This window comes from Aristolochia californica, unplaced genomic scaffold (genome assembly GCF_029961685.1).
Source record: "Aristolochia californica isolate CCGP_79_NKW_82.1479 unplaced genomic scaffold, dmAriCali1.0.hap1 SCAF_2, whole genome shotgun sequence".
In the NCBI taxonomy this organism is placed as follows: Eukaryota; Viridiplantae; Streptophyta; class Magnoliopsida; order Piperales; family Aristolochiaceae; genus Aristolochia; species Aristolochia californica.
This window is the reverse complement of record NW_027181881.1, coordinates 1,202,165-1,270,574: the sequence shown is the minus strand read 5'-3', so window position 1 is coordinate 1,270,574 and position 68,410 is coordinate 1,202,165. Positions and strand designations below refer to the sequence as shown.

Here is a 68,410-nt window from a genome sequence, read left to right as displayed (position 1 = left end):
AATTTATATTTTTTTATAAAATAATTATTTTTATTTATTTAATATATTTATTTTATAATTACTATATTAAATTACTGATTTAATAGTCATAATTAAAATATTGTTAAAATAAATATTTGATAAATTATGTTTTAATGCCACTAAATATTTTTTGGATTGTACTTTTGTATGAACAAATATAATTTTTTATATTAAAAAAGTGTTCAAGTTATATTTGTATTATTTTTATTTTTATTATTTCAATATTTGTGTAGTACGCTATATAATACGATATTTGTATAATTATTTCATATTTAGATATTACAAAATTAAAATTTGATTAAAATTTTAATAATATAATAATAAATATTTATTTAATTATTATATTTAATATATTTTATTTATTAACTAATATTAATTTAATTTTCTAATAGTCAGATATATCAAAATATTTTATTTAATAAATAATTTATATATACTTTACACCACAGGTTTAATTGTGCGTACTAACACAAACACATACACATTTTTTATTACACACACGGACACAAACAAAAGTAATTCACGTTCCCCATCCCTCGAAATAACTTTTCATTGTAATCAACTTTCCCTCCGCGCACTTATTAGTAGTTTTGTTGAGTCCCGTCCGCTTAACAAGTGCCCTTAGTTTTACCAGTCGACAATGTGATCTTCCTCTGCTCCATCAGTGATTCCTCCTCCCAGTTTACGGTGCTCTCTGGGTATGTGACCACCTTCTCTCTCCCATCATCACCACGCTGCTTCAAATCTATCGAGAATGTGATTCTGGGAAGGCTCCGTATAGGCGAAGCATCTATGTCTTTCAATGCAAGTGGGACGTGGGAGAGAAGCTTTTCGGCTAGCCCTCGCCCGAAATCTTCCCGGACAACCACTCTGAGAACGGTCAAGTGCTCTATGTCTGGAGGCATCGCGTATGCTGGCACGATCCAGCCGTAGTATCGCAGAGCCTTTGAGAATTTGAAGGCTAAGCTCTTGTCCTTGTCTTTGAATGAGAAGGCCACGACTGGGGCTCCGTTCTCCTTGGATATGATGTTGAATCGGCCTATTCTTTCTAGACCTTCTCGGAGTACTCTGGCGCTCTCCATACAGTTGCTCATTACGTTCTTGTATCCCTGCGGCAACTTGATATCGTGAGTAGGAAGGAGAGAGTAAAATGATTTTGCTATTGGGTGGAAAAGAATGAATTAGATGCCATGCCTCGAAGCCCAAACGGAGGAATTGATAATATTGCGCGATGATCTGACTGGAACCTGCTTCAGCCAAATTTGATTCTTAGGAAATTCGTAGCAGATGATGATGTTCCCTGTAACAAGATTCCTGTAAAAGAAAAAGTCTGCAGGAGACCCTTTTTGCTGAAGATTACCTTTGGAGAAATTGAGAGTGAATGTGGGTTGATCGGAACCGAGGTAATCGATGTGGAAGATGAGCTCGTCCGGCAAGTCTTCTTTGCTCCTCCAAATGGCCCAACCGACTCCTGCGTAGACAAGACCATACTTGTGCCCGCTGACGTTAATGCTCTTGACGAGCGGCAGCCTGAAATCCCATATCAAATCTGGGTACATGAAAGGAGCCACGAAGCCACCACTGGCTGCATCGACATGGATTGGCGTATTCCACCTGGTGAGACATTATGCTTGCATTAGTCCCATGGCAGCGAATGGGTTGTTCTTTGTGCAGTCGCGAATGCCCAAAGGCTTAAAACTTTGATTTTATCAGAAACTAGAAAGCATGTTGGATGTTTGAGTAAATGCGTCAATGTTATTATATCAGGAGTGCCTTTTCAAGCTTCTCCGTCAAATTAGAAGAAAGTCATTCTTGTTACCCTGTTCTTTTGTTCTTTTCAGTGAGCAGCTTGTTGAGAAGCTTCACGTCTTCGAATTCTCCATTAAAAGTTGAACCCAATATGGCTGCAACACAGATGGTGTTCTCGTCTACCATTTCCACTGCTTTAACGGGATCCATAACATAATAACCTTCTCTCAGTTTCACTTCCTTCAGTTCCACCTCAAAATATCTGGCAAATTTCTCCCAGCAAACCTACATCAACACCACTTTAACCATTATTTCATCATCATCATCATCGGTTTTCTTGAAGAGCTCGTGACTTTAGTACCTGCACGTTCGAACCGGTTACAATGTTGGGTTTGTCGTAGGGCTTTCCCTGGGACTTTCTCCTGTTCTGCCATTTTCTCTTGAAGGCCAGTCCTGCTAACATAATGGCTTCCGAAGAGCCCACTGTTCCCACTCCGACAGCCGGTTCTTTCTCACCGATTGGGGCATTGAATAGATGAGCGATCATATTCACGCACCGATTCTGTGAAATCGAGTCATCTAATTACAAACCCAGATAACAACTTTTTCTAAATCTTACTAAGACTTTATTCTCAATTTCAGACGGACCCAGAAAAGGCGATGAATGGACAAGCCATGTCTACCATCGGGTCAAGTCTAACCTGTGAAAAGTTCAAGATTGAACAGTTCTAGATAAAGAACTGGATCGAGTCATCTGGGACTCATCAAGGTGGATCAAGCTTGCACGGCTGAATCATCATTTCTAAACGTTCCTATGGAATAAGTTCTACACTTCTAGCGAGTCTCTTTTGTCATCTTCACCATTCCCTTCTTTGAATTCAAATCTATCTTCAAAGAGAAAACAAAAACTAAAACAGTGACTTTGCCTGAAGCTCTGTGGTGACTGGGTACTCGTCCATGTCTACATAGTTTTTGTTGATGGCTTCCAACATCAGCTTGTCGCACTCGGGCTCCATCCAAGTGGTGACAAAGGAAGCTAGATTAAGCCTCGGATTGCCGTCCAACAACAGCTCGTCATGGATTATCTCATAAGCAGCCTCTTTGCTGATCGCCCTCTCCGGCATTCGGTATCTGCCCTTGTTTCACCAGCAGAAAACATTAATAAACAGGAGATAAAAATTTGCACAGAAAAGCTATACTAATAAACATCCGGTAGAAAGATGACCTTGGCAGAGGATCTCGGACATATCTTGAAGCAAAAATGGAGTCGATGACAGAGGAAGAGGCTTCCTCAAAAGGTTCGACGATTGTGAGGACCATGGCTCTTTCCCTGTCTTCAACCAGAAACTCAAGCACTATATACAGGACGATCAAAGTGCATGCCTTGCTTGCCTTTACGGGCAGCTAATCTTCCTCCGTGATGCTTTCCTTCCAAATTTTCTAGCTTTCTTTAAGCATTCAAAAGCATTCCTTCAAAGATTCCTATTGCTTCTTTTCTTTCTAGCAAGCTCGAAGCAACATTCTTTTCGTTCTACAGTAAGGGATGTGTAAGGCAGGTGACGTCTGAATATTTTCCATTCCCCATGATTCGTGTGGAATTTCAGTAAGGGAATTTAAATTTTGTTTATTTGACTTATGGAGAGACGAGGGACCTAATTATAGGGCAAATTTTAGGATAATGTAATTATATAATATAAAATGGATAAATACATTCATATGATTGAATAAAATTTATAGCAATTAGGTAATATGAATATATATTTTTTGACCTTATGACTCGGAGCGAGGTCGGCGTTCTCGCCTTCTTCGGTACTCGTGGTCTTCTTCTCGTCCTCGTGGTGAATTCTCTCTCTGTGGTTCGCTGCTCTCCATAGAACTGTCTATGCAGCCTAAACGTTTTTTCAAATTTCCCGCTAGAGGCAGACGCGGAATCTCTGTCTTGCTTCTAACTGCCGCCGGCCTTGCTGCTCTCACGCACCAACAATCAAATGTCGATCCTTTTTCCCTCTGTCCGGAGGTAGTAAGGAGAGGATTTCATGGAGTAACCCGTTCATCCCGCGCGCTTTATACTGTATATACTCTCTGTCTCTCTGTCTCTCTCTTTCTATCTCTATCTATCTACCACATTTGAATTCGTGTTTTAATCACTCCAGATAACTTCAAATGTGGCCGACTACAAGTATTCTCTGCGTGGTCTAACGTTAGGGTCTGATGATTACCGACAGAAATTGTCTGAGGTACCTCTCTCTTTTCGATCTTTTTTTCTGTTAATCTCTTAATACCCTGTATGAACTCTTGTCTCCTGTTGGCATCAGTTATCCAATGATATTGGATGGTTTGGAGAAGATACGGAAACTTTGTTGAACTGGGGACGCAATGAATATGGAAAACATTTACAGAAAACAAGGGAATAAGTTTAGATCTAATACATGACTTCCCTTTGGACGACGGAAGCAAAGAGATTATATCTTCTGCTTTTATGGCTTATTGTTTTCTCATATGCCTTACCTTCAGAAAAAATGAATGTCATCTTTTAGAATGGTAGATTACTTTTTAAGGCCGAGTTGTTGGAACGGGACCGAATCTAGACCGGATATAGCAGGATCTGGAAGTTCATGATCCGATCTGGTACAGGTTACTGTATCTTATAACTAGGGTATCCGAAAACTAAGATATCTGAATAAAATAAAACAAAAAAGTAAAAAAAAAAAGAAAAATAGAACAAAATGAAGATTTATATTTGTAAAATTCTAAAATAAATAACTGCAACTAAGAGTAATATTTCCAATATTACAATACTATTTCACATTTTTTGTCCACTCATTTTTTAAATACTAAACATAAAAATTGTTATGTAATATTAATTTTGACCATATTTTGGATTCCAATATTTTTTGGATCTGGAATTGAGTCAGATATCTGAATAAGTCCGGTCTGATTTGGATTTCAGATATTATCTGAAATTCCAAATTCAGTTATTATCCAGATCCATTTACAGACCTACTGCTAGTAGAAGTCTCCGTATTCACATAAAAAAATATTGTAGCATCTCCATGTTCAGTTACCTTTTTGAAGTATCTACTCCTGATACAAATAGTAATTTACCTACTAGTCTTCTCTTTCCAAATTTACATAACCAAGGACTGAAGCAGTTTGGAACTTCTTTTGACTTGGTTTGATTCCGGCTTTTAGGTACATTTACGTTCAGCAAAGAGGATTTTAGAGCTTTGTGAAGCTAACAAGGGTTTTTACGTGAAAGCTGGCCAGTTCATTGCATCTATCCGTCAGGTTCCAAAAGAGTACTCCTCCACCCTTTCTTCTTTGCAAGACAAGGTACTATACTAGCTATTTTTGTTCCATGCACATTCTCCGGATTGGAGAATTTCCTCGTTTTATTTCTCACGTTGTTAGCTTTATGCCTTAGGCAGTTCCTTGTAAATTCAAAGCCATTCGGGAAGTGCTAGTAAACAACTTGGGGAAGGACTTATCTGAGATGTAAGTGGTTATCATCAAATTTTTAGGTATTCTTCAAATGCATGTTCTGCATTTTCTTTCAGCATGGAATCAAGAGGAAAGTTGAAAAAGCATCAGACCAGGTTTCTCATATATGATATTTCTTATTATTTTTTTGACATCACGAATAGCATTACTTGATGCTTTATTTTAGTATGTTTATTATCTGACAATTTTGGCATGAAAACAGAAACTTCAGCATATATAACTTTCTTAGACTGTAATTGAATGGCTGAAATTGCATTGGTACTCATTTCTCAATATCATCAGATTTTTGTCATTTGATGAAGAGCCAATTGCTGCCGCATCAATTGCTCAAGTACACCATGCCTGGTTAAAAGATTATCAGGAAGTAGCAATAAAGGTAGGTTACATTTGTTAAGAATGTAATAACGTATATCATCAGCTTTCATGGGTTGATAGCTTCATTATTTTCCAGTTAAAAAAAATGCCTTCGTTATTTAGGTTCTTTAGAAACAAATGTATCAACACCTCATGTTCTTGAAATTTTCCTTTTTGTCCCTCTCATTGATAATTTATTTTAGTGTTATTCAATTATCTGGAATTTAAATGGAAGCTTTGGCAAACCTTGGGCATATAAACATTAATGATGTTGAGTAGGAAATAAGAGTATAATTGATCTTAGATATTTAGTGAGAAAAATGAAAAAAAGAGAGATAATATCTACTGATTTTTTGGCTGGATATATTTTTCCAGATGCCATTTTAGAAAAATGGATCCCATCTTTTTAGATTGACAGATGATCTCTTCAGCAGAATATAGAACCACCCTGAACCCTGTTTTCTGTGTAATATCAAAAAAATTTAGGGTATTCTCCACATGTTTACTTGCTTAGTGCTACATGCTTCTACACTTATTTCCCTCGTCCATTATACTTGTCCATCTAGGACTTATAGATGTTATAATGTTCATTCTTCTTGAATGTAGGTACAATATCCTGGATTAGAGCAACAGATGAGAATAGACATAACAACAATGTCTTTGCTCTCAAGTTTTGTTGCATGGGTATGAGATTCATTTTCTTTTATTTAGTGCAAAATTGAAAGAATGCTTATATTAGATCATTATTGTCTATGCTGATGGTTTTTTGCCAAAAACGCTGCTTGACTTGCAATTTGGAAGGTTGCAACTTTTGCATGGTATGCTTTACATTCATTGAAGCATCTGATATCTGCAGGACAGACAGAAAAAGCATCAGTGGGCCCATGGTTATCATGATTTTATTAATTCTCACCGTAGATAGTCAGCTCTCCCACAATTTAGGCATTTAATATCTTTCAGTATCTTTCAGTTATTCTTGTTCAAGATTAGCAAGTGGTATGGGCTTCTTGAGATTACGAATGAAATAAAAAGTGAAAGAAAGAAAAATATTAAAGAAAAGGCGATATTGATAGTGGAAGAGAACGAGAGTGATTGAGAAAGAGTGCTCTGAAAAAAGAGAGCAATTGAGAAAAGAAATGGAAGGAGGAAAGGAAGAAAAAACTAGAGAGAAATAAGGGCAGAAATACTTGGGGATTTGTTAGAGTCACTGTTTGATCTCTAAGGAACTGGAGATAAAATAAATAAGGAACATAAATGACCTAAATGAATAAATGAATCTAGTACTTAAGAATATTCCAATGAGGCCGTTACAAAGAAAACTATGAGACTTTTATTGAGGTCTAAGAATTCTAATGGTCTGTGAACAATGATGAATTTTAATCTTCTTCTTGAAGAGGTAAACTATTACATGCCATGCATTTCTTATGTTCTATCGTTTTTCGTTTTTCCATTTGTTATATTCAATCTATATTTATGCAATATTGTGTGCATTTTATTTTGCCTCCTAGTTTGTGATATTCTTTGTAGCTATGTATGTCATATTGTCTTTTCTTTTTCTTTTTTATGCTCATAGTATTCTTCTCATGGAACAATTCCACTTCCCAAATATTTAAAAATAATCATAAAATAAAAATATTTAAAACTAGATATGGTAAAAAAGCTTTAGCTTTAAAAAAAATACAACTGCAAGTATGAAAGACCAAAAAGCTATTGGCACCTCATATTAATGCGGTTCTGTGATTAGAACCTAATGATTAATGTGGTACAATGATTAGGACCTCAGGTTAATGTGCCTCCGCGAGAGTTGTTATTTAAATAAGTATGCAATATGTCTTTTCTGGTTAAACCGTATAAGAGACTTCAATAACTCCCAAATGTTGTCCTTAAAAGAGAAATGATGTTCAGTACATGCACCTTATACCTTGGCCTCGTGTGCCTCAGCATCAGTTTCATCAGTTTAAATTAAACTTTGACAATAGTCCCGGTTGCTATCCTTGTTCGGAGCACCAAGAATTCAACTTGGAACACAATGGTTGTGTAGTTTTGGCTTATTCTGGTCTTCTTGGTGATGCTAAATTAACTAAAACTGAAATTTGTGCTCTTTTCCACAAATTGAAGTTCTTTAAAACTTCCTTCTCTCAACCTTTAATTGTGGAAACAGACTCTAAAGTGGTCATGTCTTGGGGCCTATTTTTGAAAATGGTTTTCCTCGGTAATCAGTTCATCTTTATGTTTAGGCTCAAATTATTGCTTGCCTCTTGTAGGTGAACTGGCAACTTAGTCCTTTTTTTTTTTTTGAAAAGGATGTATATATTAAAAAAAAAAAGAATAAAGAAACAGGGAGCAAATCCCTAACAATAAGAGATTGAAAGATTGCTCTTGACTTGGCAAGCACATCTGCCATCGAGTTAGCAGATCTAGGAATGTGAGACCAAATACAAGAAAATTGAGAAGCAATTTCAAGAATTTCCCAAAGAGAATCCCAATGCCGCCATGGGGGGGAGGACGCATTTTTGCACCAACCAGTTACCACCCTCGAGTCCCTCTCAATGTGAAGAGGACCCCTATAATTGTCTCGAAAAACGCGGAGCCCATTGAAAAGACCTTGGAGTTCAGCTGTCGTTGAGTCAGCAATGCCTAACGGACCAGCATACAACAGACACTGATTGCCTAAGGAATCCGAGATAACACCCCCGAAACCAGCCATTCCTGGATTACCTAGAGAAGAACCATCAAAATTTAACTTAAGGAAACCAGGCTCTGGGGGGGTCCATTCTTGCATGACTGGGATCTTGGTTCCACACCGCGTCTTTGCAATGATGCTCCAATTATCGCAGATAGATGAACTAGCAAAGGAGGATAAATGCTTCTTTGTAAGGAGGCATGTAGAGATCTGACTCGACACACAATCAACGACCCTTACTATAGAATTACTTCTAGCATCAAAACGCCTCCGGTTACGCTCATTCCAAAGCCCCCATGGAATGAAACCAGTGTAAGCGGATATCATAAGTTTTCCAAACCGAGGAAGGGGAGTACCAATGAGCATCTTACTGAAAGAAATCATATCAACTGGCATACAAAATTGCAACCCCGTTTTACTGAGGATGTCTATACATTCTACGAGAAAGAGCATTGAATCAGGATGTGATTGGCTAATTCGACCTCAGAGTTGCAGAGAGGGCAGAGAGGATCAATATCTAGGTGTCCTCTTCTGAGCACGTTTGCCGTGAGAATCTTTCCTTGGCCGGCGCTCCATACAATTTTTTTTATCTTTGGCGGGGCATAGAGACGCCATGAAAAGAAAATCTCATGATCCCTTTGGTTTGAATGCGAACCATTGATGAAGCTGACACAGAGAAAATTCCCTTTTTATCAGGCCACCATATCATCTTGTCAGCAACTAAAGGCCTCAATCCACAGGATTGCAAAGATTCCATCCAACTACTTGCTTCCAAAGCCTCAGTATCAGAGAGACCCCTTCTAGGGTGCAAGTTCAAACCATCCCCTTCAAAAGCCTCTGCAACTGATATTTCTCTTCGTAAAGATAAGAGGAGGAGGTTCCTGACCCGTCCACCAATTCTCCCAAAACTTTAATGATCTACCATTACCAACATAGAATTTGACGACTGAAGAAAATTTTGGGATAAGTAGATATAATGATCTCCAAATTGGAGATAAACATCTCCAATTGCCTCCTAAAGTCCACCAAGGAGAAAGACAGCCAAGTTTAGTAGATACCAGTTCCTTCCAAAGATTAGAAGACACATTGTTGAACTTCCAAATCCATTTTAAGAGCATGGCTTGGTTCATGTCCTTCGATTTCTGAATCCCTAAACCTCCCATATTTTTTTGCATGCAGACATCCTCTCATTTGACCAAATGGTACTTAAAAATATCACTTGATCCTCTCTGTAGAAATCTTATTTTTAACCTATCCATGGTATTACAAATTGAAACGGGGCAGGGCATAAAGGACTTTGTTGGGGGCAACACCATTCCCCTAGTTTTGTAATTATTTTGGGGTTTATCTTTATCTGTTTATTCTTTTTCTGCTTGTTTTTCTTCTTTGGCTTTTTGTCAAATTGGCATCAAGCTTCTTCTTCTTTTTTCTTTTTCTTTTTTGAGAAAAGGTGCTATTTTATAAAGCCCAAAGGCAAGCAAACAGGAGACCGCATTAATTGTTGTGAAACCAATGTTTTTTTTTTGGGGGGGGGAGAAGATATACGTTCAATTAAAGAATAGAAATAATCTGCAGCAAGAGAAAAAGAAACTTGATGCCAAACAAGGAAAAATGCTTTTATTTTCATGTTTTGCTTGATATGTGCACTTTCTCCATGTCTTGTCTTCTATAAGGATTTCCTAAGGCATTTACTTCTTCACTTGATTTTTTAAAGTTTTAATACATTGCTGGATTCTCCTCTTTAAAATTGCATTGGCATTTTTAAAAATCTTGGTTTCTTAGAAATCATAATTGTTGTTATTAACGTGATAAGATCAGTATCTCAAGTTGAATGTGGGGTAACAAATTGTACACTAGGAACATGTTCAAGTATTTATTTAGCATTTTGATTCATTGATTGCATAATTTCCTATTTTCTATAACGCTCCTTCTTGCTGCAGATCTTTCCTGAGTATAGGTTTGAAAGGGTAGTATCAGAGTTCAAGAAAACAATTTCATTAGAACTTGGTATGATAGTTTTTTATGAAGTTTATGATAATTTTCTCTTCTTCTTTTTTTAACCATTTATGGCACATATCTAACATGCTAAAGCTCCAATTGTACCCAAGTTGAAATAACAGTTGGATGTTTACCTTGAACATTTGGAATACCAAGCTTGTATTGCCTAATGTATATTCTTAAGCATTGTCTTATCCTTGACGAATCCATCAAATTGGTTGGTCCAAGTTGCCAAAAATTTCTTCTTTTGGTCACTAGTTGTTAGGTACCTAGCCAATACGCCAAAAACTTCAGAGCTGATGGAACACGGAAAGCTACGCCCTTAAACCTATCCTATACTAGGCTGGCACAGCCCGATGCCCATACCCCAGGTTAAGCCCCACAGGACCATAACAATCTACCACTCTTTTGTGCTGACACCCACGGTGGCCCACTCTCTGACAGCTCCCACTCCGGACCAGGTAGCCCTTTTCACCATTGTGACGGCTTTCACTCTGGCACTTTCATAGGTCACCCCCTCTGGATTTGAACACGTGACATGGTGCCTATTCTGATACCAAACATTAGGTACTTAGCCAATATGCAAAAAACCTCCAAAGCTGATGGAACATGGAAAGCTAGGCCCTTACACTTATCCCATACTAGGTTGGCCCAACCCGGTGCCCATAAACCCAGGTAGGGCCCTACAGGACTATAGAACACTTGTAGAGTTTACATGTCTAAACTAGGAAAACTGAAGATTTTTGCAATATTCAAACCACTTATGGTTATCAACTGCAGATTTTGTTCAGGAAGCAAAGAATTGTGAGAGAACATCTAGGAACTTCAGGAAAAATGATGTGGTTAAGGTTCCCTGTGTATATTGGGTGAGAACTTCAGCATCTATTTCAAGTTTAACAACATTAAGTTAAGGTGTTTGGTTTCCAGGATTTTTATGCTTTTCAAGGCACATCCATGTAATGAATTGATTTTTTGAAAATTTTGCGCAGCATTTGACTACAAGCCAAGTTCTAACTATGGAGTTTTGTAAAGGAAGTAAGGTATTCCTTTCTAACTGGAGTTCCTCATACATGTAGCATGTCTTGGAGGAGAGAGAGAGAGAGAGAGACCCAAATTTGTTCACATATTGATTATGAGAAGCATTGTACTAACCTACTATGGCTGATTTTTTCAGGTTGATGACTTAGAATTCCTAAAGGAAAGGGGGATAAATCCAACAAAGGTTGGTCTTGCATGTGATTATGTGTATATTTCCTTGTACATGCTGCAAATATGACATACACTTTCTGCTTCGAGGGAACAAACTTTTCTAAAAGTTCTTTCTAAAATGACTTTACTCACTATTTTCTTTTAGTTATTGAGCCCAAGATTTTGCTGTAATTTTGAACAAACATATAATGGCATAATATGAATATCCAAATTTCTGCCTGCATGTTGTTCTGCGGTAGTGTCATTACTTTATCTCTCAGGTGTTCAGAACTTGGTTTATGAGGATCCAATCAGAGGATGAAAAGGGTATCAAAGTAACTACATGTTACTTAATCTTCATTTCATGAAGACTGTCATCTCAAACAAGCACACGCTTTATCTCAATCTATTGAGGTGTTTTTCATTAACAGTACAAAGCGTTTTTTTGAATACTTTTTGCTCGGTACTTGATTATTTTGCTCGATTTTGCTTTCTATCAAATAGATACTGTGAATTTTGTTATAGTTTTCACATGGAACTGTATTGCTACTTACATAGGCCAAAGTATTTCCTGTTTGTAGTAGGTTGCCAAAGCATTGATAGAAGTTTTTGCTGAAATGATATTTGTGCATGGCTTTCTGCATGGTGATCCCCATCCTGGTAATATATTAGTTTGTTCTGAAGGAGGTACTGGCTTTTGTCTAGGTATGTGTTATTTTGTCTTCAATTTTTATTTTAAAGCAAATTAACACAGTTATCTTATTCACTGTACCCATGGATTAAGCAGTTATTTTAGATCATGGGATCTACAAAGAGTTGGATGACAATTTCAGAGTGGACTTCTGTGAACTGTGGAAAGCTTTGATTCTTCTGGACCAAAGCAAGATACAACAACTGGGGGAAAAATTTGGTGTTGGGAAGTACTCCAGATACTTTCCTGTTATTTTCACTGGAAGGACTATTGACAGGTCAGTGATGTTTATTTCTTACAACAATTTATTGTTTGTCAGTATAGTGCCTCCTACTTCAATGAAATTCTCATCATCTCCTGAAAAAACAAATAAAAAAAGTATAATCCTCCTTGCACCAATAGAACTCAAAATGAGAGAGTAGTTAGAAATGGTTGGATTTTTTTCAACAGATACCTTGTAGTGCTTTGATTTGATGAGTATTGTTAACACTTGAGAGACTGATTAGATATATGGAAGAGTTGAGATTAACATGGGTGGAAAATGGTGAAGAAAACTGAACAGAATGGAGGATGCGGGCAGGCTCTTGTTGGCCAGCCATTGCGGTTTGGTCATATTAATATATGTTGGATGAAATCATGGATCCATGTAATTCAATAATAACTCCGTAGCAGCACACATTAGAGGCTTCTAATAGTGAATCTGATATTTTAGCTACTGAAGTTATCTCTCACCCATCTCTAATAGTGGGTCACCTCTCCCCTCTTGATGTAAAATTTTCTCTGAAGCAATAAGAGCAGCCTTTTAACATTTCAAATGTAATTATGATTACAAATTATAGCCACTTATTATATGCAAAAGTAGACATTCGTGATTGTTAAACTTTCTCTATGCAACAAATTCTTTTGAAAATGATCTAAAACTGCTAACACAAATAAAATCTCTAGCCAATTTTAAAATTCCATAGCCATCAATAATCGTTGATTAAAAACTCAGACATTCCTACTTCAATGAAGAAAACTCCCCTTTCTCTTGCCTCCTGCTTCTGTCTATTTTTTTTTTTTTTTTGAAATGATGCTGATTTTTATTAAGACAAGCCTCCTGCTTCTGTTAAAAAGCCATTTTTCTCTCCAAGCCTGAATGTAATGTCTACTTTAGCTTTGGTTTCTGTCTCTGTTCATATGAAAATCTTATTGATGTACCTTTCTATGACATGCCCCTGCTGAGATAGAATATCAATCATCTGATAAGAACACTTTGCTTTTCATCTTCTTATTGCACCATTTTATGCAATTTCATGGCTCAATACAAAATTTTCTGGGACTCTGTTGGCGTCATCATCCATATAACATTCAAGAATTCAAATAGTCATTTTAAACATTTTTTTATCAGTAAGTCAGCTCTTGGGAGAGGCATGTCAACTGAAGAGAAAAGAAACCTGAAGCAGGAATTAAGTTCCTTGAAGATGGAGGACATATCTGCATTTATGGAATCTCTGCCTGAAGATTTTCTTATGATACTACGGACTGAGTAAGAATAATATCCATTTAGTTCTATCATTTTGTTTTATTTCATTGTATATTTTTGTTTTGATTTTGTTATTACCTCTACAAATTCAGTGGACTATTGAGATCCATAATTAGCAAGCTGGGAGCATCACAACTTGTTCGGCTACTAGCATATGCCAGATATGCAGTTTATGGTCTTAACACTAAGCAAATTGCAGAATCAGGTACACTTAAGGACAAGTGATTATCAATGTTTGGTGCTTACGCATTTCCCTAATCTTACATTTATGGGCACATTGATCTGCTTTTCACCCAGAGGACTACATACTCTTCTGCCCTGGGTCCAGAGCAATCTGATTATCTTATTGAATTCTCACTTAGTTAAATGGTGTACCCTTAGTTACTTTGATTGATAGTGTGCCAACCAAAGCTTTTTGTGAAGTCTGGTGGTGATTGACCAAATCAATCTAGACAAGATAGGTAACGTTACTGACAATTCTTTTCTCATTTAGGTTCTACAGTCGAGCATGCATTCTCCAGATTATGGACAAAGCTTAGATATTGTCAATTAAGGATATTTCTTGGTAAACCCACGTACCTTGTACCTTTTACAGTCACGCTTCTTGAGACCAGACATGATACAACTAAACTTGGGGGGAGCCAGATTATAGTCACAATTTAACAATGTTGTCTTTGTTCCAGAGATCTTAAAGCTGCTTTCACAGATCGAAGTTTACATGCGTTTGCTGATGAAAGCGTTGATGAAGGTGTTTAAGCTTACTTATTTTATTTAAAGGAGTTTCTACAATTTGAATCAGTAGTTGGACTTGTGACTAACCCAATTGAGTAAAAACTGTCTCTGAATGGAGGGCAAATCTCATCAAACGAATGAGAGAAGGTAACAATGCTCCGAGTGTAATGTAACAAGCGTGCGATCTTTCTTTGCATGTGCGCCATTAACCTGGCCTTATGTGAAGCATTTGTTGTTGACTGGGCTTCATCGTGGCCATGTTTGATTGGCTCACACTATTTTTGGCTGGAAGATTTACCAGGAGAAATAGATAATAACTTCATTAACAGAGTTGTTAGTGAATTTACAAGGAAGACAATTCGACTTCCTGGGTACATGGACGATATGCCACAAACGTGCTGTCATTAGAGAAGGACCCAGGGTTGAAGCATGTGATTCCTGTATACTTGAATGCCTTCTGTTCACTTCTGTCCCCTAATACTATCTGCAAGCAGTAGACAGTAATTTCGATCATAATCAATGGTTTTACGATATTTTTCCTTTTCCTCTGCAAATCATCTCAAACTAATGTTATTACAGAGTTTCTCAACAGCAAGATATCATTTAATAATCATTCAAATGTAAACAACAGATAACTGGTAAAGTTATGTGGATATTACCGTATGTGGGGAGGGATACAAGCGCAAGCAGTGGTCAAAGTTCCAAATAATGGGCTGTACAGTCAAAGGCAGTGGGCAGAGATGACTTTGGTGGGTAATGGTAGCAACAAGCTGCAGTCAAAAAAAAAATGAGCATAAGAATTATTCTTCAGACAAAAAAGATAATATTTGCTTTGAAAGACAAAAAGGAGAGATAATGCTTTAGGGAACTTTCACTCACATGCTCAAAAGGGTCAATTGTTTCTTCTTTTGATGGGGTTATTAAACAGGAACGTTGCATTCGGTAGAGCAGATCTTGTCGAAAAAATACAATTTCTTGGGTGAAAAATTTTATTCTGTAGTAAAAGCACAAACTCTGTAACCAGTTAGTACCAGAAGGATTAGGAAAATAATATTTATTGAGGAACCACTCAATGGATTGCCAAAGCAAAAAATGCATGCATGATTTCATATAACATCTTGATTTATATAAAAACCGACATTTTTATAGTGCTCTTTATCAACAAGAATAAGAAGCACCAAAATCCTTCTTTTATTCAATAGAAATATCAATATGCAGAAGGCATGACCTGCAAGGATTACTCGAGAAGATGGCATTGGGAATGTGCTTTTGGAGATCTTCTGTAAGGTACTTTGGTAAGGCACACCTTGGAAGGACTGTTGAAGGACCTGTGGATGCAGTTCAATCAGTTCCACTGGTTAAAATGGAGATCAGCTCCCTACTAGGAAATTTTACATTGAAAATTTACATTAAACGGCTTTTATATATCTCAGAATACGCAACCTCTACTGGACCCATTTTCCCCAACTTCCCAGAAATATGGTGAAGAACGTTCCACAAAAACAGTAATAGTCATCTCGAAAGTGTCTTTATTGCACCTGGAGTTTATACAATAGGGTTGGGAACAGTTTGGTCCTTCAATGCTTCATCGTGTCATGTAGGTACAGACAAATCGAACATCCAAAAGATCAACTTTATTACTTCCAGTGCATAAGTCAAACAGAGACCTGCAAGCATGTCCTTCCACTGGGCTCTTACGGAGGTAAAAGTGCAATAATGCTAAGACAAGTATTGACTAAACCGACACTTTTGAAGGAGCTTGGGTTCAAGAAAGAGATGTAACTTTCACACAGGAATATCAAAAAGAGAATGGGACGGTGGTCAAGTTGAAAGATTTTAAAGGCCACTGACCCGTCAACAGTTATAATTGACAAAAATTATACCCATTAGTCACCACCTTAGGAAGAAGATAGAAGAAAGAAGAAAAAGAAAACCACTATTGGGTTAAACCTGATTTCTTCCCAAAATGACTAACCACTTAAGAAGCCTATTGCTCAAATAACTCAATCACTTTTCTTAACACTTCTCAACATGAGCCTTTTTTCCACTCAACAACTTACTCGATCCCATTTATCTTTTGACAATCACACCATGTCATGCTAACTAAAGTTAGTTTGTTAACGAGTGAAGAAAATGCTAGTCAAGATAACCTCCCAAAAGCTTGCATAATACATAGTTCAGCAAGTATTCCACTTATTTGAGTAATATGAAAGATTTAGTCTCCATTCTGAGGCAATAACCAGTATGGTGGGATCTTCTAACTGTTTTCATTTGGGAAGGAGCCTGTTCATGACCCCTGTGGTTTGAAGTGGCTCTTTTCTTATAAAAGTTTTATGCCTCACAAACAAAATTGTTCGGCTTAACCACTAACAAAGTTAATACTCCACATACAAATGTCGGTTCCTTCATTATACTTCATGATCTCTCATGCATATGGAACTCATTTTATAAGTATTTATGTAGTATACTTGAATTTGTTATGCAGACTTAAAAGAAGCAATAAACTGCCTATTTTGGTCTGCATACAGCTAAATAGGATCATTAAAGAGAATGACATTATTATTTTATCTTTTTTTCCATTTTTGAATGATGAAATCATAAATGGAATATTTGCATGCTAATTTTTTTCTCATAAAAACACAACAAAACCGGTTCAACTTCCAGGCTAGTATCCAGGTATAAAAAGGAAAAGGAGTGAAAGAAAAGAAGGTAAACTAAGAAATAATCATCATTACCTACATCATAAGGACCAGGTAGAAAGAGAAAGCGGCTTCCATCTCGTAACCTTGGATGTGCTCCAATCATTTCTCCGAGCTTGCCAAATTGAGATCTGCAACCAAAATGTTAACATTGTAATCTCAAAACAGTTGAACAAGAATCCTAAGTTTTCATGGCTCAAGAATCAAACTCTCACCTAAGGCTCGAGAAAGAATGGAAAGAAAGATTGCAGGGGCGTGAGCAGAAATTTCCCATCAAAACAAACAGAGACGGAATGACTTCAACACTCTCATAACCATCCAAGACAGTTGCTAGCTTTGCCAGAGTCTTCTCTATCCAGTAACATGGTAGAGTTAGTAGCGATAATAAACAATTATACACAAACCATAAAAAATAAAAAATCCAGGTAGCATGGTTGATACCAAATGTCGAGTTATGCATGCAGTGTACTCAGGGGTAAAAGAGTTTTATGTGTTGTATACCAAGAATACCTCGTCATTATCTAAATAAACATCGGAGAGTATAACAAACATGTCATTGACTGCATTCTTTTCCAACTCTGCAAGTCTAGCCTGTTAATTTGCCAATTAAACTGAAAATTAAAAAAACTAATGGGATGATTCTCAAGAAACAATCGGTGACTGAAAGTATATTCCAGTTAGTGGGTTAAATGAATATACTGTTTCATCTTTTGAGAACGAACCACCACCAAAGAAGTCAAGTCCTCCAAGTAGCGAAAGTGATGGGTCTCTATCCTCCAATGGAGGAAACCCACATGTATAGACCTGCATAACAGATTTTAAGACACAATTATATTTTCAGATTTGATTCAAAGACCGCAAACATTTTAAAGTAATGGATGTTAAATCTGCAACTGGCCTAAAAATGACTGCAAAACCCAAAAAAAGCGCAAAAGAGGATAAAGTGCAGACCTCAAAGATACCATGGATAAGTAGCTCCCCTTCTGCTACAATTATAGTGTTCTCCACAAAGAAACCTGAAGTGATCTTGTGTAGAAGTGTCAAAGAAACAAACCACAAATTCTTCACCAAAAATAGAATAGCTATTATGTTGGAAATGACATGTATTCTTAGAGTAGGCAGGAAGCTGAGGAAAGAATTACACTCTTTTGCTTTTAAACTAGCAAGATGACAAAGTTGATAGCCAAACATCTTCAAAACAAAGGAGTTTATAAGAAGAAAAGGTCCACGTGGTTGAGCAGTACTGCTAGCTCTCAAAGTAGTAGTTAAATGACTGCCTAGAGACTAAAGAAACTCTCTTCATTTTAGATAACTTCCTTCTATCACAGCCACGACAAAAATATGAAGCAAAAACGTTTCATCAGAGTGCTTCTCAAATCTTTGTTATGAGAGAAAAACTCATGGACAACCTACTAAACCAGGTCCAATTAGTCATTGGTTGAGAGACTGAGATGAGATTCTTGCACCATAGACATAACACTAAGTGCAGGTCACCCACACATGGCACACATATAGTCCACCACATGCATACAACTTCCTGTTCAGAGAGAATTGAACTGCATCTCATTAAGTCCAAGATTTCTAAAGATTTTGCACTTTAAATCATCAGCTACAGGTGTGATGATAGACTTCAGCTGTGATCAAGAAGCAGATAATTATTATCGAAAAACATATTCAATAAAACAGAAGGGCATCTCAACCAACAGGCAAAATGATAGACTTCCATAATTTTCTTTTCTTTTGGCGGAGAACCTTTACCTTCTTTGTATTCAATAAATGGAAGCTGTCCTTTCTATCAAGTTACTGATATTAACTAGGTCTTGGCTGGGTCACATTTTCTCCCTCTATTTTATCTCTATTATCAAATAAGGCTGCTTAGACGACCTTGACATTAGTAACAAAACCAGAACTAAAAAAAAAAAGCTTAAAGGATATTGCATTGGACAGGTTGACTGGTACAGCCGCTGTTAGATCCTCCAAGAAGAATCGGCCATCTTCCAGTTGAGAAATTACTCCAATGATCCATTTCCTCCCAGTACATCCAACCAAAGAGTGGATTGGAGTTATCTGAAAGCAATTATATTTGATAATTAACATCTTTTCAGTAATTTCCCGTAATTAAAAACAATGGAGTTCTCTGAGAAATACCTCAGAGCTTTCAGAATATGTCATTTCAACATCAAATGCAGGTCTGGAGAAATGTCTATCACGAGAAAGCCTCTGATGCAACAGTTGAAACCTATCCCGGTACAGTGCAGCTTTTGCACTAGCTTCACCGTGAATTAGCAGCTTTGCATTATGCCTGAGACATTAGTGTTACACATGATGAGATGCTAAATAGGATGGATCAGTACGCCAAGCTGAGCAAAAGTGGTCTTCTAAGCTACAACGCTTTTCATGTATCATTGGGAATTGAGGATTGTCCTATCCCAGTGGATTCCTAAGGCCTATGCAAGTAAACTGTTTTAGAGAGACAAATCAGTGGAATCTGGAACTCCTTTGACACAATTATCATTGGAAAATAAACCGTGCATAAACCAAGCTTCTAATAAAATAAGCATGCATTTGTTCAGTGTTATCAATACCATCAAGACGACAAATAGAACTCCATAATGCTTAGAGAACATTTCGGTCTGAGATCAAATTCCCGCTTCAGTGAACTAAACGATACCAAATAAGAAATTTCTATATACAAAATGCCCTTCTCCAGTTTCAGATGCTAATTAGACAGACAACGGCAGTACACAATGCACCATGTGTCATTCCTGGGGTTCTCGATAGGCGGATAAGGTGTGTCTACCTTCGAAGACTCTCATGTCTCCGATAAGGAGTGAGAAGGAAAACTAACTGCTTCTTCAATAATATGCTCTTTGTGTATGAAAATAGGGTGACAAATTATAGCTACATAGAACTGCACATTCCGAAAGTACCAGAAAAATGCAGGTATATGCTTAAAAACAACATACAACTTATCCAGAGAATAGAACAAATAAATGATCGAGCTTACTCTTTAAAAACTCTTTTGATGGGGTCATAAAAAAACTTAGGCATCACAAAGGCGTCAATAACGCGCAAGGCGGATAGATTTCCAGAAGTAGAGATCCCGGACTCTGTGGCTGCTTCAGCATCTAGCAGACGGTTGACAACTCGATCAACCGAGTCTTTATCCAATATGGAGGATTTAACTGCAATTGGATAAGAAACATTGGTTCTGTTCTTAGCTAGACAAAATCATGTAAAAGATAAAAACATTAGTACGGGATTTTACGAGATTCTTTGCTGATTTCGTCGACGAGAAGATCCAAGGCTTCGTCTTCGGCCTCCTCGAAACCGGATACGAATGAAATAACCTTTTCGACGGCGTCGATTCTTAGCGTGAAGCCTCTGATCTTGAATTTCCGCTGGGCCTTCTGCTGAATCTTTTTCCTTCGCAAAGCGTCCATTCTCTCTCTGCTCACTGGCTCGCGGTGCAAATGGCGGGAAACGGGCGCGCGGGAGGAAGTGCATAGAGTTTTATTTTTGCAGTCAATTACTTTCCTACCCCCAAGATAGTCTTAAATTACTCTTACGCTCCGAAAGAATAAAAACTTACACGCCCGGTCCTCCACGATTCCAAAAATCATTTACTCGTCCCTTCTCCCGTGTAAAATAATAAATTAAAAAAAATGTCTAATTTCTTATTTAATAAAGAAACTATTGAGGGTTCAGAACGCTCACTCTTTTTTTATTAATTTGGTCTGACCAATGTTATAAAAAGTGTAACTCGGTTAGCCCACCTAGCCGAGCAATAAATTAAAAGAATAAAATACAAATAAATTAATTAAATGTTTTTAACCATCTTTTTAAAAATTATCATATATTTTAGTTTTTAAATATTGTATTGGTGGTGTAATTAGGATATATAATCTTAATCTTTAATGCAAAAAAGAAATTTTGAAACAAATAAAAAAATTAAACAAAAGTTGTGAGTAGTAACGAAAGACAAATGTAAAATATGAAAATCTTTATTTAATTGGATATTATTAAAGAAATATATCTCATCAAAAAAAAAATTCTAAATAGGAGATTTATAATGATTTTTTTAACAATATGAATTGAAATGGCTATTGTTAAATAATAGTCCCACATTGATTAGTGAATGCAAATATATGAGTTTATTAGTTGAGAAAAAAAGCTTCCTAAGGTGGCTAGTCATTTTGGGATGGGCCTTGGACCCAACTTAACATGGTATCAAAGTTAAGCACCACGTTCCACGTTCGAATCCCGACAGAAGCAGTAGAGAACGGGAACGGGAACGGTGGGTGTCAGAGCTAGGTGGTTCCTATCCACTTGGGTTAGGTTTCGTCCACCCTGGTCCATCTGGGTTAAGTACTTGGCTTTCCGCACTTAATAGACTGGTCTTCTGGGTTGTATTGGCTAGGCATGTGACATGGTATCAGAGCCCAGGTCACATATGATTACCTGTTTGATACCATGTTAAAAACCTAGCCAATACAACCCAAAAAACCGGTCTATTAAGTACGAAAAGCCAAGTACTTAACCCAGATGGACCAGGGATGGACGACAATGTTAGAGTGGTTTCGTCCACTCTTATAGGTGGTAGTTTTCCGCACCTAATAGATTGGTTTGTTGGGTTGTATTGGCTAGCCGCTATCATGGTATCAGAGCAGGTAAAAATATGTGAATCCAGCTCTAATACCATGATACCATGCTAGCTAATACAACCCAGCAAACCGATCTATTAGGTGCGAAAAGCTAGCGCCTACAAGAGTGGACGAAACCACTATGATAGGAATCTAACCCAGGTGGACCAGAACCACCTAGCTTTAATTGTAAACACATCTATGGTTATGAAAGGGGAAAAAAACAAAAACAACATCTTCATACGCTTCCTTTATTCTTCATTTGAGGCATAAGTAGAAGGCAATCAATGACAAGAGGGACGCCCCAAGAAAGCCAGCGACAGGGGTCACAGTGGTAGAGCTACCGGTAAGAGCAGGACTAGGTGCCGCAGCTTCATCTGCTTGGGCTACTATGGCTACGACGAGTAGAGCAAAGCAGATCTTCATGTCCGTGATGATTAAGGATTTAATGATAATCTCAAATATATGAAAAAAGAGGAAATCACCAAAATACCCCTGAACTTGTATTTTAACATCCCCCCCCCCCCCCCCCCCCCTTCAAATTAGAGAGTAGATATCAAACAATCTCAGTTTATCACTAAAGGATATATGTTCACGTATCCCCAAAGGCTTGGTAAATATATCTCCTAACTGTTCTGAAAATTTTACATAAGGAGTTACCACCTTCCCCTGCATAACTGCATCTATAATGAAGTGGTAGTCAACCTCTATATGTTTCGTTATCTCATGGAATATAAGATTGCTGACAATAAAAATGGTTGCCTAGTTATCACAATTCATAACCATAGGGTCAGGTAACATAAAATCAAACTCAAGAAGCACAAACTTAATCCACATAAACTCACTAACTGTATGAGTCATTGCTCGATACTTGTGGCATATACGCTTGGGACATCCCTCACCAGCTAAATTGCGTCAATCTTTTCCTTCTCTACCAGTCGATATTTCATTTAATTGCGAATCATGTTAGTTGGGAAAGCATCATCGCTCCAGTTTCCCAATTGATTTTAGTCAAAGCACCAAGTTGTTTGAATTAGTCTACTCTGATGTATGAGGTCCATGTCGGGTTCCTAGCCCATTTGGTTTTAAGTATCTTGTGTCGTTCATTTATGATTTCAGTAGAGTCACTTGGGTGTATCTCCTACAGGAGAAGTCCGAAGTATTTGATGTATTCCTCAATTTTTTCAATGAAATAAAAAATCAATTTGGTGCATGTGTTCATATACTTCGTACTGACAATGGTTTGGAATATCTTAACCATAATTTTTTAGTATTTTGTGATTCTCATGGTATTACCCATCAAATATTTTGCCCTTATACACCACAACAAAATGGGGTGGTTGAACGTAAAAAATAGACATCTCCTTTAGGTTACAAGGACACTATTATTGCATATGAATGTTCCTAAATCTTTTTGGGGAGATGCAGTTTTAACTTCATGCTACTTGGTTAATCATATTCCCTCAACTATTTTGAGTGGTCAAGTTCCACTTCAGATTTTAAAACCCAATTGTAAATTGTTTGGTGTGTGATATGGTCTCATATTTCACAACGGCGATTCACAGGGAAAATGAAGGAATGGAACGGAATGGAAGGAGAAGAAGATGGATTGAAGAACGATCGGTAACCAGGCTCGTTAAAGGGAGACCTGCACCTTGGGTTCGTTTTCGGAGAATGCCAATCCTATGGTTCATTGAGGAGAACGTCAATCCTGTGTTTTGGTTGATGTTAGACTTGTCCCTTTCATTCCATGTTGTCCCTTAAATAGGGATCATGTCCACAAGTAAAAATTACAATTTTGCCCCTCCTTGGTATTTAACTTGAAATTAAACTAAATGACTACATAATTGACTCAGTTAGAGTAATTGACTCAGCCATGGTGTCTCTGCCTGACTTGGCCCACTATTGGGACTATAACATTACACCCCTCCTAGAGAACGAGCTTGTCCGCAAGCTCGTAGGTAGGGTATGCTTTCCGAAATCGATCCTGCGTTGGTTCTCTTTGTGAGCCGTAGGTTCCACCTGAAAAAAAAAACAAAATATATATATTTTTTTTTGGTGAAGTAACAATAGGCATCATCTTTTTAGCAGGAGTAAATGCAGTCGCATCATGTTCCGCTGCTCATCATAGAGCATAAGGTTGAAACTACCTGATCACTGTGATCACACCTTCCAAACCAGACCACTGTAGATATTCTTTCCTCAACACTACATCATCTTCTGCTGAAACCAATATTAGGTGGTCGCTACTGTAGGACGCTGACCTTACAATGAAATTTCGCTATAGACAAGGTTCTAGATGCAATTCATCCCAATTACCATCGCCCAATTCCTTTGCCTGAGACTGGCACTGAGATACATGATCTGTAGCAGCAAGGACACTTGGAGGTTCTTCAGTATCAAATTCTGAGTCCATTTTACCATCTAAGTACATGCAGATCATAGCACAATCACCTATTTGCGAGGTTGGGTAAGTGAGTTTCCATTGCTGAACAATTGCATCAACTAGCACCCTTGGAGCGGCATGGAGCCATTGATACAATCTCTACCACCTGTTCATTGCTTAAAACATCCCAGACCCATCAAGATGCAAGCACAACGAACTAAACCTGCTTAGTGAGTACCTTGTAAGCGAATTCAGGAATTGATATCACCCCATAGTCCTTTAAACGAAATTCACCAAAAGCCCTTGCCATTGTTTTATGCAGTTGCCGAATCGTTGCATGTGGGTCCAGCATGCTTCCATGAGGTTGTTGTTGCAGTGCATGACCCTGAGCTTGCGGCTGAAAAACCGCTTCCTGGAATGTTCTTGCAAAGCAGTCACCATTGCCTGTGTAGGTTTCAGAGAGCATGCCAAATTTGATTAGTTCAGCTTGATCCTTGGTCAAGATCGTATCTCGCACAATTGGTGTTGCTGCTATATAAACACCTAACCTGCTGCTGCTGCTGCCAAATTTATGCTCCTCAGACAAGTGATTTGATGCAGCTCTAATTGATGCCAAGGAATATGTCAAGGACTGAACAACCTAGATTTCGGAGTCATCTGTTGCACTTCTCGTGGTTGCCACTTGAAGCCCTTCCTTGCTAGCATTCAGCCACCAATGTCCATTAGCACGACCCTCAAGTCCTTCCCGTTCTTTAGTTGTTGCCATAGCAAGAAATCCAACACCCATTCCCACTTCCTGAAGCCAAGCTATCACAAGTCCTACCTCTGATGTAGCAGAACCTAGCCAACATAGAAGGGAGTTAGGAGAGCCCTCTCTTGCCCCACATTCCAAGTTCCAGCCAATATCTGGATATTTTCATAACTGGAGTATAGCTGCTCTCTGCTGGACAATTCTGTGCGCACAACGTTATCAATAGGTCATGGTGACAACATGCTCCATCCATGAATCCCTCCAGATTTAGACAGGTTGAACACATAACCAGCTCCAAGAGCCATGTTTATAACGAGGGCCCTGTGTGCAACCCATCCGCCTAAACCCACTTCAACAATGGAAATATTCACCTTTGTTGCTGCCAAGATCTGAAAACCCAGTAATGTATGGAATTTGAAGTAGTGTGAGATGGGCACATATGCCATTGTGGGCTCCTGCAGGCGATCCTAATACCACCAGAAGTATGCGATGACCTTATTGAGGAGAAATTTGTTTTTAGCAATGACAAACGGGTTAAGTTGAGGGTTGAGCACACCTACCACTAGTGTGCAATCCGAGGTAGCAGCAACCTGCTGTATAGCGTCCCCCATGTCATTGGGTGGCCAATAAGATCTCTCAGCTTCAATAGGAAGATCTCGTAGCTTCAATGCCACAAGTTCCAGCAGCTGCTGTATAGCGTCCCCCATGTCATTGGGTGGCCAATAAGATCTCTCAGCTTCAATAGGAAGATCTCGTAGCTTCAATGCCACAAGTTCCAGCAGCTGCTGTATAGCGTCCCCCATGTCATTGGGTGGCCAATAAGATCTCTCAGCTTCAATAGGAAGATCTCGTAGCTTCAATGCCACAAGTTCCAATGCTGCTGCCAAGAGTGCCCCAAAAATTGTTGGAACCGGTGTTGAAAGACCAATGCCTCTAGGATGGCTATCATACAACGACAATCTTTATGGAACAAAGCGAGTGGTATGGAAATTTGCACACGCTGAACCTTTGTCCGAAGTAAAGCATGTAATGTACAAAGGTACCACATTAATAAGAGCATTAAAAGCAACATGCTGGCCAACACGACACGATTGAAATTGATGCTCTACTACTACTTTTATTGGTTGGGGAATCCGAATCCAAACTGCCTAAGATGCATATGAAAAATTCGGAAGAGCAAGGTTGACTGTGTCAAATATTTGATGACTACCCTACCAGATGCGAGAGAACCCAAACCATGTGGTTGTTAAGATACAGGAATTTGAGCGAGCAGCAATCTTGAGCCTTACAATATAGGGGTTCCCTTGATGCAAATAAACAACTCCTTCATAAATTTCATTTGCAATGTAATTCCATGAGTTTGTAGCAACTTGTGAAGGGTTTGAATTAGATAACCTTTATGCTGAAGAGTATTTACTACCCCATCCAATCCAGAACCAAAGTACCTCTCATCATATTGCAAACACAATGGATGTTCAAAGGCTGCACAACATGAATGCTGCTCAAGAACCCTGCACCCAACTTTGGTCTTAATTCTTCTTAGCATTTCGACATACATCTTGCAAGCTACATCAATCCCACAACTAGTTGCAACCTCCTTGAATTTTAGATCACTCACAAATGTTGACCACCCACAATCATGAGACTGCATATTTTTTTCCTTTGGATGAACCTTATGGTTCCTACTCCCACACATTAAAATTGCCTCACCAACAACTGCTAATTCCATAATTTTGTTGACTATATAAATATGACCCATCTGACACAATGAACTCATCTCCTGTTTCACAGCTTTGGACGAAGCGAGACAGAGATTCGTTGGAGCGGTGTCTACCCCAATATCATTCAAGAACAGAGTAGGCACTTCAAGAATTAGGACACGCAGGGCAGAGGAAGGATGGCGACGCCATACCTTGAGGAATTTCGCTACTAGTTCCCCAGTTCGTGCATCTTGTTGCTTCGTCTTGTGTAGCTCCTGTGCCTGGGATCCATCAGTGTTTGTTGCTGCCACCAACTTGTCGGCCACAACAGGGACCAATCAGCTAGGCGAGACCGAATTCCAATGGTCTCAGAACAAAAATTTTATCCACGGAATGAACATTGTCATTCGTGATCAGCATTTCGTGAATCGAAAGCAATCAAACCCAGTGCCGCAGTGGCCTTCCTATCTGGGTTTCATGGAGAAGAGCATGAGGAGTTCCACCCTCAACCAGCTTTGCCCTGAAATTAATTTTGTTCCGAACCTCAGCCTCGCTGGACACGATTTATTTTTTGAGTTTGTCGGAAAGGAGCCCAGTAGCGGAAGGAGCATCACCCCCACCAATGATTCCAACTCCAAACTTTAGTTTCTTAGGAATCTCATCTTCCGCCACAACCACCATTTCCAATTCGAAATTAAAGTCCCTGGATTTTTGGGTTTTCCTGTTCGCATATATGGACACTCCCTGTCGATTTAACGACGAGCCCTTCCCAGCACCATTGTCGCCAATAATGCTGACCTTATGAAGCTTTTTCCGTCGGGGAACTGCAACAACAGTGTTGACGCAGGAGGCATCTAGTCGAATTAAAATAAGCAAACCCCGTTCCATCGAGATTTGAGGTTGAACATCGTCTTCTTTCAAAACTGTGACCTTCGTCTCTGAATCCCTATTCCGACGAGTTTCGATATCGGCCCCTCTCGCAGGCTTTTCACTGTAAGCCTGAAGTATCTCCTCTGCTTCGGAGATTATTTTTGTGCGCATGGCACGCATCTCATCCTGGATTGCTGCAGTTAACTCTGTGCTAAGTGCTGCCATTACCGGCATCATTGTTGAAGTTAACTCTGTGCGAAGTGTTGCCATTACTGGCATCATTGTTGCGGCTATTTCATCTCATAACACGACTTTTTATCTCGGAACGAAGAGTAGCTCATTGTGAACCTGCTCTGATACCAAGGATGATATGGTCCCAGATTTCACAATGACGATTCGCAGGGAAAACGAAGGAATGGAACATAATGGAAGGAAAAGAAGATGGATGGAAGAATTATCGGTAACCAGGCTCGTCAAAGGGAGACCTGAACCTTGGGTTCGTTTTCGTAGAATGCCGATCTTAGGGTTCATTGAGGAGAACGACGATCCTGTGTTTTGGTTGATATTAGACTTGTCCTTTTCATTCCATGTTGTCCCTTAATTAGGGATCATGTCCACAAGTGAAAATTATAATTTTGCCCCTCCTTGGTATTTAACTTGAAATTAAACTAAATGACTACATAACTGACTCAACCATGGTGTCTCTACCTGACTCGGCCACTATTGAGACCATAACAGTGTGGTTCCTCGTATTTTAGATATACCTGTTTTTTTCATATGCTTGGAACTTCAGTCGATAAATTGTCACCTCAGTCTGTCAAATGTGTTTTTTTGGGGTGTTCTCGTCAACAAAAAGGGTACAAATGTTATGATCCTGTTTGACGAAAAACATATGTGTCAGCAGATGTGACTTTTTTTTTAACCTACTCCATATTTTTCATCATCTATTGAGCTTCCTGTATCACCTAAATCTCCATCAGAGTGTCTTGTTCCTATTGCAGTTTTGGATGTACCAGTGTCATCGAGTTCTTCATTGCTTCTTCGTGTTTACAATCATCGCTCTCGTACTCCTGCAGTGCCTCCAACGGTTACCTCTACAGAGTTCTCTTCTCATGATCCACCAACTTCCTCATTGCCTGCAGATCCTGTTGTCTCTGATTTGAACCTGCCTATTCGTCTACGAAAAGGTAAACGATTTTGTACTTCTCATCCGATATCCAAATATGTGTCACTTGATTTTTTGTCCCTATCCTTCAAGTCCTTTGCTATGTCATTGTCTACTTCCCATATACCTCGTTCAGTGCAGGAAGCATTGTGTTCTCCATAATGGAAACAAGTTATGGAATATGAGATGAGTGTTTTGGTGTCTCGAGGCACATGGAATCTATGTGATCCACCTGCAGGAGCAGCTATTGTGGGGTGTTGTTGCGTTTATACTATCAAATATAATGTCGATGGCTCTATTGAACGATACAAAGCTCGACTAGTAGCGAAAGGGTATACGCAGACTTTTGGAGTTTATGTCTTTGAGACATTATCTCTTGTGGCCGACTTACTTCGGTACATATCTTAATATTTATGGTTGTTAATAAGGGTTAGCCTCTCTTTCAACTCGATGTGAATAATGCCCTTTTATATAGTGATCTAAATGAGGAAGTGTATATGGAGCAACCTCCTGAGTATGTTGCTAAAGGGGAGACAAAAAAGGTGTGTAAGTTGTAAAAGGTTATTTACGGACTTAAATAGAGTCCATGGTTTGAAAAGTTGAGTAACAATCATATGTGGGCCTGCACCTAAACTATTTACTTGTAGAGCGACAAAAGAGGGCCTACACCTAAACTATACAGTTGTAGATCTACAAAAGAGGGCATACACCTAAACTGCCTACTCCTAAATTATCCACTTGTAGAGCCACACAAAAATGGTCTACACGTGAGGGAGAGTGTTAAGGAATAGTCCCACACGGATTAGTGAGTACAAATATCTTGAGTTTATTAGTTGAGAAAGAGGTTTCCTAAGGTGGCTAATCATTTTGGGGGATGGGTCTTGGACCCAACTTGACAACTACAATTACTCTTCATTGTTGAAAGTGGGCATCGAGTTGGGTTTGGCAGGAACCGACCCAAAATACACAAGGATGGGGTTATATTTCCACCCGGCATGGTACAAATGTAGATGAAAATAAAACCCCGTCAAGTTTCGGGTTGGGGACAGGTTTCCTTGAACCCAATTGGAGGTGATTGATTATATACCAATAATGCCTCCCTTTTTCATATATAAAATGAGATTTGATTTAGTAAATAAGAAAAACTTAACTTTAGTCAAGGTATTTAAGAAACATAATTTTTCGCATAGATGTTTATACCCTCTTATTTAAAACAAAGACTTAAATCTTTTTTCCTCCATACGAATAATAAAAAAAATCAATTTAAGGCATTTAAAGAATAAATAAATCGAGTTTTGGAACCCTTATTTATAATTTATTATAATTTGTATATATTAATAATTTTATATGGGCCCTTATTTATATGCTGAGTTGGGGACGGGCAGAGGATAAGTCTAAGGATGGGGAAAAGGGACAGGGTGGAATATCCCAACCTCATTTAGTTTTTTTTTAGGAATGAGGATCGGACCTGTGTCCACCCGTACTCATTGTCTTTCAATTTTTTTCTTCGCCGTGGTCCTTCCCCATTTGTAGAAAATGAGAGCGTTGGTCCCCTCCTCTTTCCCATCATTATCAACCCCAATCTCTTTCTCACCGATAACGGATCTTCTAAAATATCAGAGGTAACGGTTCATGACCTCTAAAATTTGTTCAAAATATGTATTGATACATTTTATTTGTCAATATTTCAAAGAAAAATAATAAAATATTAATTAATTAATTAAATTCTAAAAAATTTATACCTAGCCAAGTTTTTTCACAAAAGTTCCCCATATAACCAATAATAATCATCTTGAAATTCCGAAACATGAGAGATTTCATCGGAGACATCTCATGTAACGCTGCATGAGATGTAACATGATAATCGAAAATCCCAAATTTATCGATGATATACTAACTTTTATTTTTCTTGAGTGTGTTGTCGAGAAATTTTGAACAATTATTTATTTTTAGTATTTTAGTTTATTTGTTAATGATCTCGACTTATTATTAGAAAATTTGCCCTTTTCTCTAGATGAACTAACTATCTTTTTTTTAGAATATTAGCCATTTTCCCCCTCCCCAACTCACAAACAACTAAAATAGAAAGAGGGTAAAAAAAGATTTAGGGAAAGATGCAATAAAAGAAATCGTAAAATATGCATTGATTGACTGACTTCCTCATGGTTGTTGGCGAAGATAATTGATTTAGCAAAAGAAGATCTTACGACGTTCTTGGATTTATGATTATGTGGCACTCTTAGAGGTACGAGTTTTTATTATTTTATTTCAAATTAAAAAAAATTATTAGTATTTTCTCATCTATTTATTAAACATAGTCGAAACAAAACCAAAACTCTTACCCGTATATGTGATAATGGAATCGGATAGTACCCGTATTTCAATTACCCGTTATCGATTATATATAATATTATTATTATTTCCTTATATACCTATATAAAGGGACCTTATTATATATAGTTTCTATATGATTTTTACTACCTTCAAATTTGATTTTTTTTTTAATTTTAAAAATTTGTATTTATTTAACTATTTAGTAGTTTACCGTTTGTTAAACGGGTAAATGTTAACGATAGAACTTGACGGCCGTTTACCCCGTCTTTAGCGTCGAATGATTGCATGTCCCCTCGCCAACTAATCTCCTCCGTTCGTCCGTCACCTTATCGATTGTTACCATCAAAAGGCCGCGTTCCTTCCTCGCGCCGACAGAAAAATCCCGGGCCCCGCGATTACATCGTGCTGCTTCATTACTGGTCGGTCGTTGATTTCTGCGCGCTTTGGGATGCCAAAACTCGGGAACGGATCTGCTCTCCAGACGGTATCGCATTAGGTCCTTTCCTTCGTCTCCCTATATCTCTCGCCGTGTCTCTTTGGAGTACACATTCAAGCAGTAAAGATCTTGCCGGAAACGGAGAGAAGGAAGAGGAGCGAAAATGGTGATCTCGTCGGCGAGTGAAACTAATAATCAAGAGACATTGAGCTCCACATTCGCTTCCAGATACGTCCGTACACCGCTTCCGAAGTGAGTAATTTTAATTTCCAGTTTCTGCGTTGTTGATTACTCGTTTTCGGTGGATCCCATGTGATGGAGTACTTCGGAGAGTGAATTAATTGGTGGTTTTGATGTTTGTCTTCTTTTTGGGGATGTAGATTTAAGATTCCGGAGCGATCGATACCGAAGGAGGCTGCGTACCAGATTATCAGCGATGAGTTGATGTTGGATGGGAATCCTCGGCTTAATTTGGCTTCCTTTGTCACGACGTGGATGGAACCGGAGTGTGATAAATTGATGATGGATGCTATCAACAAAAATTACGTTGACATGGACGAGTACCCTGTCACGACGGACTTACAGGTTACTGTTTTTCTTCATTCTAGTGTCGATCTTTATAATTTTTCTCCATTTAGATGATTTTTTTTCCGCGGAGTTTTTCGTATAAAACTCAAAGAAACCCCTAATATTGAAAAGGATCCCACTGGTTCGTTGCAGAACTCGAGCATCGCGATAACCAGTCAAATCTGAAAGTAAGAAAGTCAGTGCTGAACTGGTTGATAAATTCGAAGTTGGGTGCTTATTCGCATTTACGTTCTATATTTATTACTTCTACCTCGAGAAAAAGATCTCTCTCTGGATCTCGAATCACGATACATGACTTCTTTCAAAATTATTCTTTTTCTTTTTTATTGATGCTTACAAATTTTGATTCGATTTCTTTTCTGTTAGGAAGAGTTTTGGATTTTTTTTTTAACTGAAAGTGATTTTTTCGCAGTTTGGAAGAGACTTCCCGAAAAAAGTGAAATTTATTTCATTTTTTTACAAATTACAAGAAAATTTTATTTTACCGACTTGAAAATATATTTGCTCGTTTATTTGCGAATAGACGTCAAGATTAAGGCGAGTTTTTGTTTAAAAAATCAACTCTTTTAAAGCCAAATTTCTGTCCAGTGAGGGAGACGCAATGTTTTTCACGTTTTTTAGATTAAATTTTAATTAACTAATCCAACTCTGGAGGTGTGATGTTGCTTATTTTTACTAAATAATTAATTAAAATTAAGTTTAGATTAGGTCTGTGATGTTTAAAATTCATTTAAGTGGAGTTAGTAATTGCGAACTGGTTGCAGTTCTCAGAGCTCTTCTTTGAAGAAAAATTTAGGAATCTTTTCCAACATAAAACATTGAAATTTGTCCACTTCGAACCAGCACATATGTTCATGGCATTTTTTTTTCCACAGAACCGTTGCGTGAACATGATAGCTAATCTCTTCAATGCCCCTGTTGGAGATGGAGAGACGGCCGTAGGAGTGGCAACTGTGGGTTCCTCAGAAGCAATCATGTTAGCTGGCCTTGCTTTCAAAAGGAAATGGCAAAATAAGCGAAAGGCCGAGGGCAAACCTTGCGACAAACCTAACATTGTTACCGGAGCCAATGTCCAGGTATTTTGACTTTGGCGGATGCTCCTCATGTAAATTTCTGATTCTTACGTAGTGAAATGACGATGGTGTTTTAGGTTTGCTGGGAGAAATTTGCGAGGTATTTTGAAGTGGAACTGAAGGAAGTCAAGCTGAGTGAGGGTTACTATGTGATGGACCCCGTAAAGGCAGTGGAGATGGTGGATGAGAACACTATTTGTGTTGCCGCAATCCTTGGTTCAACACTGAATGGAGAATTTGAAGATGTGAAATGTCTCAATGAACTTCTCACAGAGAAGAACAAAGAAACTGGGTACTGCAAATGCTAAATATTAATTTGATTCGAGATGCTTGAGCGATGAGCTGCCACCTTACTGGTTTTAATTTTACTTCTGCTCTCTGGAGATTATACTGCATGTACTCCCCTTATTGCAAATCATCACTTTCATGGTGGTAAAGCTATGGAGTAACAGTAATTTGCTTCTTTAACCTTTAAGGATTATCATTGAGGCCTCTTTGTCCGATGGTGGCAGGTGGGACACGCCCATTCATGTTGATGCTGCGAGTGGCGGATTCATTGCGCCTTTTCTGTATCCTGATTTGGAGTGGGATTTCCGGCTTCCCCTGGTGAAGAGTATCAATGTCAGTGGCCACAAGTATGGCCTGGTTTATGCAGGTGTTGGGTGGGTCGTTTGGAGGAGCAAAGAGGACTTGCCTGATGAGCTTATCTTCCACATTAATTACCTTGGTGCAGACCAGCCTACTTTCACTCTCAATTTCTCGAAAGGTGATTATTCCTTGGAGTTCATGGTCCTTTTTCTTTGAGGCTATTATGGCACACCTTGTAAAACTTCAAATTTGATTTTTGCAGGTTCGAGTCAGATAATTGCACAGTACTATCAGCTTATACGCCTGGGCTTTGAGGTAGTTTCAGATTATTTTAGTTTTTCCATTCACAGATGTGGCATTACCCAAGTAATCCTAAAAAAAATTGTGTAATCTCTTTGAAAGGGTTACGAGAACATCATGGCGAACTGCATGGCGAATACGGAAGCTCTCAGACAAGGCTTAAAGAAGACAGGCCACTTCGAACTCATATCTAAGGAAATCGGTGTACCTCTAGTGGCATTTTCTCTAAAAGATAGCAGCAATTACACTGTTTTCGAAATCTCTGAGAATCTGAGGAGGTTTGGGTGGATTGTCCCTGCTTACACGATGGCTCCAAATGCTGAACATATTGCAGTCTTGCGGGTGGTGATCAGAGAGGACTTCAACAGATCTCTGGCTGATCGTTTGGTCTCAGATATTGAGAAGGTTTTGCATGAATTGGACGCTAAAATTCCAACAACAACAACAATTGCTCATGTAGAAACTGACCAGAAGAGCAGCGAGGAAGGTGGGCATGCTATGAAGAAAAGTATGAGGCAGACATCAGAGGAGATAATTACTCACTGGAGAAAGGTTGTTGAGCGAAAGAAGACTAAGGGAGTCTGCTAGGATTTCTATTTACCAAATCTTGCTAAGATTTTGAGTTCTAGTATCTCGTGTGCATGTTTGGAGGAGATCCCTTTGAGGTCTTTTTATGTATTTTTGTATTGAGTGAAACTTGAGATACCTGTGTTTGAGAGTTATCCTGTTAAACAGATTATAATGTTTCTTAGACATCAATAAGTTATTACAGAGAGATTAATCTTGGAGAACATTTTTAAAACATTTTTCCTTTCCCATTTTTAAATAATTCCAGTCGTTTGTTTCTGAAATCAACGAACGAGCTGATCCTTCCAAAGTTCGTACGTTTATACAGATCTTTCGGCATAAAAACTGGGATTCCCTTTGCAATCTCTGAAGCAAGAGTTTGTTTTCCTTGCTTTAGTTTCTCCTACTTTCGCCAGCGCTGTTCTGTTAAAAAATTGCTCTGGATATTCACTGGTTTACCTCTAACCGTGCTTGATTTAGAGAAACTTCCATGGAAAGAAACTCAAACGACACGAACCCAGATAAGCATCTCACTTCTCAGTGGCAGCGTGGTGAAGTCGTGAACTGCGACTGTGGGCGGAAGGTTCGTCCTTCCAAGTAGAGAGCGACCAGGGAACAAAGTCATCCTCGCGAGTGAAAGTCTTGGAAAGAATGGCTTTCTGACTGGGTACGTGGACGGTGAAAGCCCTCCAACGCCGATGGAAGATGCTCAAAGCACACGCCAGAAGGAAAATTCCTGGATCACGGGGTCTGCATCAGTCACAGTCTTTTTTAGTCCTAGTAACTTGTATTTTACTCATACGGGCAGTCTTCTGGTGAGGTGGGTTGCACACCGACGGGTACATGTGAGCGAAACCTCGGCGTCCCAACCGTCCCGTGAAGATCCTCCTCCGAGTACAGCCATTAAGTGCCTCGAAGCACGCTGACATGATCAAAGGGTCATGAATTCAGAAAAGAGAGTACGACAACGACGACGACGACAATGATGAAAGTCTGAAGTCGTTTGGGTCAAGCAGGAGGGTCCCTGTAAGGATTTCTGTTCACATTATGATCAGATATTTTAATGGCAATTGATCATTCATTACCCAAAAAGTTTACTGAAATATTAATCTTTTGCTAAGATGTAGTTTCTCTGCAACACGCGCGGTTAGATATGGTAGTCAACGGTTTCCATTCAGGGGAATACTATTCCCGCCAAAGACATGGCTTGGACGTTAGAAATCAAAAGATACGCTTATAAAAATAATTAATTGTTGGATAATGAGAGACCAACGTATATAACAAGTCGTCGTCCTGCACTTTCTTGCTTTCTTCTCCCTTTCCTCACTGGTAACTTCCTGCACAGGGAGTGAAAACCGAGAAAACGCTTTATTGCCCGAACAAAGTTTCTCCGTGGAGTATGCGGGGCCCGGCCGCAACCCTTCAAAGACGGACCTTCGAGCCCACCTTAAACCCTGTCTCTTCTTCTTCGTCTTCCTCTGCTTCCCTCGCATTATCTCGGTTTTCTGTTACTGGAGATTTGAACGCAGATGTCGGTTTTGTACTGTCGTAATTGCTACACCATTTTTCTCTTGTTTGATGGAATTGTTGTGGGTTTCGAATTACTTTTGTTTATCTTTTCGTTGTTTTTTGACCTTTGATAGGTGAGACGTAGTGTTGAGTGAACGAAAAGCGCAGAAGTGATTATATGTCTGGAAATGCTGTTGTAAGTGTCTAAGCAGTGTGAGAGGTAAGTCCTTGTGACCAGGTGCTTGTTATGGAATTGATGTTCAATTACAAGCTGCGGAGAAAGAATTTGAGGTGGAATTGTTTTCTGTAATTTTTTGGAATACTCTTGTATCTTTTCCTACCAATTTTCTTCTCTAGCAAACAATTATTCTTTCCATTCTTCACTGATTGTTTAATACGTATAACATTAATTATTCTTACTGTGTACTGTATGATTTACAAAAACTATTCTAGTGTTCTTACTCATTTACTATCGTCATTTCAGGTCTCGTGTCACAATAAATGGCTGGTGGTTACAAACATGAGGTGCCCATGCTATCAGATACTTTTTCTCCTCAATCAGATGAATCCAATGATATTGAGCTTCAAAGGTTTAGCACTCGAAGCACTACAAGGAGTGCCTCGATGTCCCTTCCAAGGAATATGGGGTCGTATGAATATGAGAATAGCCTCGTTTCTCATACAGGTCCCTTAAGGGACCCAAAAAGAACTCTCTTTGTGCCAATGAGTGGCCCTATAAACATGAATTATCGATCTGAAAACCCTTTCAGGCCAATTCATCGAATTTTGGGCACCAAAGGTTCTGCAATCACGGCTGAAGAACTTTCTGCAACAGATGGAATACATCAGGACTGGCGAGAAGGCAATTATGTGGCTAAGAATGAACATTTGTTGAAGTCAGGTCCACTGGGGAGATGCAATGATCCTTACTGCACAACTTGTCCATCATATTACACTCAACCAACAAAGCGAAAGAAATCTAGAGCTTCAACGGCATTTGAAACTAAGGCACGTCACTTTGCTTTCCAAGCTGCTCTTATCTACAATAATTTTCTTGAACAAAAGAGAAACATAGTTCTTTTAAGTATACACTAAAAATGTAGTCAATTGGAGAGAGAGAGAGAGAGAGGACACATAAGTTCACCATTATTCTCTGCAGGAACTCTGAGATGCCAATCTCTGTTTTCTGTAGTTAAATCAAGGTTATTTTCATTCTCCATATTCAAGTAATGTCCACTGATTCTAAAGAACCACATGGGTTCTTGAATTCCTGTGCTGGTGTTGGCAAGATGCCATGGCCAGATGTTGGACTTTGATAGCCAACTTGTGGCAGAGAAAACTAAATGCTGCAGGGTTCTGGATGCTCATTAGAAGTATTTCACGTCTGTTTTGACTGATCCTGTGAGTCCTAAATGACCACAAAGAAACAGGTTGGTGACAATGGGAGCTTTTAAGAAGAAGTAAAGGGGAACGAAGAATAAGATGAAGGACACAAAAGATAAAAAGGGAAAGGAGGAAGTACAAGTGATCGAACTAGTATTCAGCGACCTGTGACCTTCTTTTATGTTTGTTAATGAACTTTAGAGTGCTAAACGGTCAGATCAAACTCTCTGAAAAAAACTTTAAATTGGTTTCTAAAGCGACTGGGATCAACTTTGAAAACAAAGATTTATTAACTTAAATTAGAACTGTAACCAATTGCTGTTGGTTTGTTTTTTAAGTTATAACCTTCCTATTGTTGTTAGGAGATATGTTTTATTTGATATATACCTAAACTTTTCCACATTCATGTCGCTTTCATGTTCCTAATTGATGTATACTCAAAGTCATGGGTTATGCATTTTCTTACTTCATTTTTTTTACTATTATACAGTTCCACAATGCACTTTATGGAGATGCCAAAGGTTGGTTAAGGAGATCAATATCCTCTATACATGTGCCCATAATGAATCCTCATGCAAAGGCTGTTCAGCAATGGAACAAGTTTTTTGTCATATCTTGCTTGGTGGCAATATTCATTGACCCGTTATTTTTCTTTTTATTGTCTGTGGAAGAGGTATAATCATTGTTTCTTCTATAGTGATAGCATAAATCTTGGATTGCTTCTTCTTCATGTATCTGTGGCTCTTCCACATATTACATTGACTATGAATAGCACATGTGTTTGATTGCTTCTTTATCTTTGTAATTAAGGTTCTGAATTTTCCACCTACACAGTAGTTTTGTTTTTCCCCATGTTTCTTATTTTTCCTTTCCATGATAGGAGAATAAGTGTATAGTGCTTCACTGGTCCTTAGCAAATGGATTAGCGGCAGTGAGAAGTGTGACTGATTTCATATATTTTCTCCACATGATCCTTCAGGTAAGCAACATACAATTGAATCTATCAATTCAATATCGTGTTTCTTGGAGAAGTTGGTATTTTGGTGTAAGCAGTCTAGCTTTTGCGACTGTAATGATGGAAAACATGAATAACTGCTCATTTGGTGGCAGTTGTGATGCAATAGGTTGCTGAGGCTATATATAAGAACAGTAACCATGGTCTTATATAAACAAGCACTATGCAACCAAAATATAATTGTCTAGAGTTGCCCAAAGGAGACCAAGAGTGACCATTAACAATAGTTTTAGGCCTAAGGATGAGGCAAATAAGAGCCTGATAGATGAAATGGAAAAGCAAGAATGGATATCTAAGATCAAATTAGATGCCCTGCACAGATGTTCTGAATTTAAGTCTCTTCTGCATGCCAAGTAGAAGCATAATACAGATACCCCAATGAATTGCTGACACGCTAAGAAGGGAAAAATGATTTTGAGCTTATCAAATAAGAGCGTGAATTTTATTTAATGTATAACTCTAGTGAACAAGCCTCTACATCTGTGTTTCTCAAAAAAAAAAAAAGTCTCTACATCTCTGAGAGCTTCCAGTGTGAGTATATTCTGTGAGGATGTTTCTAACTAAAAAGCAGTAAAACGTCCACACCAAGCTTGCATGGAAGGCATAGGAAAAAGTTAGCTCTAATTAAGCCTTCAACTTTGTTAAGAGAGGTTGATTCTATGTAACTCTTTTACTTAAACTTGGACTAGGAGAGTTTATACATGCCCAAGTCACTTTGACAAGATATCCCAAAGTCCTTTCATATTTATCCTACTTGCTGGTAGGAAAACTCCTCATCTTGTTTGCTGTCCAAGTATAGCTACAACTTGGTGCTTGCTGATACAGATCAAGTGCCGAAATAGCAGAAGTTTCTATTTTCTTGTTGCATAAGAATATGCAATAGTGGCGCTCATGTTTTCTATGCGGTGTAAAAAATGCAATCGGTAAATTTTGTGACATAAATTTAGCAAAGAAAGATGGAAAAGAGGCATAAGGGGAGGTCAATTATGCGTATTTCCCCCTTTATTTATTTATTTATTTCTGTTAGTGACTTCTTCTTCTTCAAAAAAAAAAAATCTGTTAGTGGAAATATTTTGTAAAGGTTAAAATTAGGAAATTTCCCGTGGTTAGCTAGTTATTTTGGGATAGAACTAGACCCAACTTAACTTGGTATAAGAGCAGAGTGTTTGTTCTGTCGGGCCTAGTTTGTCGTTAATTTATATCCTCATTGTATTGTTCAAGTTGCAGGCTTGTTGTCCATTTGTGTAGGTCTAAACGTGCATGGAATCTTAGCTAGGGTAAACCCACAAAACCTCTAGTGGTTATTAGTTGAGAACAACCTTCAAAATTTCAGTTAGTCATTCAGGGATGGACCTGAATCCAATTTTAACAAATCTATAACTAATAAAGAAAAGGATCACTCTCCTCATTTTATGGTTTTATTTATCTCCAGGTGTAACCAACAATGTTTAAGGTCTCTCTTTATAATTTTGGATGAATTGAGAAAATGAGGAGGAGAAGGAAATCTCCATCACTTAGTTGAAGGCACTGCCACTAAAATGGGGCTAGCAATTTTGGCAATCTTAGGGAAGTTGTGGTGGTGGGAATCAGGTAGGCAGGTTACCTTGTTTCCTCCAAAGTCTAATTTGACTTCTCCAGGTGATTACAATGGTAGACGACTTCTGCAACTCCTGGGAGATTATAGTGGTTCTGATAGAGATATTCTTTCATTCCTTCCCCTTCTCACTTGACTACTATGGTAGCCCACTTCCCACATTCTTTCCTAGGTATTGGACTGCAATCAATCCTGGATGGAGAAAATTGAATGGTTCTCTAATTGAACTACTACCTGGAAATATGATTTACAAAAAACATGAGATGACTCTTTAGACAGGATAATTTTTCCAGGATATGATAATCTTAGGAATATGATGGAGACATTAAAGGTCATAAGATGAGAAAAGAATAAAAAAAAAAGAGAGGAAAAGTGGAGACTCTTTTTTCTAGGAAATATGTGCTATAGGTACATTGAAAAAACAAACCTCCAACATTTGTTGGTGTTCTTCACAACAGCTTGCAGTATTTTCCTTAAGAAGGGGAAGTGACAAAACATGAAATGTTCTTATGTGCAAAGGCCATAAGTACAGTTTTCTTTTAACATCCTAGACTCGGAGGAAGTCCTCTCTTTTTATTTTTCGTTTTTTTTAAGTTCTAAGAAAAAGTCCATTTGCAACTTTTGTTCTTCCTTTTCATAATTTCTTTTTGGATAACCTTTGATTGAATACTAGAACACTGTGAAAATAACCAGTGCATCAAATGCACAGAATTTGATTCACTTTGAGAGGATTTGACCTCAGATTTGGTTTATTTGAGGGAACAGACCTTCTATACGTTAGGGATGATTTTTGGGTGAAACTTCTGAATTTCCTCCCTGACAAGTATGGTACTAAAACACTGTCTCACAATTGAACTTAGAAACACCCCTAGTGACTACCCTAGACTCATATTTGATGTACTACCCCACTAATCGTACCTCTTTACATTTCTATAACAACTCCTAAGTACCATATCCTCATCATTATAAGATGAAGTCAAGGGTGAAAACAGTTCACCCGTCCTACATGGCAAATTACTGCTTTAAGGATTATGGAAATAGGAGAGAAAACACAACCAATTTACACTTGGAATCCCAGAATGCCAAAAAAGGACCTTTTGGTTTTCCGATTGGGATATTTTACTGTTATAAAACGATTTTGATTGTTTGCTAGATGACCATTTACTCATTTTGTGTGCTGCAGTTTAGATTGGCATATGTTGCCCCTGAATCGAGAGTTGTAGGTGCTGGAGATTTAGTTGATGACCCAAAAAAGATTGCTGTTCATTATGCTTGTGGCTACTATTTTATTCTTGATCTATTTGTTATATTACCACTCCCTCAGGTAACGAAATTTCTTTTCTGGTGTTACAACTTTGTTTGTTTATTCTACATTGGTTTTACTCTATGTGTTGTCCAGTAATTTATAACTCTGTTCCCCAATATGTCATTCGATGAGATGTATTAAAAAATTACTGTTTACTTTCAAATCGTCATCCATTTATGGCTGCATTATAACATACTTGGCTTTTATGGATTACATACATTCGTCTTGAGTGCTTATAAACCTCTTTTTCTCACTGTATAACTCAAATAGAAAGGAATTACATGCTCTTTGTTTTGAAGCCTGTACATTTGTGTCTGGCATTAACTTGCCTTCTATGTGATCATTTTTTGTGTTGTTTGACATATACATGGTTAAAATACAATAAATAATTAAAAATTGTTGGCTTCAAACTGAGGTGGAAGCACATATGCTAATGTTACGGCTATAGGATAGTATTGCAGCTAACATATATTCCTAACTTACCCTCCATTAAGTCTAATTAAGAATTGTCAGCCTGTCAGGCCGTGTACACACTTGTATGACTTGAATCAGTTGTGAACTAAAGCTTTAAAATGACATGTGTGTGTGCTAATCTTCAGTATCTGTGTATTATTTCATTGCTTCACTTGTTCTTCCTTTTAAAACTAAAAAGTATATTTTAGAGGGTTTGTTTGTATGTCAATTCCTTTATGTCTTTTATTTTCAGCTAACCTATTCTTCCTTTTAAACTAAAAGTGTATTTTGGAGGGTTTGGATGTCAATTCCTTATCTGAGAGAAGATATGTTGACCTGCTTAGTTTATTTTACACATGTTCATGAGACCGATCTTCTTTGACATCCTTGGCTGTACAGATTATGATATTATTGGTCTTGCCAAAGTACTTGGGGTCATCAGCAGCAAATTATGCAAAAAATCTTTTGCGAGCTACTGTTCTTCTTCAGTATATTCCGAGGATAATACGGTTTCTACCTTTACTTGCTGGCCAGTCAGCAAGTGGTTTCATATTCGAGTCAGCATGGGCAAACTTTGTCCTCAATCTTCTCATGTTTGTATTGGCAGGGCATGTGGTGGGTTCATGCTGGTACCTCTTTGGTCTGCAGGTGGGTAAAAAACTATCATTAGCTTTCCATGATTGGAGAACTTTGTATTGTCATGACCTTGTCTAAGTTTATCCCATGTTTAAGATGTGACTGCTACTATTATTTGGATTTTTACTGTAGTCTATTTCTGAAGGTTGATTTAACTTTTCTCTATTTGTGTCCTTTGTCTTTTTTGGTCTCAGAGGGTAAACCAATGCCTTCGAGATGCTTGCACAAAATCTGGAATGAGTGGCTGCAACATTTTCATTGATTGTGGACGGGGTAATTATGTTGACAATTTCAGAGCGAATAAAACTTGGCCAACTTGGCTACAACAAAAAAATGCTTTAGCATGTTTTGTTACCGATTCTGGTGAATTTGATTATGGAATTTACGTTCAAGCTGTCCGTATTACTACTGAAAGAAGCATTGCTACACGATATATCTATTCTTTGTTCTGGGGTTTCCAGGTATACTCCTTTACTTCTTTCTGTTGCTTTATTTATCTATTGATTTATTTTCTTGAGTTTTGTCAATTTGCATCTTTGGTGTAAAAAACAAATATAGAGTTACATGTAAACTGGAAAAATGGACATGATCTGGGGATAGTTTCTTTTGAATTCTTTATTCTCTATTTATTGCCTTCTCTCTTTGTTGTGGGTCAGTTGTTCTGTGAAAACCTTGATTTATAGTACTCTGAATTTTGCCTGGTGGTATGTTTTTTGAAAAGCAGACCCTTTTTAGTAGCATGCATAACGAACATTGAACCGTTACACAATCTAATTGTCCAACCACATGTATGAATGAATTTGTTTGAACAGCCACAGATTGAATTTGATTTCCTTATGTACATTCACTTGTACTTGGAAATAAGCTTTTTTATTAACAATCTCTTTTCATTTGTGCTGGTCATGAATGTAGCAAATAAGTACTCTGGCTGGAAACCAAACTCCCAGTACTTTTGTATGGGAGGTTCTATTCACTATGGGCATTATTGGACTTGGCCTCTTCCTATTTGCTTTACTTATTGGACATATGCAGAACTTTCTTCAATCTCTTGGTCGTAGGTAAGTTTTTTTTTTTTTGTCCTTTTCTTTTCAGTTCCCTAAGCATAATAATTAATGTTTATTCCTTTTGTTAAAAAAAATTCTTCCATCTTTTTTAGTTTCAGGCGTTTTTCATCTCTTGTGAGATCTTTTGAGGTGTGCCTACCTCCATTAAGATTATGATTAGGGTTTTCACAATGATATGTATCCAGACGTGTGGTTGAACTTTCACATTTCTATGTAGATATAAGTGGTGGAACAGGTCCTGTTAGTAAGCTTCACTTGAGTAGGCTGTCGAACACATTACACTTATCTGGTAACCCTGGTGGACATTTGTGTACTTCACTTAATGCATGCTAGTTTTTTAAACTTCAAATGATTCTTACCGTTCAATATGTGGCCATTATATTTGTAATCAAAATTTACCGGTTCAAATTCAAGTGATAAACTGTAGTGGATCAATTACTGTCCAGCCTTGGCAGGAATCTAAAATGGTTGGCCTATGTTCCTGCACATGTAACTCTTTGTATATTTAAGCCTTTGGCTACTCAAGTGCTGCTTCTATTTGAAAACTATGTTAGTACTTGCAAATATGCAGTACATATGTATCTGTTGACTAATTGATTCCGTAAAAAATGTTTAGTGATTTAACTCTTTTTCTCTGTGACCGCAGGAGACTTGAAATGCAACTAAGGCGCCGTGACGTTGAACAGTGGATGAGCCATCGCAGATTGCCAGGAGAGCTTCAGAGGTATTTAATATGTATTTTTTATGTTTCTAATCGAAGTAGTTCATTTTGATGTTTCTTTCTTGATCTTTTGCTTTTCAATCTCTACTTAATCCCTGAAGTTACTGTTTCACAAGCACTTTGTTGATAGACTTTCTATTTAATGTTTATAAATAGGCTAGTACGACAATCAGAAAGATTTACTTGGGCTGCTACTCGAGGTGTAAATGAAGAACTGCTGATGGAAAATTTACCAGAGGATCTACAACGAGAAATACGTCGTCATCTCTTTAAGTTTGTCAAGAAAGTGAGCTCTGTTTTACCCACTTACAATTTTGCATGATAATAAATATTATTGTCAAATATTTTGTGTTTAGTTTTAAATTTAAACATGTTGAGATCATTTTTTTTAGCACAAAATATTTTGCATCTACAAATAGATAGCTCATTTGAGGTAATTGTCTAGAAAGCTCTCACTTGTCTTGTGTGACAACGGCCAGCCAATACACCCAACAAACCGATCTGTTAGGTGCGGAAAGCTACCGCCTACAAGAGTGGACGGAACTACTCTGACACCCACCCCGCCCATTCTTGACCGCCTCTCACGGGATTCGAACGCGGGACGTGGCGTGCCCAGCTCTGATACCATGACAACGGCTAGCCAATATTACCCAACTGACCGATCTGTTAGGTGCGGAAAGCTACCGCGTACAAGAGTGGTCGGAACTACTCTGACATTGTGGACACCGTGGTTGATATGATGGAGAGGGGAAGAAGTCGGTTACTTCCAGTTCTTCTATACACCCATGGACTTGCAAACATGCTTCCTAGTTCACTCTGTTTAGCTAATTTGGTCAAATGCTTGATACTAAATGGTTATTTACTTCTGCTGACCAAAATGGCTTTGTCTCTTGCTGGAGAAGGGAAGAAGTCGGTTACTCCCAGTTCTTCTATACACCCATGGACTTGCAAACATACTTCCTAGTTCACTCTGTTTAGCTAATTTGGTCAAATGCTTGATACTACATGGTTATTTTCCATCCCAAGAAATGCACTGGGTGTGTAAATTTTTTCAGAAAATCCAATAAATGAAATATAAAGATAAATCTAAGCAAGAGGCTATACTATGAGGTGGGATGATTTCAAAAGTTCATGAGAGGGAACACAAATTTTTTATTCAAATTCAAGCTTCATTGTTTGGATCTCAGATGATCTTCATTTGGTTTTAAACAGAAGTTAATGCATTTCTTAGCTGGTTTGTGCCTCATGTTAGAAATTTGGGAAGTAGGGGTTCATGTGCTTGTTGTTTAAGGAGAAGAAAGAAAAACGGGCATCACATTCTTCATATTCAGTGCACTATCTATCATGTGTTGCATTAGAGATGGGAAGAGAAAATAGTTTTGCACAACCTATATGGTGGATTGTGTTTTGCACAACATATACGGTGGATTATGTTTTGCACAACCTATATGGTGAATTATGTTCTGTGCAACCTATGTGGTTGATTATCTCTGCTCCTTTCCGTCTGGTGGTAAACGTTCCTTTGTAGTTGTTGAAAATCCCAAACTGCTGCTTTGTTGCAGGTGCGTATTTTCACCTTAATGGATGAACCCATCTTAGATGCTATCTGTGAAAGATTAAGGCAAAAGCTGTACATAGCAGGAAGCAAAATCCTATATCAAGGAGGTCCCATTGACAAGATGGTTTTCATTGTGAGGGGGAAGATGGAGATCATCGGAGCAGACGGAAATGTTACCCCCCTCTCTGAAGGTGATGTCTGCGGTGAGGAGCTTCTCACGTGGAGCCTTGAGGAGTCCGGTGTGAACAAAGGTACAATTCCAAATCTAGAATCTTGCCTTTTCAGTTGATGTTCAGCAAAAGAATCTAGTGAAACGAATAAAATTACATATCTCAGTTGATTATACTTGTATCCGCTCCTGGCAGGTACCCACATGCCCTTGTCTTTCTGAGATTGAAATCTTATATAATGAATTTTGTTTTGCAGAGGGTAAGAAAACCAGGTATTCAGGGCAAAGGTTGCTCTCTAACAGAACAGTACTTTGCATCAGTAATGTGGAGGCTTTTGCACTTCGAGCAACTGATCTGGAAGAAGTCACTGCTCTTTTTGCACGATTCTTGCGGAACCCACGTGTAAAGGGAGCCATAAGGTCTGACATAACACTAAACCCTTAACTTCTAGTTAAGCTGTGAGCCACACTTCTAGGGAGATTTTGCAACCAGTCCAATAATTTAACTTCAGTAGAGACATCTAAGTTGAAATTGGTTTTTAAAGTCTTTTCCAACATATTACACATTTTTACTTACGAAACTAGCTTACTTGACTCTTGATTTCATGGCCATCCGTATGGATAATATCAGTGGATTCTCACTGGAGAGTGTGCATCACCATTCTATTCGGCATTGCTGGTTGATCATGATGGTCAATTATAATTCCTGATGCAAGTGAAATCGAAATGAACTAGAACATTCTTCAAAATAATTGGACCTGATTATCTTCTGTTGAGCAGGTATGAGTCCCCTTACTGGAGAGAACTGGCTGCTATTTGCATCCAAGTGGCATGGAGGTACAGGCAGAAGCGTTTGAATAAGATGGACAGCTCTTCGCATCAACCTAACCATCAGCGAAGGCATTAGACTTCCATATGTCAATGTGCATAATGCCCTCCATTTAACACAAAATTATATGTATTATAATCTAGACCTTTTTTGACTGGCAGTAGCAGTTCCAGGCCTGTATTTATGTAATCAAACTGGAGCTATTCAAAGCTCCTGCAGATTAGCAAACCTCACCAAATTTACCAACTATGACAGCCAGAAAATTATGGAACAGGCATGAACTTCCGATTCTACTCAAACCTAGTCATTAGGATATGCTGTGATCTTCTTTTGGTCTAAGTAAATATCAATTCACCTATTTACATGGACGAAAAATGGTTTAGAATACCTGCTTTATAAAGGAAATAAAACTAGAATTACACCAGCAATAAGAGAAAGGTGCCAAAATCATTAACGACGCAAATAGGAATCATTGAAGAAACAAAGAAAAACACCTGGGTAATTGAATTACAATTAGCAAATTCAATTAAATTCAACTACCTGTTCTTGCAATAGTATGTAAACTGAGGAAGATATGGGGTATCTCTCATTCTAGTTCGAGGTGGGCGTTCTATATATTTATATGTGAAGTGTGACGTCTGATATTTTTTAGATTTGAAGGACTCTGTTAGATTAGACCCTAAAAAGTGAGAAATATACAGACGTTTATGCAAAGTTTCAGATTCGAAAAGCCGGAACGGGTGCCGTAAACGATAAAAGCCAACCCTGATTTGTATAGAAAATCCCTAAAGCGCACAAACTTTTATAAAAAAAACAAGATCTAAGTTGTTAAAGATGTTAGTATCTCATACCAAAGAGAAGATATAAACAAACTTCGCAGCAAAAAAAAAAAAAAAAAAAACAAAAAAAAAATCGTCTGAAAGAAAGTGTAGGTGGATGGTGCAAAGCTGAGGGCAAGGTGAATGCACATTTCTACGGTAGTTGAAGTTGTTGATCTTTTGTATTGGTTGAAGAAATAATGTTTACAGATTCTTTTATGAGGCAGCTAAGATCATCAAATCTCTACAGGTACGCACTACTGTAGAACAAACGAATGGCATCAACAAAGAAGAAATAATAAAACAAAACGGAACTTGGATCTTGCCGTCAAAGAATCCGAAGAAAAAGAAGACAATATGAAAGCGTTTCCGAGTTTTGAGACTCTTCCTTTTCTTGTCTTTCAAGTTTCAATCCATAGAGTCTCCAAGAAAACAGGATTTTAGAGTTTAATAAAAATCCTCACCTTGAGAAAGTAAACCGGAGAAGATCGAAGCCGAAGCATTTGGCTATTGGTGGTTTGGTGAGAGAATGACAGACGGAAATGATACAAAAATGCGGAATTTCGTTTTCTTTTTTCCAGGTTACCTGAGATCTGCAACTGTAAGCAGTTTGTCCTGACCGAGTCGGGAAGGTAGTTCGTTGCTTTCGCGAAATCAGGAGGAAATGAAGATGATTGACGATAAAATAATCTTGTACAGAGAATAGATCGCAAGGGACAGAACACTGCAGCGGCCACCAGCAGCTCAGAGCCTCGGACAGACATTTCTCAGATCTGCTCGACCCATTTGTGCGTCAGCGGACATGCCCTCCCGAGCTCTCTGATATAGCGAATGGATGGCTTCACGTGTAATTAAATAGGTAATTAAATAAATTAAAATTATGGGTTTCTGTATTAAATTGTCACTAAACCAGATTACCAGAGAAAACTCAAAAGCACTCTTTGAAATGAAATGAAACGAAACGAAACGAAACGAAAGTTGTAACGCTCAAGTAAATAGCGGCCAATGGGAGGTAATCCCTTCTGTAGCTACTGCCTCTTAATAAAAGAAATTGCCTATTTGTCTCTACGAACAGCGCAGTATTCTCTGTTCGTCTCTGCAACAGCGAAGAATCCTCGTCGTCTCCACTATTACTCAGTGATAGTAATCATTGGTGCCGTTCTTGTTGTGTCGAGGTAGACCAAGCAAGCTGCTAATGGAACGGGCCTTCGACACCCTACTCTTCCTGTTCCCCTCTCCTGTCACCTCCGATCGGCGCCTTTTCGTGGCCCTCATAAGCCTCCCCGTCGGCCTTGTTCGATGATGCTCGCAGAGAGAGTAGCCGCCGGACGCCATTTGGCAACACCGCCATCCTCTCCCATTAATGCGACTGCACCGAGTATCTTCCCGTGCCGCTTCATCGTCATTTTCGCTGGTGATGCTTGAACGATTGTCATGTTTTCCTTTCGAGTTTTCTTCTTCTTCTTCTTCATCCGCCCTTCCCTTTGTCTCCGTCGTTTTCTCTTTGTCTGATTGCGTCTCTGATTCTTCTCCGCGGCGAAGGCTTCTTTTCTTCAAGGGGAAGCGTCTCTCTGCTTCGTCCCACCTCTGGTTTTCTGCTCCTCGGTCAACAAAAAGAAAAAAGAACAAGAAACCCAACTGCTCAGTAAAGTGCTTGACAGGAAAAGATTACTGCTGATCTTGTAACGTTCATCTACCTGGGCGATGAAAACATGGTGGCTCAGACACATCTTCCTTTGCACCATCCGAGCTATCCTCACTCCTGCTGCAAGATGCATAAATGAATTTATCTTGCTAGAGAGATTCGATTCCTTCATCAAGCAAAAAGTCCCAAACCATTGAAAAGGATACAGGAAGAATACAGTGGCTCGTATATGGAAGCAATATTGCTTCCATAGATACGCAGAGGGAAGAATACACTATACAGTCGGGTCGCCTTACGTTTTTACCCAGGCGACAGGCAGAAGGAAGGGAGAGAAGCAAAGTTACCTCTTACAGCCATTGCCCACTTCTTCTTGCAAGACCTGCGACGACCGACAACATCAGACCCTTTTCCACAGCAGACGATTGAGCCGATGCATTTCACCCAAATAATAATAATAATAATGCTGCACCAAAGCTCGAAACGAAGGGGGAATAATCCGAGAAACAGAAAGAGGACCATAATATCCTACCTGCACTTGCGCGGGATCATTATCACAGTGAAGATCTTTTTTTTCTAGAGATATCGGCTCTTTGTATCTCCTTTCGTCCAGATTCGTAGTCGGATGTCGTCGCCTTCCGTTAATGGTGGACAAGGAAACCGAGAAAGGCGAAGAAACAGAACCAAGAGGCAAGAGCGGTCTCTTTCGGATCCTCATTCGGCTGCGACACGAGAAGAGCAGAATCGAGAAGGTGTCTGCTGAAGTATGAGAAAGACTAAACAACAGACTCCATTGACGAGAGCTCTTTTCTCCTTCGCTCTCTCTCTCTCGCGACGCCTGCAAAATTTTACGAATAAATAAAGGAGATAACTGGCACGTGCGAGAAATTGCAGTGTCGAAAAACTGGCGCTCCGTACGGATTATTTCGGGTTACCGGAAGTGGTGGTGCCGCACTCTGTCGGCTTTGTTAAGTACTGAATTATATGAATAATTTAATTAAATTTTTATACTAATAATTATGCAATGAAATTGATTTCTTATCCATTTTGTGCAACCGACCTACCAGTGACGTGTATTTTCTATTACTAAAGTACTATAGTTAGACGAAATTTATAATTTTATAAGGTATGGATATGATTAGAAGAAAGGGGTACGTTTAATTAATCTTTAATCACAACATCGATTGTGAGGATCACCAAATTAGGATGGCTACGGGTGGCATCGAGACAAGCCAAGAATACTCCCAAGTCAGCTTGAGCTTGAGCTCAGCTTAGAGCTTAAAATTAGAATTGAATTGAAGCCCAAAAATTTTAATAGAGTATGAACCCGAGCTCAAGTCGAGTTCAAGCTCTAATTTATATTTAAAATTTTAAAAATAAATAAATTATAAAAATAAATAATTTTTTTTGTGATGACTTTAGTACCATTGAACTGGTATCATTGGGGAATCCAAGGCTTTGCAATACAGTATATTAATGTTTAATAACCAATTTAATAGACCTAAAAGAAAGAGCAAAAACCTCCATCAACAGTGTTTATGCCATTGACAACCAACAACATTAGATGTTAAGGAACCCAAAATAGTTGAACATCGATCGTCGTTGAGGTTTGAGATAAATAAGAACAACTATCAACCAACTTAAGAAGGAATTAACAAGAGCAATTAGAGTAAATGGTATTTTTGTAAAAAAACCATGATAATGAGTCGCTCATGAGCTAACAAGTTAATTTTGAAAAATCTTAAATTTGACTTGTTATACTTAGCGATCTTTATTTCAAGTTTGAGCTCGAGCCAAACTCAAATAAAAACTGAACTAAGCTGAGCTTTTTTCAAGTCGAGCTTGAACGAGTACCGCCTTTAAGCGTGGCATTGATTAGGGCCCATTCCATATCTTATAGGTAGATTATGCATTAACACCACCATGATTAATAGCACGATCGCATGATTTGGCTTTATTTCTAATGGAGCCATGAATTGGTTTGTCTAACTTTCTTGTGTTTAACTCGAATGGGTTTGGTCTTATACCGAGTTTCTAGAACCTAACAAGCAGATGACAAGCTCGCTTAGGACCACTTTTTTTTTTTTTCAAAGAAACTTAATATTGAATTACTCCGAGTGACTTTGTTATGCACACAATAACATTATTATTTTAGTTGTTTTATTTAATTTACTTTATTTTATTTCAGTTTTAGGTCATAGGGGTATTTTTGGAATATTTTATTTATAAGGGTATTTTTGGAATATTTTATTTGTAGGGGTATTTTTAGAATATTTTATTGTAAACCCTAACCGGGTGAACCCTATTTAAGGGGTAAGAGTAATGAGAAACACAAGCATTGAGTATTAAAGTTAAGTTAGAGTAAGCTTAGAGTAAATAGGTCGGATTCTCCCTTTGAGATCTAGGTCGAACTTCCTTCAAAACTCAATCATCCAATTCCTATTCATCGTTATCGTCTTACTCACGTGTCAGATTCGGGACCGTAACAGACTTGGGTCGACTCGATACGGCTTGGACTGAGTTTCCAGGAGTCTACAAAGAAATAGTCTCCTTGAACCAAAACGTTGGAACCAGGTTCATGAATTGGTTCCATTAAGATCCATACCGATTCATTGACCAATTTGAGGGATTTTCAGGCGAATTCAATTAGATTTTGGATAGGCGAGTTGAGTTTGTAAGGAGGGATTGAAGTCTTCTCTTCTGGCTAAATCCCATTTGACTCAACCCGAGTTTGATCATTTGGACCAGTGAGTCTTAAGAAGGTTTGCTTTGCAATGCAAAAAACAGAACCTTCGATTTGATTCCCTAGAAAAAGAAAAGCAAGTAGAGACACCAACTCCTCTTAGCGAGACCCTGATTGAGCTGCTGCGTACGCCATTCATAGCTTAGTGGGAATCAAGGGACCACTTATTTAAGCGGCTCGAGTCACATCCAAATCTGTGGCTTTCGTTGCGGCGTTCAACAAAAACCCACTTGAATGTGGCAGGACGTATATCACTTCACGGGTCCCTCTACTATTACGTATAATAAAACCGCTACGTACCACCGATACGCTCAGCTGCTCCGGCATGATCGAAACTGTTACACGGCGATCTTTCGCTTTCTTTGTGATGGATATTCTTCTTCTGTCTCATTTCCTCCCATCACTTCAACCAGAATTTCAAGCTCAGAATTGTGAGACATATTCGCTGGAGTTGATTCCTCTGATTTCCAATTAGAGGCAGCAGCGGCTTAAATTAGTGTGGGCACTTGGGGCGTTCCTCTACGAGGGAATATTCGGCGAGTTTTGCAGAGACGTCCGTTCTTGAAAAAGTTGAAATTTTGTGTGGTTATCTTGACGAGGTCGGATTAGTGCTGTGAGATAAAGATTAGCCATTTAAATGATCTGAACGTTCTTCCAATTCACCGTCACCGGACCTTCTGTCACAGTCCTAGATTGAATTAAGAATTACTTCTGCTACGTGAAGAGAGATATAACGCAGTGCATTCTCATGGCTAAAGGCTTAAAATTCAGAGAGGTTTGTATTTAGATGGAAGTAGAAACTTCACAGAAAAAAAACCCAGTTCGTCGTCCAGATGAGTAAAACGAAGAAAAACAACTTCCCAGAAACTGAAATACACAAAAAAGGTGAAGATCGGAGAAAAGTATGTATATATAAACACGGTGATGATTTAGATCAATACCTTAAATTGCTGTAGCAGCAGCAGCAGCAGCAACAGCAGGGATGTTGCGATCAAGCGGGAGGCTGCTTGGATTTGGTATTGTGTAGGTAGTCTGGTCTAGAAGGCTGCTGATGGATCGAGCTTTCACCATGCCAAGCTTCCTCCTTTTTGTAGTGGTTTTCTTGCTTGTTTCTTTTTCTTCTAGTCCGGGTTGATTATCTTGAGGCTCATTTGGTGACCCATTCTTGGCATCGCCATGATCGACACTGTCATTTGCAGGCCGACTGAGGTGGGCGGCTCGGCTGCGGACGGTGCTCATGCTTCTGAGCCTTCCTTTCCCCAAGTGGTGCTCGCAGAGAGAGTAACCGACGAGCGTCTGTTGGCAACATCTCCACCCTCTCCCATTAATGCGACTGCATCGAGAACCTTCCATTAACGCACCGCCGTTGCTATTTCTATGCTTCTTAACAGCACTGCTGATCTCTTCGTTTGATTCTTTTGCTTCTTCGTCACGAATCCTTTTCCTGGGTATCTTCCTCTTTAACTGTGTCTTCGTTTTCGTTTCTTTTTCCATTATCACCTCCTCTCCCCACCCGTAGCTTGCTTTTCTCTTCTTCAATGGAATCAGAGTCTCTTCTTCCATCCACCTCTCATCTCCTGGCCCAATCAAGAAAAGGGGAACGAAACAAGTTGAAACGGAAGGAAGAAAGGAAGAGAATATCTAGTTCAATCGAAGAGCTGAAATTGAAAGGACCCATCTATCTGTAGCGGCAGTTTTACCTTTGGAGATTTGTGCACCAGAATTCTTCGTGTTTGTCTCCCTAGAAGAGCAAAACGATTTAGACACAAATAATCGAACGATAAGACCACAACTTAAATGGGACACAGCTGCACTAAAATTTTATGATCTAACTTACTTCCTCAATGTTCATATACTGCAACAGATTTCTTGAAGATATATATCCGTTTATATATTTAGAACTCGTCAATGGCGGAGCAGTGGCAAAGTAATACATACAGTAAACGCACAAAATGACATCCCCAGTAACCAACCTTACAGTACTATTTGAGTTGATTTTTACCATTTGAGGAGAATATAACAATACCAGTAAAGAAACTTGTTTTTTCTTCCAACTTTGTTTACCTTCTTCTTCTTCTACTTCCACTTCTTTCTCTTGCACGCAGTCCCTCCTCTTTTCCTTCCCCGTGCAACGCCTGTAAAAGTCATCAACTCAGAGACGGTTCTCCTTTCTTTTGCACCTCGATACGCCGACCAAACAAGATAGAGAAGACGGAAAAAATCGGGGGAATTTATAGCGGGTTTCATTCCAAACGAAGAGATAAAGACAGAAAACCTATACCTGTTCGATAATAGTAGAGACGCCACGGCCATTCGTCCCCAGAGAGCATTTCGTTCGGTCGGCATCGGAAATCGACCGATCTTCGAACCCACAAGCGGTAAGCATTTGATTCTTCTGTTGATGCACTTCGCCGCCCGTTCCCCCTTCCTGCTGCGAGCCATCTTCTCCTCCTCCTCTTCTCATCGCGGCATCTCCACGGTACTGTTTCGCCTCTTCTGGTTTTTCCACAGACAGCTTGCGAGCAAACGAAGAACCTTGCGGTAAAGGCTGCGGAGAAAGGAGAGAGAAATCGACCCTCGAACTATTTCGGATCCTCATCTCTGGCAAACCTAATCTTGAACAAGATGGGTCTGATTGCAGGCTGAATTCGGTTTTCCCACGAAGAAGACGAGACGGAGTGCAACGCAGAAGCCCCCCCTCTCCCTAAAAGGGAAGAGAATATGATAGCCCTTTCTCTCTCTTCTTTTTAGGTCTGGTGTCTTTATTATGTTTTTTATTTTTCTTTCACCACAGACGAGCACAGCGAGCAGCGGCGGAGTTACCGGCAGCAGGCCGTGTAAATGTACGGGCAGTAACCCGCTCCTCCCATTTCATCTGCAATTGTTTTCCTTTGCAGCTCTGTGGCCACCCTCGCCACCACACGCCAGCAACACAAAGCTCCAGGTGACCCAGCAGATCAGTGGGACACACCCAGCATTGAAATCTTTGGACACACCTGGGGCTCTCCTTCCATGTGCTACTCTGCTAATTGGGCCAGCCACCCCATTCACCCCGTCTCAAACAGAGAAATAAGGAGAACAAAAATAAAAATAAAAAATGGAAAGAACACTGACAGTCTCGCACTGCTACAGAGCAAAGCGGAACAGATAATTTCATCTCTTTTTTGCTTAATCTCAAACTCTCAGAGCTTTTTGCGATGGGGATTCCCCATGATTATTGGTTCGACGGCGTAGTGGGTAGCATCCTCCATTTAGAATCAAGCGAGCGTTTTGTCTTTATTTCACGACTCAGAAGTGCTGTAACTAATTGAATTTATTGTTGTTACGAGGAGCCTGTGTGCATTCGAGGTATCCAATGAATAAAACATAAAATACCTCGAGCTGCGCGTGACAACAATGGCTGAAATCAATGAAGACTAACTCGTGTTATTTAATAGCTTCTCATTTTCATTTATTTTCTCATAGCCTGTTGCTGCTTGTTCGTTAATAGTGATTTAAGGTGGAAGGCACTGGGATGAGCCCGAGCTCCGAATGCGAAGCCTGGTCACATCCTATCACAACAGAAAATACTTGTTATGGGGAGATCAGCCACGATCCCCATGGGAAACGACTCGTTTCGTGACGCCGGGAAGGTCCAAATGGAAGTAATGGTGAGTCTGCTGCCAGAAAGTTTCGAGTCAGATGCAGCAGCAGCATCGCATTGTTTTTTGTGGGTTCAGAAGTTCAGGGTGGAAGCACTTGTACAATGCTCCATCAGCAATTTTTGTGGAGCGTAGCCACGGCAGCGGTTCAGAATTAAACAACAACTGTACTTGATTTCTCATGGAAGAGGGAGACTCTACCGTTCTTCAGTCAATTGGAGATTACCGAGAAATTTCTTTTTCAAGAGTGCTGTGTATGAATATGATCCGTGGAATAAAGCCTGGAACTCTCAGAGAATTCATTCAAATTTGCGCCTTTAGAAGAGGAAGATAGGATTTTCGAAATTGAACTGGACGATCTAAGCCATTTCGGTACCAAACGTCTCTCGGGGGAGAAACTGAAAACTGGTTGATTAGAACACCCGGAAAGGCGATAATCCAACTCCAGTAGTCAGAAAGCATAGCTCTAAAGTACACCCTTCGCATTTACTCGATGGTAACCATCATTTTAAAGAATAACTCCATTGATTTGCTTCAGAGTCAGCGCACCTTCGGTCAGGTTTCTGTGGTCATCTGCAGAACCCTGATGCCTGGGGCTGAGACCGGCAATAAAAATATAATAAACCTTGACAACCATGGAGGCCGGAGCCGGCGTCGGAGCAATATTGATTTAATGTGTCCACAGTCGATCAAAGGTTTTGGTTGCATTTTCCTATCTCCTCATGATTATATCATTCTTTATATAACTGCACTAAGAAGCCTCCACTCACTACTCATCCCACAGTTACTTCTGTCGGTACATTTTTTACCAAAATTATCTTCGTAAGCTTGCCTCATGACCATCATTGTCGCTAGCATCGGCTTCTTCTTCTTGGCTGTTGAAATTAAAGCATCTTCTCAGGTCTCATCCATAGCTGGCTCGCCCTCCACTTTTTCCAACGGGAAAGGCAAAATCTCTCCCACCGTCTCGGCCTCCAGATGCTGGATAAACCTCAAAAAATAAAGAACACCCAGAAAGGCGAAAAAAGTAGGTACACAGTCATCAGCATATAGTAGCTCGAAGCAGCCTGGTAGTACCAAAAAAGAAATCGCAAAGCAGGTGCCTAGCCTAAGTCGAGAAAGAATCGAACTTTATACATTCCTTTATCCATTATTAATTGCCAATTATCAATCAGCAAAGTGCAGTACTGGTTTCTCAGCTAAGCATACAAAAGGCGTCGATAAACGAAGGTGGACGAATTTATCCGATCAATGGTGGGTTATCTTTACGGCTCAAAAGCGTGGGGAGGTGAGATCAAAGTTATAATTTTTCAATCGTCCCAACAGAGAAACGGCGAAGCGGGAGCTCTAGTGAAACTTATACTTGCCTGATAGTCCGATTTTCTTCTCCTCGCATCCTTTAGATCCTGTATGAACGGAAGGGAAAGTAGAAAGAGCTCCATTATAACGAGTTTCTCAGCAATCTGAATGCGGTTGTTATGTTCCTTCTTTGAACGTCTTTTAACCGTGATCTCGTAATTACCAGCAAGAAGAGCTGCCCATATCTAATTAGCACCTTAGTGAGCTCTGAGCTAGTAAGGGACAACAGTGTATTGGACGTTCACACCTCCATCTGGGAACTACGGTTTTGCCTGTTCTGTTTCGTCCTCGATTTGATGGGTTCTCTTACCAGAAACGTGGATCTGAGTGGAAGACAGAAGAAGGTGCAAACTGAAGCTACTAGCTCACCAGTGCTTAACCAGGCGAGAGTGAAAGAGAGTGAAAGACAAGCAAGGCGAGAGAATCTTCTGCTGCTGTGCCTATTTGATGACTAAAAACTTTTAAAAGATAATGAAAGAATTCAGCGAGCGAAATGCAAAGGGAAGGCAATCCTCTGGGGTTGCACCACACGGACATTCTGAGGCCGGCCGGACGGCTCGTGCCGGGTGGCAGAGAAGGTGACGAGGATGACCGGCTGACCGGGTAATCCCGCGAGGTACGGGTGACGACATTTGGAAATCGAAAAGAAAGAAAAAAATGAGGTGGGCCCATTAGTACGACATGCACGTCCGAGGTCTCAACTGTCATCGACACTAATGCAGAGACCCAGGGACGAGACCACACCGACTGGTTAGAAATCAACAAACTCTAAATGGGGTCAATTGTGGTTTGGTCCACTATTAACAAATTTGGGTCACGGCTTATGGTAAAAAGAAACCGGAAAACGTCATGAACAGGCTCCGGGATGTGGCTTCCTCTGGACTTCAGAAAGGCGATTAGGTCTATGCGGTTAGTTGATATTCTGGTGCCTGTCCCTTTTATGACAGCACAGAGCGGACTCGTCGATGATGGGGTTGGTCCTTGCTTAAACTCAAAGGGGACAGCCACCCCTCCGAGCCGAACGACGGGAGGGCACATGATGCTTTATCCCATCCCTTATTTTTCTCTTAATTTTCTTATAAAATCTCCGAGTCCATCCCTGTCCTTTTTCTCGAACGTTGACCCCACCAGTCCTTTTTCTAATTTATAGTCCACTCCCCTGGGATCCCATCTCCTCGGTAACAACCGCCAGCTCGTTTCAACCTGCAACACAGAGCCAAGGACAAGATCCCTCTCCCTCGATCTCTCCCTGGGCTTTCCATCTCCGCCGCAGCCGCTTCTCCGGTCTCCCGCTTCTCTGTCATTTTTCTTGAAAGCTTCAAAATGCTCGCTGTTGGCTCATAATAGCAGATACCCGACTTTCTCTTTCTGGGTGCAGCGACAGTCGACCTACCCAGAACCACGTGAACATAGCTTTGGAAAGATTTGGTGTAATTGGTCGTTTCCCAGGCCGTCGTAATTTGCAAGAAGAAGGTTTAAATTGGCAGCGACTCCTACCAGACCAACTGGAGTAAAGCTTGCCCCTCTTGTGTTCAATTCTTGTCACTGTATTTCGGAAGCTCTTGATGTTGCCGCTTTTTTTTTTTTAATCCTCGTTAATGTCCAGTCTTGCTGAATTCACCCTCCCCTTCTCTTCTCTATCTGTTACGGTGATGAAAGCGCAAGATTTGACCTTACTGGTCGTATATATCCTGTTGTCGTGTAAACAGAAAGGGAACGTATTTTGGGTGCCGAAACTGTTTGAGAGTCTCGGCTCAAGTCTGATAAATTATTCACAAAGATCCCGCTGCTTCATAGCCGCCACATTATGCAGTAATAAAAATCAAAGAAGTTACTTGCGAACCCTACGCAGAATCAGATCTCATCACGAGAAGAGAAAAGCAAGTAGAAGATAGGAATACCAATCGCGTATCTCGTCTAGTGTAACTGAAGAAGGAATAAGAGCCATCAGTACAGGGAAGACGGTTGCAGGAGAAAAGGAGTTCCTAGCCGTCTTTTATGATTTTCAAGTCCACATTCAGCACCTGCTTACGAAACACACCCCGTCGTTTACTGTAAAGCAGCCTTGTTCCTTCTTTTCTTCTAGTGAGACCAAGCAATAAATAACGCGAAATATGGTTAAGAAAGAAGAAAACCAAGCTCCCTCAAACAGCTCTTCAGAGATCCCAGCTCGTGGGCATTTTCTTCCTTTCAGGAACAGTAGAACGCGAGTATGAGACGGGGAAAGAAACAAAGCATTTGGTCCATATCCCCGAAGCCTGTAAGTATTCATTTATTAATTCCTATGATGCCTTGATCTGTTGAACCTGGACAGCTTTTGGTACCGTGAGAAATCCAAGTAAGATTTCTGCGACAAGGCAAGCAGGAGTAGAGGAAATGGTTAACTAACAGGACGATTAGACTTTTCTTTGTTGAGTCAGAAGGGTTTAGAGAAATCCAGATGGATCGCATGTTGGAAAGGACCAGCAGGCCAAGCAAGCCCCCCAGCAGTAATTAACTTTCCCCCTTTCATCTCCACAGTTTCTTCCCGTTAAACTCCATTAAAATGTCCCAGACGAGAGACTCATGATGGTCTCGTAGAAGAAGAAGACGCTTCACTGTGGTCCTCGGTCTCCGGGAGGACTTATTCAACGGTTGACTAAACTCTTACGATGATGAAAGTAGGCCCCACGTCACGAACAGCCAAGATGCGCGCGGATTTTTTTCTCTCGGAGCAGAGAAGAGGAGAAGCGTGAAGGATAGGGTGTACTACGTGACCCACCGAGCACATGCGAGCCATGACAAGGCGCGACCCTTTTTGAACAAAATTTCCAGCGAGGGTGTGGCCCGGGGTCGTTGTCATTTAGACCAGGATAACGCATGTGGCGCCCACGCCAACCACACAAACCAACCAGGTGACCGCCTGGTCCGCCTCCCCTCGCCGTTGAGGACCGGCTCCGGACGGTGACCGTACGGTGATACGGGCTGCAGCCGGTGGATGCCACACGTGTCTCGCGGCGCCGGCGTGCTTTTTCGAAGCGTGTGTGGTGAGAGAAGGGGAAATAAGTATTAAATATATATTAAATAAAATAAAATAGAATACCACTAAAAACCTGAAAAGAAGAGACACACCGTATTCCCCTTTAGTGTGGAGGTTTTGCACTCCCTCATCTGCTTCGGCTTCTTCGTCTTCGGACCTCAAATCACGCTCTGCAGATTGAATCCACTTGTTCTCTCTTCCTTCTGAATCTTTTACTGGTTTTTTGTTTGGTTCTGTGTGGGGAGATGAGGATCCGGAAGAGATCTATGCTGCCCTTCTCGCTCTCGTCTTCGCCGCGAATGGCTTCAGATCTCTTTTGTCTGCGAGGCGCATCTGTGCAGAAACCGGAGGAGGCTGAAGATGGGGATATGGAGGAAGCGCAGAGAGGGGTAGCCGGAGCAGTTCGAGGACCTGGGGAGGGGGAGCTGGGGGAAGGAGGGTTCGATCAGCGGATCGATCGCGGGAGCACTGGTCTTCCCAGCCGTCGTGCGGATAACGGGCCGTTCCGCGGTGGGGTTTGCGATCGTGCCGACCACAAGTGCGTGGAGGAGGTGAACCAGTGTTGCATGCTCTCAGCTCCGATTCTCGCACCGGTGGAGGTAGGTTCTCGCCTCAACCACCCTCCTCTCTTTGTCTTCTCTTCCATTAAAACGAACCCACCAAGAAATTTTTTCGATTTCGTTTTCCTGTTTGTTTAATCTGCAATCGAGGAAACGGGGTGCAAAAAGGAAGGAAAGGGTTTGTGATTTTATGGGTGACTGCAGGCCTACCGAGATGCAGAAGAGGAGAGATGCAGTGCAAGAGAAAAGGGTAACAATGGAAGGTAAAAACAAATACCCCAAATCACCGTTTTGATTGACATAAAATGGTGCTCTTCCATGGTAAAAAGAGACCGATAGAAATGGCAATACACCGTCATTTTCTGAGAGTGCTATTTCTGAGGAGCGGTTATTGCACGTCTTCTTTACTCGCCACCCACCACCTCGGCTATATATAAAATCGCCCTCTGTATTTATACATACCAGAGTATCAAAATCACCGGCTGTGTTTTTAGAACAAGGGAGTGGAGTGAGATTGTGCTGTGTTTAATTCTCATCCTTTTCTGCGTGTATTTTCTTGGCTTTGCTAGGAACGGGAGCACGAAGCCTCCTAGTGCAGAAACATCCACAGGTAACATTTATAGGGACGGTTTCACCATGTTTCAGTACCCTTCCTTGCACCTTGGCTCATTTCTTGTTTTTATCTACTTTACATGGTATATGAGCAGCAGATGGGAGGTGGGAAGAAAGAGAAAAAGTGATTCCTTTGAAGAAGAGAAAAGGAAGCCTGGAATGGGGAGGCGAAGCAACGGCAGCGGAGAAACAGAAGAAGGTGAAGACAAAGACAAAGAGACCAACCAAGAAAAAGGTCCAGAAAGAAGAAAAAGAAGAAGAAAAGCCAGCGGGAGCTGCAAGTGAAGCAGCCGAAGTGATTGCCAGCGTCGGTAAGAAGGGTAGACGTGGTAATAACAGTGAGTTAATGGAGGGTTCTCGGTGCAGTCGGATCAATGGGAGGGGATGGAGATGCTGCCAACAGACTCTCGTGGGTTACTCCCTCTGCGAGCACCATTTGGGAAAGGGAAGACTCCGAAGCATGAACAGCTTCCCCAGCCGTCCCTCCTCCGTGAGCCGGCCTGCAGCTGATCCTAAGAACGACAATGCCGGATCTTCAGACAAAAGCGAAGCGCAAACGGCAGCGAGTAAGGGTGCAACAAAGAAGAAGATTGGGATGGTGAAGGCTCGTTCGATCAGCAGCTTGCTTGGTCTATCAACAGCAGCGATACTCTCGACCGATCGCAGTACCACTGCAGCAGCAGCTGCTGCTGCTACGACTACCACTGCGGCTACCGCTACTTCTTCGTAGGCGAGCAATCGTATATGTTGGGTATGTCAATCCCAGTTCGTCTTTGGACTGTGCGTCTTTTTTGTGTGATTCTACTGTTGAAGCAAGTTGTTAGGAGTCTTTTCTTCCATGCCAGAAAGTGCAGTTTGTGTGGTTTTTGAGTGTTCTTTCGTTTCATCTCTTGTATTGAAAGCATTGTGGGGTTTTGATTGTTTTGACTGCAACATCATGTCATGGTGCACTGCGAAGTAGCTCGCCTTTTTCTCGGCACGGGAGGGGGAGAGAGAGAAGCATGTTCACAGTTAACAGTTCACAGTTTAGGTGTCTCCATCCCTCTCTTTTTCTTTTTTCGTCTGGTTTTTCGGTAGAAGACCCCTGTGAATAGGAGCCGTCGCTCTTATTGCTACCTCCTTACATGGCTGCAACTGTTCCTGGGAACCAGTGTGCTACTCCAGAGACTAATGGGAACTCAGATTGCAGATATGAGCTAGCAGCAAACTAATTGGGAACTGGGAGAATACTGTATTTCAGTTTTTTTTTTCTTAATTTTTATGGAGAAAGTATGTTGGTTGATAGTGATTAGTCGGATTTAAGATAGAAATTAAAGAAAAAGCTTAGAAATTTTATTTAATCCCTTGTTCACTACTAAGAAGATTAAGAAAAATGGAAGGTAATTCGTGTTCTTTCAGTTGCGCTTTCTGCTGGAGCAATTTCTTTTTCTGTCCCTGCAAATAAAATTTTACGAAAATCGATTAGTTACTGTAGATGAACACGCTGCTCCTACGCTGCTCTTCGGCTAATATTAAGAATTACTTTCTCGATCTGGGGCTTAAGAAGAACTCAAAACCAGCTTCTTGATAATGAGATCTGCTAAAACTAGTTTGAACTAAGAAGAAATTGAACTTGAAACAGATGAGCATCCTAATCCGTTTGGATTTAATTGCATTAAAACAAATTATACTCCCACCAATCATGTAGGAAGTTTTGAGGAAGACAGGGTCATTCAACCCCTGTATTTGATTAGAGATAGGATATAGTGTTCTTCATATATTACAATTTGCAAGCGACCAAACCCACTAGCAAATCTGAACCTCTTACCCTTCTGATGAAATCAAGTTTGCAAAACTCGCGGCCCAACAGACAAGACTTTTGGTGTTTAAAAGCGCTCAAATTAGACACTCCATTGAAAGCGCCAGAAAAGGCTTGGTCTGTGAAACACTTCGGGCAACGGTGAGACAGACAGGGGTCGGCGTCCATGGATGATTTGTAGACGCTGATCTGGCCTTCAAAGCTTGCAAGTTTAGCGGATTTAAACACGATTAATAGCTAGCTCTGGTTATTGCACAGATGGAGAATGCAGAACAGGAAATCGTGATATTAATATTCTCATTAAGTTGGAGATCGATCCTTTTTCTTGCTCCCGACCAGTGTCATCACACTGTCAGCATTCCATTTGCCAACGCCCAAAATAAGTGAATATAGTATAATCACTGAGATGTAGGCGTATCGCACTGCTGCAAGAAGCATCGATCGCCTCTCCAAACGATTCACGATCCTGTTTCTTTTGATGTGTTTTCAATTGTCTTAGGCGACATCCACTTACGATTCTCCAACTTTTACCAAGATTAACAGAGACGACGGTGGAAAGATAGAGCCTCGCTAGCATTAACAGGCAACTGGTATCTGTTCTTCACCCTGAAAGGCACGATACCCACTTGAGGAGTTGGGTGCATCCAATTTCACATTTCCACATATAAAATGTGTAGAAAAGGTCAGCCACGGTGAAGTCCTGCACGATGCAACAATCGGAAAGGTGTTTCTTTTTCCTAATGACTAGTGCTTTCTGGGTGAAGGATGACTCAGTTATATTCTTCCACCATGGCCATATGATAAAGATTATAGAGTGAGCACAGACGCACAGTGATGAAATTTTATAGCTGTTAATCCAAAAAGGATTTTACCAATTAAAGTGTTAATTAGACTAGATACATTTCTGCTCGGGATACGTCCGAAGTCGAGCCGCCATGGGCGGCGACACTCTGGGTAAAGAAGGTGGTCAGGTGGAGATTAAATAATCTCCGTTAGGTCTCTGCATGGCTGTAAATCTTCCAGCCGGAGAAGGGTATTCAATCACGGAGTACTTCCTGGGTTCTTCGTTTCAGACGAGAGACGCAGTCATTTTAGCTTCTTTCTTTCTTCTTCTGCTTGAGACGAAGAGAATGAAGAGCATCGATCGTCATTGTTGGGTTGTAGCTTCTGTACTGATGTACTTGAGCATAACTGCGACAGCCCTACTGAGCACTACTTTCTACGTTACAACCTGCCCCAAAGTGCTCCAAGTCGTACGGCGGGAGGTCAAGTCAGCTCTGAAGAAAGAATTGAGAATGGGAGCGTCCCTACTCCGTCTCCACTTTCATGACTGCTTCGTGAATGTAAGTTTCAACTTTTCTCGAAGTCCCAGGCAACAAGCTTTCTTGCAGCCAGCATCTACTAAGATTTCGCTTTAAAAGAACTTAGCCTGATTTTGTAAAAGATTAGCTTGTCCATCTTGCTCAAATTATACTCAGTTTAATTGGTGGTAAGGAGACAGCTCTGAAAGAAACTTCTGTAGAAGGTCTAAACACTTCGGGCATGGTGGAAACTGATAGAGACCTCCCAAATATTCTGAGCTACTTGAGGTGATACAAAGTAAGGCCAGGTAGTCTTTGATCATCTTTACAAGTCAAAGGACAAACTGATTGTATTCCAAAATAACTCAGTTGCTTTCTAAAATCACTTTTAAATAGAGCAGCTTTTGAAAGTCTACCCCCAGCTCTCATAGTGTTCTCCTCCTTGTCACCTTTATTTTAGGCTCATGCATTGTTCTTTAAGTAACTTACTTCCATTCCAGGGACTTTTTCTTCTCCTTGACGCTTTTTTCTATGCTTTTTCAGGGTTGTGATGGATCTGTTCTTTTGGATGGCAACGACGGTGAAAAATTAGCTGTGCCTAATCTGAACTCAGCAAGAGGATTTGAAGTTGTGGATACAATCAAAACAGCAGTTGAAAATGAATGCAATGGGGTGGTGTCCTGTGCTGATATACTGGCAATAGCTGCTAGAGATGCTGTTCTCTTGGTATGTCTATGGTTTCGTCCCAAAATGATTAACAGAGTTCCAAAGTCATTTTCTGAGATGGGATTTCTTGCCCATGCTAACAAACTTCACCCATGGATCCACTTTTTGAAGTTTGAAATTCGCAAAAAGGAGAATAACTTACATGAGGAGAACGAATTGAAATGGTAAAAGTGAGAGCAGTGGGTTTATGACAGTAACTCTTTTGTGTGCAGAGTGGTGGACCTTCTTGGAAAGTGCCTTTGGGAAGAAGAGATGGGTTGGTTGCTAACCAGTCAGGAGCTAATGATCTTCCTGCACCTTTTGAAACTATACCACAAATTGCTGCGAAATTTGCAGCTGTAGGCCTTAATATCACAGATGTTGTCTCTTTGTCAGGTAAAATAAAGCAGAAATTGCAGAACTATATAAGACCTCTCGTTATAGAAGATTTCCCTCTTCGTTCCAGTGCGGAAATGAGTTCTGTGTCGGTGTTTGCAGGTGGCCACACAATAGGTCTAGCCAGGTGCGCCACTTTCAGTTCAAGGTTGTTCAACTTCTCAGGAACAGGGGCAGCAGATACCACCATGGACACAAACATGGTGACATAGCTTCAGAGGCTATGCCCACAGAACGGTGATGGAAACACGACCACCGCCCTTAACCGCAACTCCACCGATCTGTTCGATAGCCATTATTTCAAGAACTTGGTCGACGGGAAAGGCCTGCTGGAATCAGACCAGATCCTCTTCTCCAGTGATGATGCTGCCACAGCTACCAAATCACTCGTCCAACAATACAGCCAGAATTCTTCTCTGTTCTTCAGGGACTTCGTCAATTCCATGATCAAAATGAGCAGTATCAGCCCTTTAACTGGATCGAATGGAGAGATCCGTAAAAACTGCAGGGTGGCAAATTGATGTTGAATGTCTCTACTTTATACAGCATCAGTACTGATTACGGTGTGTAGCCTCGATTATGTTCTTCAAAATAGCAATCTGGTGTTTTTCTGAATAACGGCTAGTAGAGGAAATATATGCTGAAAATGCTGAAAATTTGATTTCGCTTGGGTGAACTTTTTATTAACAATTTTTTCTATAGTGAAAAATTATTTTGATAAGTGTTCTTAAAGTTTGTGCTACCATATGTAAGAAATGATGAAAACCTAATTGTAATGTTTGTACTTGCTCTAAAACCTTTTGGCTTGTGAATAAACCAACTAATTCAAAGAACCCTAGTGAAACACACTTGTTTTTGTTATTGATGTTGCCTTACTAATAGTCATTTCCCAAGAACCCTTGGGAAATTTTTACTAAACAATATTAGAAAAATACAAAGAGATTTTGACTTTCTTAGGCCAAATGTAGTACCCGATTATACTATTCCCAATCTCTCCCAAGACATCCAATGTAAATAGATTCGGGTTCTTGCAATCACTTTCTAGATTCATGGCTCTAGAATACCACCCTTCTAGAAATAAACGCTCTAGAACAATCTCTCAAATGAAATCAAAATATATAAAAGGTAACCAAAACTTACACATTTTCCTCTCGGAGAAATAACCTTCTCCTAGTGAGACCGAACTTCCAAACTTTGAACACATGTAGTTGAATGAATTTGGAACTTCAAATAGGATGGGAACTTCATGTGCAATTGAGAAGGTTGAAAAAATTTTGGAAAGCAAAAGCATAGAACCTCCCTCTTTTTTTAAAAAAAAAAACATTGAAAACAAAATTTCTCAAAATTGTAAAGGATTTGAAAGTGAAGAAGGGTTTATATATTGCAATTGATACTAAAAGATGAGTTCTAAACCCCTATTTATAGGTTTTTTTAAGTCCACCAAGACGTTGCAAAATGTTGGAGAAGAGTCAGCTTTTTTTGTGTTTGGGTCGATCGATCATACCTCTAGCATTGATTTACCAATTGACTCCAACGACTTTATTTTTTGAATTTTCTCAGCCTCTTGATCGATCATACTTATAACATTGTTCTATTAATCAACTCTAATCACTTTATTTTTTGAAATTCCTTACTCTATTGATTAATCACTCCTATAGACATGATTGATTATGCTTTATATTTTTTCCCATAGCATTCTGTTGATCAATCATACATGTTAAACTTCAACTTCTGCATTCTGGTTGATTCATTGTACATTGTGGATGAAGCCTAGATGCTCTCAGATTGATTGATCATACATATAGTCATATGATCAATCATTCAGTCTGACAATGTTCCATAATGAAATTCTAAACATGAAAAAGGATGAGTTAAAACATGGTTTTATAAAAACATGATATCCTAAAGCTCCAAGATGTACTTCTTACCGAAGTGAAGGATTTGGTTGACAACTCTCCTATAGTGCTAGAGTTCTTGAGTACTATACTTTTGATTTAGACTCTAGTCTTTAAAATCTTCAAGTTTGAGTCTTCCCAGGTGCTTCTTCTTTAAGTTACTTAACCTTCCTTTTGTGTTTGAGGTCTTCTATGTGGGTTTTGTCGGTTACTCTCCAATGACCTTGAATGATGTCTCTTGAAGGTAAGTGTCGTTCCCTTTCTTGAAACGTTTGATATTTCATTAGTTCATTAGTTTAAGTTTTGTTATCATTCAAATTAAAGTGAGGGATAACCTCAGCCAAAAAACCTTATGTGTATCCTATTTATTAATTAAGTTAATATAATTAATTAAATATATTGATTAATTAGGTTAATATAATTAATTATGTAGAACTTTGTGATTCATTGTATACTTTAGTATTTAATTAGGTTGATGTTAGCTTATTATTAATTAGGTTAATGTAATATGCCTTTAGGTGTATGTTATTGATAAGTTAGATTAATAACACATGATTAAGTTAAAATTATTGATTAATTAGGTTAATATAGTTAATTTACTTAGGTGTAAAATAGCGATTAAGTGGGTTAATGTAATATGACTTTAGTTGTAGGTGATTCATTAATTAGGTTAATAATACTTAATTGGTTCATTAGGTTAGTGTAAATAATTAAATATAACTTAGTGATCAATTATAGCTAGCAGATTAAGAATTTATGATATTTTTTAATTTTTAATTTTATCATAATTTTAAAAATTTAATGTAATGTGTCACTTAAGCATAACTTACTAATAAAGTTAATGTAATTGATATATACATGATTACATAGGGGTAACTTAGTGACTATGGTTATTGTATAATTAATCTAAGCCCTAAACTTTAAACCTTATATGTAGGTATAATTTAGTGTCTAATGATGATTAGGGAGATTTATTAAGTTTAGCATATTGAATAATTTACCTTATGTAACATGATTTTATCAATAAATTTTGGTTAATTAGCCTAATATATTTGATAATGTACTAAGATTTGTTAATTTGTCTAAAATAAGTTTTATATGTTAATTCATAACAGTTTAAATTTAGAAAATACAATATTAAA

At 39.3% G+C, this 68,410-nt stretch overlaps 7 protein-coding genes and 1 pseudogene across 15 annotated transcripts; 5 read left to right on the top strand and 3 right to left on the bottom strand.

Moving 5' to 3' along the window:
- Window positions 1-468: 468 nt before the first annotated feature.
- Window positions 469-3,572, bottom strand: LOC137955287 (glutamate decarboxylase-like). 3 transcript variants are annotated; one of them, XM_068802157.1, is made up of 7 exons: window positions 3,540-3,572; window positions 2,697-2,901; window positions 2,132-2,332; window positions 1,841-2,055; window positions 1,382-1,635; window positions 1,216-1,268; window positions 469-1,130 (listed from the first exon to the last, which is right to left on the bottom strand). In XM_068802157.1, exons 2-7 carry the CDS (start codon window positions 2,892-2,894, stop codon window positions 630-632), a joined length of 1,422 nt encoding a protein of 473 aa, XP_068658258.1. In that variant the 5' UTR covers window positions 2,895-2,901; window positions 3,540-3,572; the 3' UTR covers window positions 469-629. The 3 variants fall into 3 exon arrangements, with proteins under 3 accessions (XP_068658258.1, XP_068658257.1, XP_068658259.1); XM_068802156.1 differs by lacking the exon at window positions 3,540-3,572 and adding an exon at window positions 2,996-3,172; XM_068802158.1 differs by lacking the exon at window positions 3,540-3,572 and adding an exon at window positions 2,996-3,061 and having other exon boundaries at window positions 2,697-2,906.
- A 2-nt stretch (window positions 3,573-3,574) lies between these two features.
- On the top strand, window positions 3,575-14,857 carry LOC137955284 (uncharacterized). Of its 3 annotated transcripts, XM_068802153.1 has the most exons (16): window positions 3,575-3,841; window positions 3,924-4,011; window positions 4,967-5,103; window positions 5,195-5,265; window positions 5,554-5,647; window positions 6,232-6,309; window positions 10,249-10,315; window positions 11,087-11,172; window positions 11,296-11,346; window positions 11,481-11,528; window positions 12,079-12,199; window positions 12,282-12,462; window positions 13,576-13,713; window positions 13,803-13,915; window positions 14,204-14,275; window positions 14,394-14,857. In XM_068802153.1, exons 1-16 carry the CDS (start codon window positions 3,653-3,655, stop codon window positions 14,483-14,485), a joined length of 1,626 nt encoding a protein of 541 aa, XP_068658254.1. In that variant the 5' UTR covers window positions 3,575-3,652; the 3' UTR covers window positions 14,486-14,857. The 3 variants fall into 3 exon arrangements, with proteins under 3 accessions (XP_068658254.1, XP_068658253.1, XP_068658255.1); XM_068802152.1 differs by having other exon boundaries at window positions 14,204-14,482; XM_068802154.1 differs by lacking the exons at window positions 13,803-13,915; window positions 14,204-14,275; window positions 14,394-14,857 and having other exon boundaries at window positions 13,576-13,717.
- Window positions 14,736-20,584, bottom strand: LOC137955286 (DNA polymerase epsilon subunit B). Its single transcript, XM_068802155.1, has 13 exons — window positions 20,410-20,584; window positions 20,149-20,326; window positions 19,290-19,443; window positions 19,077-19,208; window positions 18,093-18,170; window positions 17,841-17,945; window positions 17,652-17,732; window positions 17,357-17,487; window positions 17,178-17,272; window positions 15,671-15,770; window positions 15,322-15,436; window positions 15,102-15,212; window positions 14,736-14,926 (listed from the first exon to the last, which is right to left on the bottom strand). Exons 1-13 carry the CDS (start codon window positions 20,582-20,584, stop codon window positions 14,786-14,788), a joined length of 1,596 nt encoding a protein of 531 aa, XP_068658256.1. The 3' UTR covers window positions 14,736-14,785.
- Window positions 20,585-31,455: 10,871 nt separating this feature from the next.
- Window positions 31,456-34,758, top strand: LOC137955597 (glutamate decarboxylase-like). Its single transcript, XM_068802608.1, has 7 exons — window positions 31,456-31,678; window positions 31,807-32,011; window positions 32,890-33,090; window positions 33,165-33,379; window positions 33,600-33,853; window positions 33,938-33,990; window positions 34,078-34,758. Exons 1-7 carry the CDS (start codon window positions 31,590-31,592, stop codon window positions 34,561-34,563), a joined length of 1,503 nt encoding a protein of 500 aa, XP_068658709.1. The 5' UTR covers window positions 31,456-31,589; the 3' UTR covers window positions 34,564-34,758.
- Window positions 34,759-35,874: 1,116 nt separating this feature from the next.
- LOC137955693 (probable cyclic nucleotide-gated ion channel 20, chloroplastic) lies at window positions 35,875-47,062 on the top strand. Of its 4 annotated transcripts, none has more exons than XM_068802765.1 (14): window positions 35,875-36,073; window positions 36,186-36,271; window positions 36,536-37,059; window positions 37,925-38,107; window positions 38,315-38,413; window positions 41,227-41,367; window positions 42,202-42,450; window positions 42,633-42,899; window positions 43,351-43,496; window positions 44,149-44,226; window positions 44,380-44,509; window positions 45,786-46,032; window positions 46,208-46,370; window positions 46,731-47,062. In XM_068802765.1, the coding sequence occupies exons 3-14, from the start codon at window positions 36,553-36,555 to the stop codon at window positions 46,855-46,857; spliced, it is 2,337 nt and encodes a 778-aa protein (XP_068658866.1). In that variant the 5' UTR covers window positions 35,875-36,073; window positions 36,186-36,271; window positions 36,536-36,552; the 3' UTR covers window positions 46,858-47,062. The 4 variants fall into 4 exon arrangements, with proteins under 4 accessions (XP_068658866.1, XP_068658867.1, XP_068658865.1 ...); XM_068802766.1 differs by having other exon boundaries at window positions 35,875-36,082; XM_068802764.1 differs by having other exon boundaries at window positions 35,875-36,090.
- Window positions 47,063-52,788: 5,726 nt separating this feature from the next.
- Window positions 52,789-54,678, bottom strand: LOC137957058 (uncharacterized). The gene is made up of 4 exons (XM_068804759.1): window positions 54,264-54,678; window positions 54,047-54,117; window positions 53,683-53,723; window positions 52,789-53,559 (listed from the first exon to the last, which is right to left on the bottom strand). Exons 1-4 carry the CDS (start codon window positions 54,579-54,581, stop codon window positions 52,925-52,927), a joined length of 1,065 nt encoding a protein of 354 aa, XP_068660860.1. The 5' UTR covers window positions 54,582-54,678; the 3' UTR covers window positions 52,789-52,924.
- A 4,406-nt stretch (window positions 54,679-59,084) lies between these two features.
- LOC137956269 (uncharacterized) lies at window positions 59,085-62,453 on the top strand. 2 transcript variants are annotated; one of them, XM_068803687.1, is made up of 4 exons: window positions 59,085-60,600; window positions 60,766-60,824; window positions 61,131-61,171; window positions 61,272-62,453. In XM_068803687.1, the coding sequence occupies exons 1-4, from the start codon at window positions 60,247-60,249 to the stop codon at window positions 61,901-61,903; spliced, it is 1,086 nt and encodes a 361-aa protein (XP_068659788.1). In that variant the 5' UTR covers window positions 59,085-60,246; the 3' UTR covers window positions 61,904-62,453. The 2 variants fall into 2 exon arrangements, with proteins under 2 accessions (XP_068659788.1, XP_068659787.1); XM_068803686.1 differs by having other exon boundaries at window positions 59,087-60,600; window positions 61,269-62,453.
- A 1,522-nt stretch (window positions 62,454-63,975) lies between these two features.
- On the top strand, window positions 63,976-65,894 carry LOC137956493 (peroxidase N-like; annotated as a pseudogene).
- Window positions 65,895-68,410: the final 2,516 nt, after the last annotated feature.

Excerpts from the sequence above, each read along its gene's own strand:
- LOC137955284 (XM_068802152.1), top strand. The coding sequence starts at position 3,653 with ATGCAGCCTAAACGTTTTTTCAAATTTCCCGCTAGAGGCAGACGCGGA. Across the intron at positions 5,266-5,553 it reads GGGAAGGACTTATCTGAGAT|ATTTTTGTCATTTGATGAAG; the intron begins GTAAGTGGTTAT and ends CAATATCATCAG. Across the intron at positions 5,648-6,231 it reads ATCAGGAAGTAGCAATAAAG|GTACAATATCCTGGATTAGA; the intron begins GTAGGTTACATT and ends TCTTGAATGTAG.
- LOC137955287 (XM_068802156.1), bottom strand. The coding sequence starts at position 3,090 with ATGGTCCTCACAATCGTCGAACCTTTTGAGGAAGCCTCTTCCTCTGTC. Across the intron at positions 1,636-1,840 it reads GAAAAGAACAAAAGAACAGG|GTGGAATACGCCAATCCATG; the intron begins GTAACAAGAATG and ends ATGTCTCACCAG. Across the intron at positions 1,269-1,381 it reads CACTCTCAATTTCTCCAAAG|GTTCCAGTCAGATCATCGCG; the intron begins GTAATCTTCAGC and ends TGGCTGAAGCAG.
- LOC137955597 (XM_068802608.1), top strand. The coding sequence starts at position 31,590 with ATGGTGATCTCGTCGGCGAGTGAAACTAATAATCAAGAGACATTGAGC. Across the intron at positions 32,012-32,889 it reads CTGTCACGACGGACTTACAG|AACCGTTGCGTGAACATGAT; the intron begins GTTACTGTTTTT and ends TTTTTTCCACAG. Across the intron at positions 33,854-33,937 it reads CACTCTCAATTTCTCGAAAG|GTTCGAGTCAGATAATTGCA; the intron begins GTGATTATTCCT and ends TGATTTTTGCAG.
- LOC137956269 (XM_068803686.1), top strand. The coding sequence starts at position 60,247 with ATGAGGATCCGGAAGAGATCTATGCTGCCCTTCTCGCTCTCGTCTTCG. Across the intron at positions 60,825-61,130 it reads GAAAAGGGTAACAATGGAAG|GAACGGGAGCACGAAGCCTC; the intron begins GTAAAAACAAAT and ends TGGCTTTGCTAG. Across the intron at positions 61,172-61,268 it reads TAGTGCAGAAACATCCACAG|CAGATGGGAGGTGGGAAGAA; the intron begins GTAACATTTATA and ends GTATATGAGCAG.
- LOC137955286 (XM_068802155.1), bottom strand. The coding sequence starts at position 20,584 with ATGGACGCTTTGCGAAGGAAAAAGATTCAGCAGAAGGCCCAGCGGAAA. Across the intron at positions 17,273-17,356 it reads CATTCTTTCTCGAGCCTTAG|ATCTCAATTTGGCAAGCTCG; the intron begins GTGAGAGTTTGA and ends TTTTGGTTGCAG. Across the intron at positions 15,437-15,670 it reads TTCTCGAGTAATCCTTGCAG|AATAAAATTTTTCACCCAAG; the intron begins GTCATGCCTTCT and ends CTTTTACTACAG.
- LOC137957058 (XM_068804759.1), bottom strand. The coding sequence starts at position 54,581 with ATGAGGATCCGAAATAGTTCGAGGGTCGATTTCTCTCTCCTTTCTCCG. Across the intron at positions 54,118-54,263 it reads TCTCTACTATTATCGAACAG|GCGTTGCACGGGGAAGGAAA; the intron begins GTATAGGTTTTC and ends TGACTTTTACAG. Across the intron at positions 53,560-53,682 it reads TGGTGCACAAATCTCCAAAG|GAGATGAGAGGTGGATGGAA; the intron begins GTAAAACTGCCG and ends TGATTGGGCCAG.
- LOC137955693 (XM_068802765.1), top strand. The coding sequence starts at position 36,553 with ATGGCTGGTGGTTACAAACATGAGGTGCCCATGCTATCAGATACTTTT. Across the intron at positions 38,414-41,226 it reads TTCTCCACATGATCCTTCAG|TTTAGATTGGCATATGTTGC; the intron begins GTAAGCAACATA and ends TGTGTGCTGCAG. Across the intron at positions 44,227-44,379 it reads TTGCCAGGAGAGCTTCAGAG|GCTAGTACGACAATCAGAAA; the intron begins GTATTTAATATG and ends GTTTATAAATAG.